The sequence below is a fragment of the Notamacropus eugenii genome, chromosome 4 (assembly GCF_028372415.1).
Source record: "Notamacropus eugenii isolate mMacEug1 chromosome 4, mMacEug1.pri_v2, whole genome shotgun sequence".
NCBI classification, from domain to species: Eukaryota; Metazoa; Chordata; class Mammalia; order Diprotodontia; family Macropodidae; genus Notamacropus; species Notamacropus eugenii.
The window spans coordinates 56,981,473-57,042,420 of record NC_092875.1 but is presented as its reverse complement, the minus strand read 5'-3'; the positions used below and the strand labels follow the sequence as shown (position 1 = coordinate 57,042,420).

Sequence of the window (60,948 nt, the reverse complement as noted above, 5' to 3'; positions counted from 1 at the left end):
CTCCCCTCATCAGGGGATCTCGGGTTCCAGAACCTCTATGGAAGACTAGTTCTTCGGCGAGGGTGGTTGGAAGGGGAGGGCTCTAGGGGATGGGGGAAACAGGACCGTGAGCTGCGGTGGGGAAGGGAGGGGGTGTGTGGAATGAGAGGGTGGGGAGAGGGGAAGGAAGAAGGTCGGAGGGGCAGGGAATGGGAAGAGGAGACGGGGTAGGAGGGGAGATGGTGGCTTCGGGGCCAGAAGGGGTGTAGAAGCTGGTCTGCGGAGGGATCCGCCCCCGAGAAGGAGAGCACTGCCGAGAAGAGGGGAGGAGGAGGGGAGGGGGAGTTGGAGAAGGAGAAGGGGAGAAGGAGGGGAGGGGAGAGGAGGAGGGAAGGAGGGAGGAAGATGGGAGGAAGAGGGGAGGGAGAGGAGGAGGGGAGAGGGAGAGAAGGGGAGGAGGGATCCTCCGGGGCTTGGGGGGCGGGGGCGGGGGCGGGGGCGGGGCCGGGCCTCACTTGGGCGAAGTTGGAGGCGCGGAGCTGGTACCGGGGACTTGCTCCGGCTTAGCCCGCGGCTCCCCCCTTCTCTCCCATGGCTGGATAAGGCGCCGCCCGCTCCCGGAGCCCGAGGCAGGGGAGGCGAGGCACCAGCATGGGGTCCGGGCGCCGGGGCCAGGCGGTCCGCTTGCTGGGCATCTGCCTGCTGGGCACTACTCTGCTGGCTTCTTCGGGAGCTGCGGCTGCAGGTGAGGGGGGGCGGGGGCGCTGCGGCCGAGCGCGGAGGGGGGAAATCGCGAGCCCTGTGGGACAGACCAGCGCACCCCCTCCCTCCTCCTGTACTGGGGGGAGAGGGAGGGGAGTGGGGCTGGGGGGCCGACGGGGGCGTCCCCCTCTTCTCGCCGCCCCCTGCCCTGCCCTGTGCTGCCCTGCGGTCAGTCCCGGAGCCTGGGAACGGGCTCTGCCGCCAGCCCTTCTCCCCCGCGCCCCCTCCTCCTCCCCCTCCTCGGGGGGAGGCCGCGGGGCCCCGCGGCCCCGGCACAAAGGGCCCCTTCATGCGGGCCGGCCCAGGTCGCCGGCGGCGGCGGCGGGCTCGCTGGTCTGGGGGCGCGGGGGGAGGGGCGGCCGCGGGGGGAGGGGGTCGTCCGGGCTGCGGGAGAAGAAGTTCTCCACTTTCTATTTACTCAGAGCAAAGTTCTTCCCAGGGCCTGAGCGCGGCAAGAGCCGGAGCCCGGAGCCCGGAGCGGGTCTCCCCGGGTCTCCCCCTCCGGGCCGCTTCCTCGCTCCCCTGCTCGGACTCCGGCTCTGGCCCTCCCACTTTCCCGGGGAACCCTCCCCCCGCGCCCCCGTGCCCTGCATGGTGTGGGAAGGATTTGGGAAGCGGCAGGGTCCGGGGCTGCCCATGTGCTCTTCCAGAGGTGAGGGAGTGCGGGAGAGCAGGGCCAGGAGTGGGGGAATCCCTAGAACTCCCTGCTCGGAGCTCGGGGGTCTTCTGCCCCCTCCCCCTCCCCCCTTCGGGGACAATGGCTTCGCCGTCTAGACACTCCCTCCCCCTCGGCTCGCTCGCCTCGGTCCTGGCCCTTTCTTCTCGCAGACAATGCCGGAATGTACGCACCCCCTCCCCAACTCCGGGCTGGCTGGCCGGCCCGAGGGGAGGGGGCCGAGGGGAGTCCGCAGCAGCTGCGGGGCCGCAGCCCAGATGCGGGGGCGGCGGCCCATCCTGGGTCTTACTAGCGGCTCGGCGGGGAGGGGGGTTACCAAAGGGCTGGAGAATACAGGGGGCTGGGGCCAGCCCACCCCAATGGGCAGGGCATTGGGCCTCGACCCCTGGCTGGCACTTCTGTGGGAACTTGTAGGACTTGAGAGACTATGGAGCTGATCCCTGGGCTTCGGTTCTGCCCTCCCCACTTTTTGTAGCCTTTCTCCAGGGCACAGCCCTGCCCCATCTTCCTGGCACAGTAGCCTGGGAAAGGCTGTGCCAAGCTCTGAGATGCCTCCCCCCCACCCCGTTTAACTTCCTCCACTCCACTTTTGGAGCAGGGGGCACATAGGAAGTGAACAAAAAACCCCACTCCCTGAAGGCTGAGAAAATTCAACTCTTATCCTACTTAAAAGTGGCATGAGAAAGAAAAGTGGGATTTTATCCGTTTTCCAGATGAAGAAACTGAAGCCAGCGGAAGTCATTTGATTTGCCCAAGGTCATACACAGTAAATTAGTGGCAGAATTCGTCCTGAAACTTGGTCCAAAACTGAGTCTGGGCTTTCCTGCTTTCCCCACTTTACGCAGCAATCATTGCCCTGTCTCCCTGGGCTACGAGATATAGAGTGCCCCATAAGAACACTGCCCACCCTAGGCACTGTCCACTTACTCTGTCCACACTTGGCTGAGAAAACCTACAGCATGGTGCTTGATTGGGCAATCAAATACCAGCCACTCTAGCTGTGTGGCTAGGGGAAAGTGACGTAAGCTCTTTGAATAACTTCTCTTAAGAAGAAAGGCTAATCTGGCACCATCTACCACATGGGACTGTATGGAGTAGGGAAAGGTACCTGATAGAGGTGTACAAATGGGAGTGAAGATGATAATAACAGACACTGGAGGTGTCATTAAAGGACTGATTGGCTGGCTTGAGATGAGTGATGCAGGTGTAACCAGGAATTCTGGGAGAAAGGTCTTGTGGTCATGCTATAAACAAGTGGAAACCAAATGTCTCTTCTCTTTTCAGTCTTCTACAAACATTTCTCATCCTTCCCCTCCAGAGGACAGAGGCACCCTTTTCCCCAAGCCTTGCATCCTCTCCCCACCCCTCCTCAGGTGTCCTGACTCTGGACATCTTCCTCCCTTAGAACTTAACTCCTGGCCTTCAGTTAGCTGCTCCATCCCATATTTTCTTCCCCTGCAGCTTAGGTGGCCCCAGGGAGCCTCCCACATCTGGCTGGCACTGGTTTTATATACCCTTCCCCCTGCCAGAGGTTTCCTCTGATCAACCTCACTCCCTGCCCCCAGGCTTAGCCAGAGTGGGGGGCACAGAGCCCCAGGTGGTAGCAACAGCTGCAGAGCACAATGGTGCCTAGGCTGCCCAAACAGCTGGTAGGGGGTAGTGGCCGTGGGAACTTCCCTAAGTTTGGGAGGGGGATGCTTCCTCTGCCATGCCCCCAAATCTCCTTCTTCCCAGTAGCCTCAGCCTGCAGCTGTTGGCTCAAGGGGGTAGGGGATAGGAGTCAAGCCTAGGAAAGTCTGGGTTCCAAGAGCATGGATGAGAAAGGCAGGATGTCTGGGCCCCAGGGCCATTCCTATTTGGGAGTTGGGAGGGGTGTGTGTGTGTGTGTGTGTGTGTGTCTGTGTGTCTGTGTATGGAGAGGAATGTATCTCTTTCTGCCTTCAGTTTCCCTCTGGTGCCTTTCTTAGAATAGACTGATGGACTATCCTTTTCCCTTCTCCCCACAGCCTCCCAGTGCCTGGACGGAGAGAGTCCCTGTGAGAATGGAGGCCGATGTGCCCTGCTGTCCAATGGGGAAGCTGCCTGTTTGTGAGTGAGGGTGGGGGGATGATTTGGGGGCCAGAAGATGCTTCACCATCCTTGGGAGGTTTGTGGGCTTGGGGACTTGAAGGAGATAGAGAGGAAGTCAGGGAAGAGCCCTAGGGAGTAGCTAAATTAATCCTTCCCAGGCTGACTTCCCCAACCTCTTCTTGGAATAAAGGAGCGGAGCGGGGAGGGGAGGCCAGGCAGAATGATCCAGAATTAGAGGAAAGGATTCACAGGAGCCTACAGTTTGATGTTGGAAGGGACTTTAGAGACCATCTCTAGTCCAGCTCCTTCATTCGATGAAGAAACAAGGTCAGGGAGGTTCAGTTTTTGGCCCAAGATCACAAGTGGCAAAAACCCAGCATTTGAACCCAAATCTAGTGCTTTGTGATACTAGGCTACCCCTAGGCTCCACAACCTTGGTCAGCAATTTTTGGTTAGTGATGAGGAGAAGAGGACTGATACTCTGATGTTCATTAAGTTCTATTTGGCCCTTGAGCTACCTCTCTCTCTGATCCCCTCCTGTACCCCCTGCATGTGTTCCCTTGGTGGGGGCAATTCTTTCCCTCTGACCCTTGTCACAGCATTGTGGCTTCCCTGCTGTGTTTGCACCTTCTCCCCAGGAATGACCCTGAGGTTTTTTTTGGGGGGGTAAGGGAGGATCCCAAGATCTGATGCCAGGGAGAGCCAGCCTGCCCTTTCCAGGGAGACATCCAGGGAATGTACTTAGAGAATTGCAGGGTTTGGAACCTGGAGATCATCTAGACTTGGAAAAGCAAGTTGATTTGCCCAAGGGAACAGGGTAGCAGACCTGGGTTCAGAGGCCTGTTCCCAGAGTCACAGACATTCCCAGCTGCAAGGGAGCTCAGATGATATCTTGTCCAACCCCCTACAATTTTCCTAATAAATGAACATCCCTGCTCCAAACCAACTGACAGTGAGACTCTGATTTTTAATTCATCGATCCATCAGCATTTTAAAGTGCCTACTATGTGCCAGGCAGTTTGCTAAGCACTATGGATACAAAGACAGAAAACAATTCCTTGTTCTCACAGGAGCTCACATTCTCTCAGGGGAAACAACAGCCTAACAGTAATTACCATTTATATGCCATTTATTTACTTTATATGTGTTTTTTTATCTGATCCTTTTATTATGTCCATTTTACAGATGAGGAAATCAAATGACTTTGCTTAGTGGGGTCACCCTGACAGGCTTGATTTGAACTCAGGTCTTTTTGACTTTGAATCTACCACTGACCAAGGCTAAGTTGGCTTATAAGTATAGTAAACAGAGATAGGGACCCCTGAATAAGGAATTTCTACCAATCCAGGCCACACACCTGCTGTCTTAGAGACTGCCTAGAGTTTTAGTCCAGAATCAATCACCACGTGTGTAGAAAGTCCCTAGTACATTGTCAAGAACTGGTAGGTATCTAGGATGCAGATACAATGAATAAAATAATTCCTATTCCCAAGGAACTGACGTTCAAATGGGGCAACCAGTAAGTACAATTGTAAATGTATATGCCCCCTACCTTCTCCCACACATATATGTTTGCATGTGTGTGGACATACACACTCTTTTATAAAGACAGCTGGTAGCCGGTATATGTCAGAGGGGGGACTCAGACCCAGGTTTTTCCAGTTGAGGTAGGTCATCTAAGCTTTATCCACCATGAATACAAAACAGAAATAAGTCCAAGATAATTTGGGGGTGGGGGGAGTCAGTAGGAGCTGAAGGGATCAGGAGAAGTCTTCTGTAGGAGGTGATGCTGGAGCAGGACATTGCATAGCATCTCACCCATCCATCCCCAGGATAGGAAGGACATCTACAATGGGCATCGACAAAGGACTGGGCAAGGCCATGGGCTAGTAGGAGAAGAGGTTGGGGAACAGCTGCGCCCCTGCCATGTACAGGCATGCACTGGATATCTTGGGAGGGAGGCTGAGTGAGGTCACTGCTATGAGGGATGGCTGGGGGGGAAAAGGCAAGCCTCCCACCTGGGCCCCAGGTAGCTTGAAGTAGGGTGGGAAGCGGTTGTAGGAAACTGCACATGCGCTTTAGAAGCCACCCACCCCCCCTGGCTCTGCCCCCTACCTTGAGGTGTGTTTCGGAATGTGTGGGACAGGTGGATGAGCCCCGCCCCCAGAACAGGTGAATCACTGGGAATCCCAGCAGCTGGCCTGGATTTCTTGGGATCAGGAACCATCTTCCACCAGCGCCGTGCTTTTCCTGCCAGGGGTGGGGAACCTGTGGCTCGGAGGCCATGTGGCCCTCTAGGTCCTCAAGTGCAACCCTTTGAATCTTGACTTCTGTAGCCTAGAAGTCGGATTCAGTCAAAGGGCTGCACTAGAGGACCTAGAGGGCCACATGGGGCCTCGAGGCCACAGGTTCCCCACCCCTGCTCTAGACACTTCAGAGGGTCCAGCAAACTCCATCCCTGCTCCTCCCCTCCTCCAACCCTGCCCCCTTCTTACTCTCTGCCCTGAGGAGGTATTAGGTCTGCAAGGTGACTAGAAAAGACATATATATTGGAATCCGAGGACATGGGTTTGAATTTGAATTTGCAGTGTGACTCTGGGGAAATTATTCCGTCCCTCTGGGTCTCAGTGTACTCATCTGTAAAATGGGGAAGGGGTTGGGTAGTGGTCGGATGAAAGGCTTCTCCAGCTATAAACCTTTCAGTTCCGTGTGGGAGAAGAGTGGAGGTGGGGGGAGAGGAGGGCATGTCTAGGCTGGGCGGGGCCAGGGTCGGAGTTTGGGTTGAAACCAGCTAAACCGGTTGGTTGGAAAGGCTCTGGGCTGGGCTCGGCTGGGCTGGGAAGGGGAAAGGAGCGTGAGAAAGGACCTGGGGCCGTGAGTCTGTCAGTTCTGCTCCCCACCCCCACCCCACTGGGTAGGCCGGGGCCTAGGGCTGGAGCCCTTCCCCATTCCCACAGTGCTGTGCTCAGAGTCACAGGCACAGCCCCTGAGGGACCTGACTCCAAGGGAGGGGGTTGGGGGAGAGAGAAGGGACCCAGGCATCCCTGCCATGCTTCTCCCCGCCTCCCCAGGGAAGGAAGCTTCGCTCACTGCACATGCCCAGGCTGCTACCCTGCCCCTAGGGCCGAGTTGGGGACGCTGGAGCTGAGCCCTTCTGGGGCCCCTCCTCACCCCACCTCCTTGCCTCTCCCTGCCTCAGCCCCTTCCCGAGGTCTGCTTTCAGTTACTTTCCGTCCAGGCTGAGTGCCTCTCCCAGTGGCTGACTTTGGCTTAGCCCGCTTCTCATCAGTAATCACTGTCCGACTTCGGGCCCCCTCTGCTGCCCTCCACCCAAATCTGATTCAATAAACACATATTCCGTGATTCCTGTATGCAGAAAGCCCAGCTCCCTTTCTGTATGGGGAGACTTGCTGCCCCGGGGTGTCTCTTGTCTTCACTTCCCACCAGGAGACCTTGGGGGTGAGAAGACAAGCCTTTCCCCTAGACTTAGGGCCCCCTCTGCTTCCTCCCCCTCCAGTTATCTTGTATTTACTTAACTCGTTCACTTGGATCTTCCCAATAAACTTGAAATTCCTTGAGATCTGAGGTGGTGTGAATTCTGTTCCCTTGGCCCCTAGTTATCCTTACTAAGTGTTGGATTGGATTGGATGGTTTGCCGTCCAGCTATCATCTGATCAGTGTGATCTTAGGCAAGAAACAACCCCCAAGCCTCAGTTTCCTCTTCTGTAAAATGGGGAGGAGGGTTGGATATGCATGTTGCCTGCCTCATGGGGCTCTTTGAAGGAAAGTGCTTTGTCAAAGCAGGAGAGAATTCTAGATGAATTGTTCATTTGTTGCTTGTGTGTGGTGAGAGCAAAGGCCCTGAGGGCCTTTCCTCCCAGTGACAGTAGGAGTACAGAAAGACTTCAGGACTGGCATCACAGAGCCCCTCTCCACTCACCCTTCCCCTTTCATGCTTCCTCCCTCCCAGACTCCCATACTGATGAGCTTGGGGCTCTGCCTGAGCCTGGTGAGGAGGCCATCTGCCCTTGTACCCCCTCATCCTGGGTGCTTCTCTGCCCTTCAGGTGCCATCCAGGGCTGATGGGAGATCGGTGCCAGTTTGCAGACCCATGCCACCATGGTCCTTGTACCAATGGGGGCACGTGTAAGAGCTCCCTGCTTCAGGGCACTGTCCAGTATTCCTGCATCTGTCCCCGGGGATTCCGAGGTAAGGGGCTGCAGCTGGGATGAAGCCTGGTCTTAGACTGTATTCTATCCAGGCTGGATCCCCTGGGCCTGGGCCCACCTTGTATTTCTGTCTCTTTCCTTTCCCTGCAGGACAGGACTGTTCCCTAAATGACCCTTGTGCCAATAACCCCTGTGCCAATGGAGGCCGCTGCTCCAGCAACCACAATCGTTACAATTGTACCTGTCCACCTGGCTACCAAGGCCGCACCTGCCGTAGTGATGTGGATGAGTGCCGGGTGGGCACCGGGTGCCAACATGGGGGCACTTGCATCAATGTCCCTGGCTCTTTCCGCTGCCAATGCCCAGCAGGCTATGCTGGGCCTCTGTGTGAGAGTCCTTCAGCCCCATGTGCCCCCTCCCAGTGTCGTAATGGGGGCACCTGCCACCAGACTGGGGAGTTCACATATGACTGTGCCTGCCTGCCTGGTGAGCTGCTAACTTCCCAAGGGAGGTAAGGGAGGGAAGGATACCATGCTCACATGAATGCTGCTGGCCCCTGGACTTCCGTGCCATGGCCTCCTGTGGGGCTAGAATCAGGAAATGGGCAGGAAGCTGCCTTATGTGAGGAAGGAAGCAATTGTCGCCTGAGCCAAGACCTCTCTTCCTATTACACTTCCATGTGTGATTTCTTCAGGCCAGGAGGTAGAATCGCTTACCCCCAGCCAAGGTTGACCATGAGATTTCTCTTTTCTTTCTCCTTCTTATGCTATGACAGGCTTTGAAGGGCATGACTGTGAGGTCAATGTGGATGACTGTCCAAGGCACCGCTGCCTGAATGGAGCTACTTGTGTAGATGGTGTCAACACATACAACTGCCAGTGCCCCCCAGAGTGGACAGGTGGGGAATTGGCCTAAACTATGCTCCAAAGCTGGGGTGGGCTTGGGGCCTGTGTCCTTTCATCACTGCTCTCCTTTGAGCCCTGGGACTAGGCCCAGCTTAGGGGCAGGGAAGAGGAAAGATAAAAACTGGGCGGGTGACACACCCGGACCTAGGGTGCAATAACCTGGGCTTTGTTCCTGGGGTGCTGAATTGCAGAGGGGGGATGATAGTACTTGCAGCCCTGAAACAATTTGAAACAACAGCATCTCTCTCATAAGAATAATGAGTGAAAATGGAAGTAAGTAGCAGCTGGCAGGCGCCATTGTAGTTGAACTTTCTCCCAAACCATTCATCCTCCCACTGGCCTCTCCAAGAGAATATTTCATGCCATTTGGCCCAAGCATCCTTCATGTTACTTGCTCAAGATGCTAAAGCTTCTAGCTAGGTATAGGTCTGGTGGGCAGGGTGCCGGGCAGCCCAGTGTTCATCTGGCCCTACAGCCCTCCCTGTCTCCCTTCAGGTCAGTTTTGCACAGAAGACGTAGATGAATGCCAGCTGCAGCCAAATGCCTGTCACAATGGGGGCACCTGCTTCAATACCCATGGAGGGCATAGCTGTGTCTGTGTCAATGGCTGGACGGGCGAGAGCTGTAGTGAGAACATCGATGACTGTGCCACAGCTGTCTGCTTCCACGGAGCCACGTGTCATGATCGGGTGGCTTCCTTCTACTGTGCCTGTCCTATGGGCAAGACTGGTGAGGCCACATCCTGCTCCTTCCATCTTCAGCTATAGGTGCTCCTTTTCCCCACTCCTTGTCCTACCCTCGAGACTCTCTAGGCTCCCTTTCTCCTGGTGCTGTTCCTTGGGGTCCCTATTCCTTGAGTTCTTCTGGCTCTCTGTGGTGGCCCTGGTCAGGTGCCCACTCTTTCCCTTCTGACAGGGTTCTGGGGTGAGCTCACTAGGGATCTTGAGTCTCACTGATTGCCACTCACAGGGCTCCTGTGCCACCTGGATGATGCCTGTGTCAGTAATCCATGTCATGAAGATGCCATCTGTGACACTAACCCTGTGAATGGGCGTGCCATCTGCACTTGTCCCCCAGGTTTCACAGGGGGGGCCTGTGACCAAGATGTGGATGAATGCTCCATTGGTAAGGCCACAGAACAGAGCTGGGCTGGCTACAGATCAGGAGGGACTGTGGCTGTATGCATGCTGGTATTCACCAGTCTATACCGTTGTAGGTGCCAACCCATGTGAGCACTTTGGGAAATGTGTCAACACACAAGGTTCCTTCCAGTGCCAGTGTGGGCGTGGGTACACAGGCCCACGATGTGAGACAGATATAAATGAGTGCCTCTCTGGACCCTGTCACAATCAGGCCACCTGCCTTGACAGAATCGGACAGTTTACCTGCATCTGCATGGCAGGTAGGAGCTGGGTTCAGATCCAGGACTGGGTTGGTGGAGGAGGGCTCAGAGGATATGAGACTGAGACTTGGACTGTAAGGTTGGACCCAGGGGGCCCAGGGAGTGGTGGGGCAAGTGTAAGAGTTTACCTACTTTGGAAATGTGAACTATGGTAGAGATGAACAATACGCCTCACCAGGTGAAGCTCCCTGGGCTCCTTGGTGCATGCCTAGCTGGGCAGCAGTGTCTGTATTTCCATCCCTTACCTGGGTTTTCTCTGTGCTGCCCTCCCTTTTGGGGTCTGGATGGGTGGATGAGTGATTCAAGGAGGGAAAGGCCAAGGTTGGATTGGTAGGATGGGGCCATTCTGGAGGACAGTGGGCTCACAAAACCTCATGGGGGGGGTGGTGTGTGACTCAGGATTCACAGGTACCTTTTGTGAGGTGGATATCGACGAGTGCCAAAGTAGCCCTTGTGTGAATGGTGGACAGTGTCATGACCGAGTGAATGGCTTCAGCTGCACTTGCCCCTCAGGTGAGGAGCCTATGGTGGGAGAAGAACATAGTTTGGAGGATGCCCTGGTGAGACTCTTTGAAGGAGCAGGTTGGGAATCACCCTGGGTTGCTGACTATGCATCTGATCCTCGTCCAGGCTTCAGTGGTATGATGTGCCAGCTGGATGTAGATGAGTGTGCCAGCACACCGTGCCACAACGGGGCCAAGTGTGTGGACCAGCCTGATGGATATGAGTGTCGTTGTGCTGAGGGTGAGTGTTGGGCCAGACCCAGGCCTCTGAGGGGGCCTGGTTGTAGGGTTTGGGATGGAGAGCAGCCCTCGAGGAGGAGGTGAAGACCTCTCTTTTTCCTGAGGTGATCTTGCTTGAGGGTGAGTGTTGGGCCGGACCCGGGCCTCTGATGGGGTCTGGTCATAGGGTTTGAGAAGGAGAGTGGCCCTCGGGGAGGAGGTGAAGGCCTCTCTTTTTCCTGAGGTGATCTTGCTTGCCTGGCCCTGTGACAGGCTTTGAGGGTCCACTGTGTGAGAATAATGTGGATGACTGCTCCCCGGACCCCTGCCATCATGGGAGCTGTGTGGATGGCATCGCCAGCTTCTCCTGTGCCTGTGCCCCTGGGTACACGGGCAGCCGTTGTGAAAGCCAGCTGGACGAGTGCCACAGCCAGCCTTGTCAACATGGCGCCAAGTGTCTTGACCTTGTCAATAAGTACCTGTGTTATTGCCCCCCGGGCACCTCAGGTGGGACTCTGCAGAAGGCTGGGGAAAGGGTGGGGAATGCCTTGGAGGAGGGCTTGGGGTGGGGAGGGATGTTAAAAGGGGAGCCTGGGGAGGGGGCAGCAGGTTTCAACTGCCTGTTAATTCTTCTCTGCGTCCAGGGGTGAATTGTGAAGTCAACCATGATGACTGTGCCAGCAACCCCTGTGACTATGGAGTTTGCCAGGATGGGATCAACCGTTATGACTGTATCTGCCAGCCAGGCTTCACAGGTGGGGGTGCTGCTGACAGGGTTGGAACTTGGGCAGGAGAAGGTCTAGGATGTAGACTTCTCTGCTTGGGGCACAGAGATGATACAAGTTCCGTTCCTGTTCTCCCTCTAGGGCCGCTCTGCAACGTGGAGATCAATGAGTGCTCATCCAACCCTTGTGGGGAAGGTGGTTCCTGTGTGGACGGGGAGAATGGCTTCCACTGCCTCTGCCCACCTGGCTTTTTGCCCCCTCTGTGCCATGCTCAGCGCCACCCCTGTGCCAGTAACCCCTGCAGCCATGGCACCTGCCATGATGACCTGAGTGGGTGAGCTCTGCCCCCTCCATTAGTTGTTTTCCCTTTCCCTTCTTTTCTCCCTTAATTCTTTCTAGCTTGTGTAACTGTGGATAAGTCACCTACTTTTCTTAGTTTCCTTATCTGTAAAATAAGGAAATTGGATTTGATGTTCTCTGAAGTCCTTCCTGCCCCTAATTCTGTGATCCTGTGCTATTCCCCCCAGTAAGTCTCCCTTCTCTTCCCCCACCTCCACCACACTGTGCTCTACCTACCCTCCCAACCTCAGTTCCTCCCTCTCTTCTCTCCCCCCAGTCCTCCCCCACCTCCATCCCCTAGCTCCTTTTCTCTTCCATTTCTGGATTTCCCAGGCTCCCCCTCTAGGTGGTCCTTTTCATTCCTACCACTGCCTCTCCCTCCTGTCCCTCTTTCCAGGCACCGCTGTGAGTGTGAGCCGGGCTGGACTGGGCCCACTTGTGACCAGAACCACAACCAGTGTGAGTCTAACCCCTGCCAGGCTGGAGGCACCTGCACCGACTACATCAATGGCTTCCGCTGCACCTGCCCTGAGGGCCTGCAGGGTCTGTGCCTGACACCCCCGTCTCTAAACCCCACTGTCCTCACTCTCCTGGGCCCCATGGGCCCTCATGGAGACTCTCTCCCCTTCTCCCTTTGTCCTTCCTACCCTCACTGGGCCTGTGGCATCCCCCATTCCCCCAGGCCCTTGCCAATCCCCCCATGCCCGCTGGCCCCTGGGCTCCTCTCATTGTATCTCCTAGGTTCCTCTCATCTTCCTCTGTCTCCCAGATACTTCCCAGGCTCCATTCACGCCCAAAGCCTTTTCTGGCTTCCCTTCCCCCACTGGCCCCTGATAGCTCATTGCTCCCCATCCAGGCAGCTTACTGGGTGCCTTTCTGTCTCCAGGCCCACACTGTGAGCAGGATATCGACGAGTGTGAGGGGTCCAGGCCCTGTGGCCCCCACGGCTTTTGCATCAACTTTCACGGGGGCTTCAGTTGCACCTGTGACCCAGGCTATAGTGGAACCGCTTGTGAGAGGGACATCGATGACTGTGACCCCAGTGAGTACTAGGGACTGGAGTGAGAGGGAGGTGGGGAGGGGGATCTGTTTAGGGGAACCCCCATCTTCCCTTTCAGAAAGCCACTCTTCCCCCAGGCAGATGCTGAGGGGCTAAACACCTTTGAGGACAAAGGGACAGGGTCATGGCAGGGTTAGGGCCAGACTGTTCCTGCCTCTGACCTTTGAACAGGGAAAGTTCTCAGCCTGATCTGGACCTTGTCAAAGCCCTTTGTCATCCATGGCCAGGACCTTAGAGACCTTCCCTCAAGGGAGCAGGTGGCATTCACACACACACACACACACACCCAGACACACATACATACACACACTCACATACATACACACGTGTACACATGTCCTTTAGCTGTAATCAGAATGAGTGATGGTTAGAGAAGGGATCCCTGAGAGGGATTATAGGGTTAGAGACTTAGGCATATCCAGCCTTTAAGAGATGGAGTATGTCCCAGAACCCAGGCTCTTCTCTAACATACTTCCTGTTTGAGGGTTTGCTTCAAAGCCTGACTTATTTTCTGTTCTGAGGGCTGTTCCTGGGTCTCTCCCTACAATGTAGTAGCTAACATTTAAATAGCATTTCCCAGATTCCAGTCACTGCTCTAAGGGCTTTACAATTACCATTTCATCTGATCTTCACAACAGCACTGGGAGGTAGGCACTACCATTGACCCCATTTTACAGATAAGGAAACCAAGGCAAGGAGAGGTTAAGTGACTTCTCTAGAGTTACACAACTAGTAAGGTGTCTGAGGCTGGATTTGTGCTTGGTCTTCCTGACTCCAGTCCCCCAGTCTATCCACTGGGCCACCAGCTGCCTGTGAACAAAGTCACGATGAATCATCACTTTTCTGTGGAATTAGTCAGCCAACAGGCCTTTATTGGGGTTTTCTTAGGCAGCCAGGCACTATCTAAGGGATTGGGATAGAAAGGCAAAAAGAACTACCTAGCCTCAAGGAGCTTTACCCTCCGGGGTTGGGGGGCATCATGTAACTGAATGGGGCGCTCTAGGTCAGATGGATATAGAGTAGGTGCAAGCTGGTGCTGCTGGTGCAGCAAAAGTTCTTAAGTTCTTTGTTTACTTTATAGGGTGCTCTCTTTTCCCCATTCTGTAGATGAGGAAACAGCCTCAGGGCGATTGAAAAACTTGTCCAGGGACATACAGTTAGTTAGCATCTGAACTGGGACCTGAACCTGAACTTTTCAGGGCTAATACTTCTTTCACTCTACCACCTCAGAACAAAAGACAAATGGGTTTGAGTTTTTGTAAGGCCTCATGAAGACACTTGAGATGGTGGCTGCAGATTTAGTGCCCTGATCCGACAGCTTCCTAGTGGCAAGATAGAATGAGGGGATAAAATTTCTGGGGTGTGCGTGTGTGCATGTGTGTGCGTGTGTGTGTGTGTGTGTGTGTGTGTGTGTGTGTGTGTGTGTGTGTGTGTGTGTGTGTGTGTGTATAATGGAAGGGGTTGCTGGGAACCTTTCTCCCCAGTGATAGAGGGGGTCCTAGGCAGTTTGGAGGAGAATCTTAAGAGCCCAGTGGCCCCATCCTATGAACCCTGTACCACCCATCCTCCCCAGACCCCTGTTTGAATGGTGGCTTTTGCCGAGACGGCGTGGGTTCTTTCTCTTGTTCCTGCCTCCTGGGCTTCACGGGTCCTCGATGTGCCCTGGACATTGATGAGTGTCAGAGCAATCCCTGTGGCTCAGGGACTTGCTCTGACCATGTGGCATCCTTCACCTGCGCTTGTCCCGCTGGCTATGGGGGCCTTCGCTGTGAGCGAGATCTTCCTGACTGTAGTGAAAGGTGAGTCAGGGTCACTGATAGGATTGGGCTGTTGAAGGGTCAGGGAGTTGTCATGATTTAAAGGAAAGAGCTCTAGCCTTGGGAGTCTAGGGACCTGGGTTTGAATCCTGGCCCTACTGCTTATTGGCTCTGTGGCTTCAGGCCTCTGGGGCCCTCAGTTTTCTCATCTGTGAAGTAAGGTGGTAGACTCGGTGATACCCAAAAAGGCTCCGCTCTAAATTCTTTGATCCTGTGACATTGGAGGGAGAGGCCAGTGGGCTACTAACATCCCTCTTCCCCTCTTCCTAGCTCTTGCTTCAATGGCGGCACCTGTGTGGATGGGGTCAACTCCTTCACTTGCCTGTGCCGGCCAGGTTTCACTGGCCCCCACTGCCAGAGAGAAGTGGGTGCCTGCCACTCGAGGCCATGTCAACATGGGGGCACCTGCATAGATGAGCACCGGGGCTATCGCTGTATCTGCCTCCCTGGCTATACTGGTGCCCAGTGCCAGGTCAGAGCTGGGGAGTGGCCGGGGTGGGAGGGGAGGGACAGAAGGGAAGAGAAGGACTGGGAATGGGAGGGAAGGGGGCCCTGTTTCTGCTCTCAGGAGGAGGATTCCAGACCCTGAAGGAGCTACCCCTTTCCCCCAGATGCTGGTGGATTGGTGCAGCAGGGCGCCCTGTCAGAATAGAGGTCATTGTACCCAGACGGGACCCACCTTCTCCTGCCATTGTCCCACTGGCTGGAGTGGCCACTTCTGTGATGTCCCCAGCCTTTCCTGCAGGGCAGCTGCAGCTAAGAAAGGTGAAGCCTGTCGGGGAGTGGGTGGAGGAGGTGGGGAGGTGGGAAAGGTGGTGTTGTTGGATGGGGGTCAGGAGAGGCTGCACACCTAAGGAGAATGTGACTCTGACTCCTGGATTTCCTACTCAGGGGTGAGGCTGCAACAGCTTTGCCAGGCTGGGGGCCGCTGTGTGGACTCGGGCAACACTCATCACTGCCTGTGCCCGGCCAGACACACGGGCAGCTATTGTGAGCAGGAGGTAGATTACTGTAGCGTCCAGCCCTGCCAGCATGGCGGCACATGCCGCAGCTACGTAGGGGGCTACATATGTGAGGTGAGGAGTGTGTGGGTTCAGCTGGGGAGGAGAGGAAGGAAGGAAGGAGAGGGAGAACCATCTATCAGAAACTTGTTGATCATGTCTTGTGTGTGTCTCACAGTGTCCCATTGGGTATGAAGGAAACAATTGTGAGACTGAGGTGGATGAATGTGAATCCCAACCTTGCCAGCACGGGGGTTCCTGCATTGACCTTGTGGGCCGTTACCTCTGTTCCTGCCCTCCTGGAACACTGGGTAAGCCCAGGAGGCTGGGGCTCTGCCGTGCAGTGGGCTGTCACCAATGGGTGCAGTCCAGGGTCTGACCCTCCCCACTCCCCACTTTCCCTCCAGGAGTGCTCTGTGAGATCAATGAGGATGACTGTGCAGTGGCCGCCGATGGGGAGCAGGGCCCCCAGTGCCTGCATAACGGGACATGTGTAGACCAGGTGGGAGGTTACCGGTGCACCTGCCCCCCTGGCTACACGGGAGCCCACTGTGAGGGGGACCTCAATGAGTGTAGCCCTGGGGCCTGCCATGCTCCTCATACCCGGGATTGCCTCCAGGATGCCTACGGGGGCTTCCATTGCCTCTGTCACCCTGGCTATACTGGTGAGGCCTGTGCTTGAGATCAGGGCATCAGCCAGGGCCCCAGTTAAGGAACCTGGGACTGGGCTGGGGAGATAGGGGACCTGCGGGGTAGAGCCAGGCTAGGGGACATTCATGGGCCAACGGGATGGTTGGGATGGGGGCCTACATGTGGGATAGTGAAGGGTATAGGGTTGGGGATGGGCTTCGGGGCAAGAAGTCAGTGGAGAGAAGGATTTGAAAGGGTAAAGGTCTTGTCACCCTAATCACCCTTGGGCACATGTGCCTGCCTTCCCTGACCCTTTCCTCCAGCCTCAGTGCCCATCTCTCCTGAATGAGTTAGGAAGAGAGAAGGCTGACTGGTAGAATCTGTCTGTTTTCCTTCCACAGGCCGGCGATGCCAGACTGCAATGTCTCCCTGTGAGTCTCAGCCTTGTCAGCATGGGGGTCAGTGCCAGCCAAGCCCCAACAATGTCCTGGCCTACACTTGCCATTGCCCTCCGGTATGTTGAGTGGGCATCTCCTGGAGAGGCAGAGGATTCTGGGATTCTAGAAGTAGTAACTGAGAGTGGGGACAGGGTCTTCTGGGGAAGAGTTTCTGGTAAGACTGGCAATGAGGGGCCCCCTCTCTGATCTCTGCTATATATTCTCCCACAGCCTTTCTGGGGCACTAACTGTGAGCGAGTGGCCCGGTCTTGCCGGGACTTGCCATGTGCTAACGGAGGTTTATGCCAGCTGACAGCCCTGGGCCCACGCTGTACTTGTCCCCCAGGCCTGACTGGACCCTCCTGCCATCTCCGTACCAACACCAGCTGTTTGGGTACTCCCTGCCGACATGGGGGCACCTGCCGGGTCCTGGCCCAGGCCCCTTTCTTCCGATGCCTATGCCCTCCAGGCTGGGAAGGTACCCACTGTGAGAGCCGGGTTCATGGGGCCCTGCCTCCCTTACTGCCACCCCTGGAGGAGCCACAGTGTCCCAGAGCCAGCTGCCGGGACAAGCGAGGTGACAAATACTGTGACCGGGAGTGTAACTCACCTGCCTGCCAGTGGGATGGGGGTGACTGCTCGCTCAGCGTGGATGATCCTTGGCACCAATGCCAGGCCCTTCAGTGTTGGCGCCTTTTTAACAATAGCCACTGTGACCCGGCCTGCAACACGCCGGCCTGCCTCTATGACAACTTTGACTGCCACAGTCAGGAACGTGGCTGCAAGTGAGCTCCTGCGCCTTCCCCAGCCCCTCCATCCTCTCCACGCATGCCTAGGCCAGATTCTGGTCTGCTCTCAATCCGTTTAGTCGTCTGCCTGTGTGTCTGTCAGCTGCTTCCCTCCCCCACCAGTCTGCCAGGTCCCTGCTCCCTTCCTCTTCCTTCTAGGCCTTCCTCTATGCAATGATCAGGGGGTTTCCCCTGCCTAGCTCCCTGCTCCCCTATAGACTCTGGCCCTGATCATCTCCCCTTCCTCCTACTTGGCTTTGTCCCAGAACAGGCTCCCCATCAGCCTTACAGTTCCTAAACATAAAGGAATGGATGGTGGGGTCAGGCCAAGAGCTCTTCCTGGGTCATTCCCCTCAGCCCTCACAGCTTCCTTCTTGGGAGCCCTGTCTAGCCTCTCTGGGGCAGTCTAGTGCTCCTGGCCTATCTTACTTTTGCTGAGAATGGCTTCCTTGGGAAATTCCTCTGTCCCTCTGTCCTGATAGGAGACACTGAAGTATATCCAGATGTTAGTGATGGATCTGAGGGGGGCCAAAGATCATTCCTGTCCTGCTCCAAAGTGGAAATGAGCTCCTTATGAGAGGTAGTAGGTTTCTTGTCCCTGGAGGGCTTCTGCAAGAGGTTAGAGGGTGACCTGCCTCTGGAGAATACTCATGCTTTGGGGTAATAGCTACATGGGTGCTCTTGGGGTCCTTCCCATCCAGCTGTCAGGGATTCCAGCTAAAAAGCTGTCAGGAGGGAGTGGCAGAGACACGCCAGATCTCTGCTGGTCCTAGCACTCAGCCTGAGGGGCTCACCTTCTAAGAACTTGACTTTAGGCAACTTGAGGTAAGCGTCTGCCTCTGGGAAACTGATCTTCATTAAGCAAACTCAGTCTGTAAATTTAACAAGACATAGGATCATAGATTTAGAATTGGCAGAGGGACCTGAGAGAGTTGATGCCCTCCTTTTACAGATGAGATGAGATCCAGGCATGTTAAATGATTGGCCCAAGGTCCCAGAGGTATTAAGTGTCAGACACAGGATTTGGATCCAAAACTTACTCTGAAACTTATGGTCTTCCCATAGGACCATGCTATCTTATCACTTTCCTGTTTAGTGACTGAGAATCCATGTATATGTATTATCCAGGGTACCTGGGAATCTGAAAGTTATTTGATGACTAGGGAGGGAATTTTTATGGAATCTGGAGGTGACAGAACCTTGAGGATTATCTCTGTTCCTATCTAGAGCACCCCCCTTCTTGCTTTGATAGCAATTTAAAAAATATACGTATTTATTTATTTTTAGTTTTTAACATTCATTTTTATAAGATTTTGAGTTCTAAATTTTGCCCCTCCCTCCCTTCTCTCCCCAAGACAACATGCAATGTTTTATAAGCTATACATGTACAATTATATTACACATATTTCCATGTTAGTCATGTTGGGAAAGAAGAGTCAGAACAGAAGGGAAAAACCACAAGAAGGAAAAAAAAGAGAAAATAGTATCCTTCAATCTGTGTTCAGACTGCGTAGTTCTTTCTCTGGATGTGGGTGGCATTTTCCGTCATGAATTTTTTGGAATTGTCTGAGATCCTTGCAATGCTGAGAAGAGCTAAGTCTGTTTGACAGCAGTTTTAAGACTTGCAGCGGAGAATGCTTTTCTCACCACAGTCCTAGGTGGGTCAGGAGCCACAGGGATTGTTGTCTCATTTTACTGAGGATGAAACAGACTCAGAGATGGGGAAATGACTTGCCCAAAGTCCCAGAGCTAGTTAGTGGCAGAGGAGGAGAGTGACAAAGAGACTCAGCCATCAGAGGCAAACTCTCTTTACCCCCTCCCCCCCTTAGGCAGTCCTGGAGGTACCCTGACAATTTTTTTTTTAACTCTCTAGCTTTCTAGGAGGCAGCTAGGTTGTTTAGTGGTTAGAGCACTGGACTTGGAGTCAGGAAGACCTGGGTTCAGATTGGACTTCAGATGCTCACTAGCTGTGTGACCCTGGGCAGATCACTTAACCTTGCTTCAATCTACTAGTGAAGGAAATGACAAACCGCTCCATTATCTTTGCCAAGAAAACCCCAAATGGGATCACAAAGAGTTGGCCATGACTGAATAACAGAAACTTTACTTGGTTGACCCATCTTCTCGTGCTAGGAAGCATCGCCCAGGACTCGCAGTAAATGACTGTCTGCTTTTTTAGGGAGGCCCAAAGCACCCCCACCACTGAGATTACAGGGCACACCAATCTAAGGCAAAGGGACTGATAATCTCTGTGGGGAATGGGGGAAGGGAGAGACTTGTGCCAATCTGTGTTCCATAGGGATACTTCTGAGTTTTCATTTTAGACAACTGTTTCTGACCTTGCTTCAGGTTTCAGGCTTGTGACGCCCACACTTCCTTTCTATTCATTACCAGAGGAAACCCTGACCCAATCATCTCCTTTTCAATATCTTCCTATTTGGTTTCAGAGTTGTAGAATATGAAGGAAAGGGACTTCAGAAACCATCTAATCCGAGGGTTCTCATTTTACGTGTGAGGAAACCGAGGCACAGAGAGGGGAAGTCTTGCCCAACATCATACAAAGTTAAGAAGGCTTGATTTGCAGCATTCTTGACAAGAGGATGTCTAGCCTCTGCTTAAAGCCCCTCAGTGACAGGGAACATGATGCCCACTTTCGTGCAGTCTGGCTGTTCCCATCCTCTGTCCCTCCTCAGGACTTATCTCCTTTATTCCTCCTTTCTTAGGCCCTGTGTTAGAAGAGAGGGATAGCTTCCCTGAAGTCAGTTACAGGGGGATCAGACCATGGACCTGAGGCTCAGGGTCTCTGACTCGGATCTCCCTGTACCCTTTATTCTTTTCTCAGTCCTGTTTATGAGAAGTACTGCTCAGACCACTTTGCTGATGGCCGCTGCGACCAGGGCTGTAACACAGAGGAATGTGGCTGGGATGGGCTGGACTGTGCAGGTGCTGTGCCAGAGCTGCTGGCTAAGGGTGTCCTTGTGCTCACGGTGCTGCTTCCTCCGGAGGAACTACTGCACTCCAGTGCCGACTTCTTGCAGCGTCTCAGTGCTATCCTGCGCACTGCCCTGCGCTTCCGCCGAGATGCCCACGGCAACCTCATGATCTACCCCTATTACAGGCCTGGTGGACATCCCAGCCGGGAGCTGGCCTCTGAGGTCATTGGGTGAGTGACAGGGGTGGGCTGGAGCCCACTGGCTCCCCTTGTTTTGGCCATCCAAATTCTTATTCCTGTTCTGTCTTTGTGCTGGGGGATGAGTCCCTGATCCTCATTTACCTCCTTATCCTCACTTATGCCTCTCAGCTTCTCCCCCTGTTTCAGCCTCTCCTCACTTAGTGCCTTCTCACACTTTCTTCCCTTCCTTCCCCTCAGGCCTTTTTATTCTTTTCTCATCATTCTTCCCTTTCTCTCTCATCTCTTCTCTCTTCCTAGAAGTGCTCTCTCTTTCGCCATCTTTCCCTTCTCCTCCCCACATGGCTCCCCCCTTCATTTCATCTCCAATGCCCACTCACTAAGTGGCTGTTACATATCTGGTGCTGGTGGTACAAAGATAAAACTGGCACAGTTCCTGCCCTCAAGGAGCATTTACTCTGCTGGAGGTGGAGGAGAGAACATATTTATAGATGAATGTCTTTGCGTGTCAACTGGAAGGAATGTCCCTAGTGATGGGAGAACCCCCGGGATCTATATTTGTCCTGTGCTGTTTAACTTATTTACCAAGTACTTGGATAAAGGCCGAGATAGTACACTTACCACATTTACAGATGACGCTAAATAAGGAAGGCTCATAAATACGTGGCATGTGAGACAGTCATGATCCAAAGGAATTTCAATAGACCAGAATATTGGGCTTAATCTAGGAAAATGAAACTGATCATGAGTGAATGTGAAGTCTTAGACTTCCATTCAAGAAATCACCTTCCCAAGTAACAAGATCTAACAAGAGGTTAGATCACAGTTGGTTTGAAAAAATCTGGAGATTTTAGCGAACCCCATGATCTGGCATTTTCGGCTATCTTGAGAAAGGTTCCATATCCAGAACTAGGGAGAACACTAGTCCTGTTCTCCTCAGGAGTACTGTGTTCGGATCTGAGTATCACCATGGGAGAAGGACATGAATTAGTAGAAAGGAAGGCAGCCCAGTCAAGTGGAAAACAGGTTGGATCTGGAGTCAAGGCAAGTCAACAGGCATTTTTTAAAGCACCTACTAGGTGCCACACTGTGCTCTGTACTGAGCATACAAAGAAAGGCACCAGACAGTTCTTGCCTTCAAGGAGCTTGTATTCTTAAGGGGTAGATAACATGGAAACAACTCTATAGACGTGATATGTACAGGATAAATAGATGATCTTGGAGGGAAGGCTTTAGGGGGATTGGGAAAATCGGGAGAGACTTGGATTTGAATCTGGGTAGATAGTATCTACAGTTTTTACCACATAGGAATCACATGAAATCTGGGATGTAAAGTACTTTTCCAGCCCTGTAGGACCTAAGGATTAGGGGGTGAACATCCAGAGAAAGGCAGCCAGGAGGCTGTGCCCTGGGTTAGAGAAGAAGCCTTGGGGAAACCTCCAAGTATTTGAAAGGCTGTTGTGTGGAAAAAGAGGAATTAGACTTGTTTTGTTCAATGCCAAGGAACAGAAGTAGGAACACCAAGGGGAACCCAGAGAGAGAAGCAAATTGTGGGTCAGTGTCGGGAAGTCTTTCTTCCCAAGTGGCACAATGGCATTTTTATTTGGAATCAGAGGGCCAAGGTCCAATTCCCAGTGGTGCTCCTTAGTACCTTGGGCAGTATCTACTTCCCCTCTCTGGGCCTCCATGTTTTTTTTCTGTAAAATGAGAGGGTTAGGCTAGATCATATTTAAGAGTTTTTCCAGCTCAAATTTCTTTGATGCTTGGAATTAGAACTGTCCCAAAGTGGAATGGGAGCCTTGGGAGAGGGAGCAGATTCTCTGTCACTTGGGGGCTTCAGGTTAGGAGTGAATGACCATGTGGGGGTATTGAAGTAGAAATTCTTGGTCAGGTATGTGTTGGCCTTCCTCCTCTGAGATGGATTCTGGGATCCAGCTCCTTACCTCTCATCTCTCATCTCTACCTCCATCACCACCCCCTACTTCTCTGCTCTGTCCACCTCCCCATTTCTTACATCTTTCCCCTCTCTTCCCATCATTCCCCCCTGTTGGTACTCTGCTCGCCCATCCATATCTCCTTACCTACCCTTTACACCCCCATGTCTCTGTCTTGCCCGCCTTTCCAATTCTTCTCTCCTTTCCCTCTCCTTCATCATCCCCCCCCCCCAATCTATGCTCTGCCCACCTCCCCATCTCTCTCCTACTTTCCTCACCATACTCCACCAACCTTCACCTCCCACTCTGGCACACAGCTTTGTCTTGGCCTCTTCTCCATTCTGTTCCCCGCCCCTTCACTCCCTCGCTGCTTGATGCCCAACATTCCTCTCCTCTTCCTCTCTCCCCTGCCTCACTGCTCTCCCTCTGCTCTGTCCTCAGCTCAATGGTGATGCTGGAAATCGACAATCGCCTGTGCCTCCAGACCCCAGAGAGTAACCACTGCTTCCCAGATGCACAGAGCGCTGCTGACTACCTGGGGGCCCTGTCTGCGGTGGAGCGGCTGGACTTTCCCTACCCTCTCCGGGCTGTTCGGGGTGAGGCACAGTGGGACGGTGATGAGAAGACAGAAGGCAGGTTGGCCTTGGGTGGGGAACCATGAGGAGGGCAGCAGATCAGAGAGTTCTCCCCTTTCTAGGTGAACCCCTGCAGCCCTCCGAGCCCAGCTTGCGGCTGCTCCCGCTGCTCGTGGTTGGAGCCGTCATTCTTGTCACCTTGGGTCTGGGTGTCCTGGTTGCCCGGAGGAAGCGTGAGCATAGCACTCTATGGTTCCCAGAGGGCTTCTCACTCAACAAGGAGTCAGCCGGGGCCAACAAGGGCCGACGGGAGCCTGTGGGCCAGGATGCGCTGGGCATGAAGTGAGAGCCTTGGCCTCTCTGGGCCCTCTCCTCTCCTCTGACCACTCTAGTTTCCCTGTCTCCTTCTCAGTTCCATCCTCTATAACTGCCTGTTTCTCTCCTTTGTCTTCCTCCTCATCTCCTGTGACCTTACATCCTCTTGACCCTATCTCAAGAATTCCACATCATTCCCATCTTCCATGACACACTCCTTCAGCACCTTGTGCACCCCTGATCTTCTGGGACTCTGTGATTTCCAAGTCTTCCTCTGATCTGATCCAAAAACATCATCTTTCCCAGCGTAGGTACCCTAACATTCATCCAGTATGCTTCATTTCCTTTGGGGCCCCCAGTGCCTTCCATCATAGACCCCCTTGACTGGATGGCTTGTCTTCTTTAGGAACATGACCAAAGGAGAGAGCCTGATGGGAGAGCCGTCAGAAGACTGGATGGACACAGAGTGCCCCGAGGCCAAGAGACTGAAGGTGCTGACCCTTTGCCAGCCCTGCCCTACCCCCCATGCTTTCCCCCACCTCCATTTTTCAAGATCACAGTCACATGTCTGGCTGCTCTTTTGCAAATTCCCAGGCCTGCCCCAGTCTCACTTCTGATGCTTCATTCCTTGTCTTGTTACCTCCAAAGGTACACAGCTTTTCCAGGCTTTTCTCATTACTTAGACAGACAGTTTTAGTTTTATGTAAATTTGCATTATACAAATTCAACTTTCGATAAGAATTGTGAAAGAAATCTTCACTTTACTATATAGTACTGTGCTCTCTCTGTCTGCTCCTGCCCCTTGGTTTGGTGCTCCACAGCCCTTCCCCTCCCTAACCCCCCCCAAATATAACCCTCTCCAAGTGAAAGCACAAGAGTGGATGCATGGAGAGATTGCCACCACTGGACTGGGGCTTGGTTTGAGATCTCTGCTCTGCCCACCCATATGTTCATTGCCCTGAGTCTGTCCCCTTCTCCTACATGTTGGCCATTCTCTCTTGTCTGTGTCCATGTCTGGTCCTCACATGCCCTACCCCACATGTTCTTCCTCTTAGTTCTGGCCAAGCCCCCATGTGAATGGCCTTAGTCCCTCTGTGTTCCTCTTGGTGCTCCTGCATTTGTCCCCAGCCCCTACACATCCTTGAACTGTGTGCGCTGGCCCTCTCTTCCCATGGTCCTGAAGCCCCTGTCCTGCCTGCCTCCTTCCCTCCCTTCCCTGAGTCCACATTACATAAAAAAAAAAAATCTCTTTTCATGGAGGTCTGCAGAACAGTCCGCTTACATGAAGTGAGAACGGTCTGTCTGCTCCAAGGGAACAGAGGCCGCACAAAGGGAGAGAGTCCCAAGGGCTTGAAACTCTAAGATGTCCTGGGGCAGCTGAGTGAATTCTGTGAGGGCTGCCTAGCCCTGATTCATCTGGCACGCGGTAATAGTGAGGCCTAGGTTGTTAGCTAGCGATAGACATGGCTCAGTCCCCAGAGATGTTCTCTCTTTGTCCCCGCTTCATCCTCTTTTTATCTCCATCTCCTCCAACTCTGGCTGCCTCCATTAGCTCTTGGCAAGAGCTACCAGTAAGGTTTGAACTATCTGGACCTCAAGTTCCCCTTCCCCCCTTTGGCTCTAGGTCTTAATTTACCTTCCTCTCTGCCCTGTGGGGACTCCTTGAACTTCTCATGAGAAAAGGGGATGCCTCTCTGGGCCCCACAGGTCACCTCTCTGGCTTCAGGTTACCCTGTGTTTTCCTCCTTCCTCATCCTTGGTATTTCCCCAGGTTTTTGGCCTCAGGAAACCTGACTCTTTCCATAGTCTGGTTTTCTTTTGGTCTGAGTATAGGCCCTGCCCCTTGCTGGCATACCCAAGCTGTGTCTGAATTCTACCTATGCATGGCTGCCGAAGATTCTGTCTTGCCTCCCCATTGCTCTTGGCTGATGTCTAGGCTCAGTGTTGAGTTTGTGTGAGACTAACCTAGGGAAGGGGTTGGGTCTTGTATCTTTCTGAGAAGTAAGGCAGTTCTTCTTAATAATTCATGCATTTCCAGAATGGAATGAGCTGTCCTGGGAAGTAATGGGTTCCCTGTCCCTGGAGGTCTTCCAGTAGAGATTGGATGACCTCTTGGAGGGAAATGTTGGAAACAGGCTGCTTCGTCTGTAGGCATCAGATTAGATCTCTGAGTCCTCTCCCTGGGGACCCTCTGTGGTTCTTTGACATGGAACTCCGGCCTTGGGATGATTCATCCCTTGTCTTGTTACTTCCAAAAGCACACACACAGCCTGGCCGACATTTTCCGATCACTCGCTGTGTGCTTCCAGGGACATGCAGAGGGAGATAGTTTTCTGACATTTACACAATAGAATCCTGGATTTGAAGTCAGACCCAGGTTCAAATATGCCTCAGAAACATCCTCGCTATAGGACCCTAGGCAAGTCATTTACTCTCGTTAAGCAATGAAGAAAGGATGGTGAGTCTGGGGTCAGAGAACCTGGGTTTCTGGGGCTGAATCCTGACTCTACTGCTTATTACGTGCACCCCTTCTCTGTGCCTCAGTTTCCTGAGAAGTTTCCTTCCACTTCTAAGTCCCTGATTTTGATAGGATTCTTGTAAAGGCCTAGCTTTGACTTAATAGCCCATATTTCCATAGCCCTTTAAGGTTTGCAAAGCTCTTTATACATGTAGTCTTATTTGATTGTCACACTAGTCTTGAGAGGAAGGTGATATTATAGTCTTTTTACCTCTGGGGAAACTGAGGTTGAGAGATCAGGTCTTCCTGACTCCAGGGTTAGCACTGTCTCCACCGAGCCGTCTAGCATCCTCCTATGATAGCTGTTCTTGGCCTTGCCTTTGGGTTCTAGAGCTGGCAGGCCCCTCATGGCTACCTTGGAGTCTCCCTTTAGATTCTGGCTCTTTCCTTTTCTCTGGGGGGCAGAGATTCTTCACTTTGTTTATGCCCTGGCTCCCTTTGGCCAGCATTCTGCCGAAAGCCTTGGGCCCCTTTTCGTAGGCATGTTCATAAGTGGGTGTGATGAAGTAGGCACTGCTCTTCACCCAGCCCCTGCTTCTATGTTTATAGGTGGAGGAGCCTGGGACTGGGGCTGAGGACCCTGTGGACTGCCGCCAGTGGACTCAGCACCATCTTGTTGCAGCTGACATCCGTGTGCCCCCAGCCATGGCACTGACCCCACCCCAGGGTGACCTCGATGCTGATGGCATGGATGTCAATGTGCGAGGTCCAGGTTGGCATCGAGCCAGGCTTGCCCCTCCTTGAGTCTCCCTTGTCATAGCCTTCCCAATCTAACCCCCCTCCCAAAACTCTTCCATCCTGAGTCTCCCATTGGTGGGTCTGAAAGTGTGGCAAGGGTCTTTGGGGAAAGGAGAGGTGGGTCTGACACATCCAAGAGGAGCCTGCTATCCGCATGAGTGAGGGAAGGTGGCTGCTTTATGTCTCCCAGCTAGACTCCCCAGTAACGTGTGAGGTGGGAAGGTGGAAGAGAATGGTAAGGGTATGGGAGGGTTTTCTGGTGGAACCAGACTCCCTGTGTCTGTTTATGGTGAAAGGAGTTGGAATTATATTCTCTGGGCCTACATTTTGAGTGTGTGTGTGTGTGTGTGTGCATGTGTGTGTGTGTGTAGACAAAACAAAGAGAAGGGGGTTGGGTGTGGAGTATCTTCCTTGGGACCAGGATTTCTCTCTGTGTGTATTGGGAAAAGAAGGGAGTTGGGTATGTCTCCCCGGGCCCAGGCTCCTGACCCCTGGCTCAAGGACACCTCTTTCCTCCAGATGGCTTTACCCCTCTGATGTTGGCCTCGTTCTGTGGGGGAGCGCTTGAGCCAGTCCTGGTGGATGCTGAGGAGGCTGAAGATACCCCAGCCAATATCATCTCAGATCTGATCTGCCAGGGGGCTCAGCTTGGCGCTCAGACAGATAGGACGGGAGAGACTGCCCTGCATCTGGCTGCTCGTTATGCCCGTGCTGATGCTGCTAAGCGCCTTCTGGATGCTGGTGCCGACACCAATGCCCAGGACCACACAGGCCGTACCCCCCTGCACACAGCAGTTACTGCTGATGCCCAGGGCGTCTTCCAGGTGGGCTGGGGCCTCAGGGTGAGGACATGCTTAGGTACACAGAACGGGGAGGCAGTCTGGGAATTCCCTAGGACTTGACTCTGACCACCTGAACCATCTGATGTTCCAGATCCTAATCCGAAACCGTTCCACCGACCTTGATGCCCGTATGGCAGATGGCTCAACAGCATTGATCCTGGCTGCCCGGCTGGCTGTCGAGGGCATGGTGGAGGAGCTCATTGCCTGCCACGCTGATGTCAATGCTGTGGATGAACTGGGTACTGCTGGGCCCTGGGGGAGGAGGGCAGGGTAGGGAGTTTAGAGTAAAGGAAGGAAATATGAGGTGTGCCTTTATGGTCTCCAAAACAAGCAGAGGGCCACACATAAGAACCTGAAGAGTTCTTAAAGTCATGTAGTGAACTCCCTTCATTTTTCAGATGGGGAATGCAGGCCAATAGAAGTTAAGTGATCTACCCAACTCTCACTTTGACTTCAAATCCATCTAGTCATCTTTCCACTGTATCTTATTGCCTCCGGGAATCTCAGAAGCAGAACTATCTGAACATCCGTCTCTCTGTTGGTCGGTCTCTGATTTTTCTTTAGATCTATTCATCTTTCTGTACTTAACCTATTATCTGTCTGAGTATCTATACTTATCTCTAGTTAGCTCTCTACCTACCTATTATCTATGTAAACATTTATCTATGTCTATATATTTCTCTTATCTGTCTGGCTGTTCATTTATCTGCCTTGTTATCTGTTGTCCAAGGCTGCCTGAGGATGACCTCGTTGTACCTTGGAGCTGTTAAACACACAGCCCGTGGCTCTCTGTGGTCCACAACTCTCCAGAGTATGGCCAGAGCCAGATTAAAATATCATTGGGAAATATCTGACAAAATAGAAATACATTGAAACACAGAGAACATTACATTTTAAAACGAAGTTGTTCTGTGACCTGCAGGAATCCTCATAGCCAGGGTTTAGCGACCCCACTGTTATTTGTGTTTGATATTACTGTTCTCCAACGTGTGTGCAGAGTCATCAAATTCCACTAGAATCCTCTTAGAGGGACCAGCTGCCCAGCAGGGCAGCCCATCCTATCTGAGGTTAGCTGAATTTGTTAGGAAACTTTTCCTTATATCAAGCCCCTATTACTCCACGTTCTGCCCCTGGGACCAAGCAGAACCAGGCTTATTCCTCCTTCACACTGTGGACCTTCAAATATTTGTGCACAGCTGATATCCTTCTTCATCCCTATTCTTAAGTCTTTCTCTTCCCCAGTTGTTTTGATAGATTCTTGTAGGGTCAGTTCTTGGGGTCCCTCATCGTCCTAGCACATGTCCTCAGAGATGGACGACATGAGTAGCTTTTTCTCAAGTTGAGGTCTACTGTGGCTAAAGCATATCCCCCTTTTCTTCCTCATCTCAGTCTTTTTTGTTTGTGCCTTTAGAATTTCATTCTTGAGGGCTTTTCATCCCTACAACTTTACCTTAGGATGTTGAACCATTGGATTCATGCATCCATCCATTTAGCAAGCAGTTTGCACTCTCTGTATGCCAGATCCTGTTGTTGGGTAATAGGGAGAAAGAGTTCAAAACCAAAGGGTTCCTGCCCCTCTTCCTTTTCTGAACCCATCAGAATTCCAGTGGAGGTTTAAGTTAGAAGAGAACTTCCCCCCTTTTTTGGGGGGAGGTATAAGCTGTTGTTATATAAAGTGAGGGGGTGACTTGTCCCCAAATTCCCTATCACCTGCCTCTACTTTACAATGTAGTTCCTTCTAGTTGCTTAGAATCATATTCAGGATAGCAAAAGATCCCCTTCTACCAATGCATATCATCAATCAGGTCAAAGCAGAATTGAGACAGCACAAAGTAAATGTAGGATGTGCGGATTTGGACTATTCACCCCAAATGTTCACACATTGTCTGTGCCCAACCTGTGGTAGATCATTCAGAGCTCGTGTTGGTCTGATCAGCCCCATTCGGACACACTGGAACTTCACTTTATCATGGTGATATCATTTTGGTCCTCTTTGAAAATGAAGGACAACAACCAACCGATCATCAATCAGGCACCTGCTCTGAAGCTTTTTCTTTTTTAGAAAGTTGAACCTTAGAAAGTTGTCCAGGGAGGGGCAGCTAGGTAGTGCAGTGGATAGAACATTAGCCCTAGAGGCGGGAGGACCTGAGTTCAGATCTGGCCAAAGATACAAGCTGTGTGACCCTGGGCAAGTCACTTAACCCCAGTTGTTCCCCCCCGCCCCAGGAAAAAAAAGTTGTCCAGGGCACCAAAGTTAAGTAACTTACTTTACTGGCTTTTTTTTAAAAAGTGGGTCAAAGTTTATTCTTTTTAAAAATAATTTATTTATTTTCAATTTTCAACAATCACTTCCATAAGTTTTAAATTTTCTCCTCCTCCCTCCCCAAGACAGTCACATGCAAACTTATGTGGGTTCTACACATACCTTCTTCTTGTTAAACACATTTTCACATTAGTTGTGTTGCATAGAAGAATTAACAAATGGGAGAAACTATGAGAAGAATCCAAATGAAAGAAAACATAACAGAAGAGAAAATAGTCTGCTTCATTCTGCATTCTGTGGATAGCATTTTGCTTCAAGAGTCCTTTGGAAATGTTTTAGGACCTTGCATTGCAGAGAAGGGCTAAGTCTATCAGGAGCAGTCCTTGCTCACTGTGGCTCTTACTGTGTATAATGTTCTCCTGGTTCTGCTCCTTTCACTCAGCATCAGTTCATATAAGTCTTTCCAGGTCTCTCTGAAGTCTTCCTGTTCATCATTTCTTATAGCACAATAATATTCCATTACATTCATATACCCCAACTTGTTCAGCCATTCCCCAGTTGATGGGCATCCTCTTAATTTCCAGTTTTTGGCCACCACGAAGAGAGGTGCTCTAAATATTTTTGTACATGTGGGTCCTTTTCCCATTTTTATGATCTCATTGGGATACAGTCCTAGAAACGATATTGCTGTATGCCCTTTGGGCACAGTTCCAAATTGCTCTCCAGAATGGTTGAATCAGCTCACAGCTCCACCAACAATGAATTAGTGTTCCAACTCTCCCACATCTTCTCCAACAAGTATCATTTTCTTTGCTGACTTTTGACTAGTCAACGTGTGTCTGAGTTAGGATTTGAACTCAGGACTTCCTACCTTAGAGACCAGCTCCATCCAGCATGTGACACTGCTTCTCCATACGACTAGATCTAGATCTTAACATACCATCCTACTCCACTTCCCACTTTTATTTTCTCTCTTGAATGATGTCGATCTCTCCAGAGAATTCCAGTCCTGAATCACATCTTACTAGGCCTCATAGATTCCTGTGAGGTCAAGCTTGCCTTCTTGTGTTCATCGCTGTACCACCTTCACTTTGTGAATTTGTCCAGATGCAGCTGAGACTTGGGGCTTTATTGCAGACTCTCTTTGGATATTATTTCTGAATGCTCTCCCGCTGTTGCACCTGTATTTAATTCAGTTCACAGCCCCTCTTCACCTGGTCCCAAGGATCTTTCCCATCGGTCTTAGCCTGTCTTGCAATGACCTTTGCATGCTTTCCTTTGCCCTTCCTGGAGTCTTTCTGGCTTTAGCCTTTGGGAAGTCTCCTGATTCCCAGCTCATTTCCCTCCTTCCTATTGAGCTGTCCTGAAGCTCTGATTACCTCCTTGACCTTCTTTACCTGATCTGAACACTGGGCTTACCTTCCCCAGTAATCATTCCCCAGGGAGTCTCCACAGTAGGCATTGGTTTCCCTCAGAACCAGTCAGCCCCAGTCAGGTTTCTCTAATGACCAGAGGCAGACTCTTGAATCTTCTTATTCCCAAGTCTGTACTTGGAAAGTTCCCATCTTTAAAAAATCTCCCCAGCCCCTGGCTCATTGGCCATGGAGACTGAACTGTGTAACTTAGAGATCTGGCCTATTGGTCTGTTCATGTTTCTTTGAGAGGCAGCTAAGTGGTACAGTGGACAGAATGACTGACCCAGCAGTCAGGACGATCTGAATTCAAATCCAGCCTCCAGCATTTACTAGCTCTGTAACTCTGGGCAGGTCACTTAGCCTCTCTCTGAACCTGTTTTCTCTTCTGTAAAATGTGGAGAACAGAAGCATCTCCTCCCTGGGGTTGCAAACCTTAGCTTACTATGCAAATACTAGCCTTTGGTACTGGTATTCTTATTTCTTCTCCAGATGTCTCTGAGAGCACATACACTTGGGCCCTCAATGGCCTTCCGTGATCTTCTTGTTAAAGCTTTGCTGTACCCAAATAGAACATTAAACATACCAGATTATTCTGAGCTTAGATTTCCTTGGCATAAGCTACATCCCTAAAATGAGATCTCTTTGCAAAGGAAAAATATGTATAGTTTTGAGGGTTTGTTTTTTGTTTTTTTTTAGTCCAGACCTGCTTGTGATTTCATTGATGTCAGGAACTTTCAGTAAAGAAATTCCTTCTGCCAGTGAATATGGGCAATTGTTCTATGCATCTTAAGGAGCTCCCTGGGACCCCAAGAGGTTAGGTAACTTGCCTAGAGTCTGGGACAGGACTTGAACCCAGGACTTCCTGACTCTGAGGTCCACTAGCTGCAGTGGTGTCCATGGAAATTTAGCTCCAAGCATAGGCTGTGCCCAGCTTTTATACAACTGATTCAACAAATAGTTATTAAACCCTTAACTGTAGAACTCAGTGCTTGGCGCTAGAGAAGAAACGGAAGTTTAAATAAGCACAGGAAACGGGATAGACCATGTTCAGACCAATGCAGTCCGTGAAGGTGACTCAACATTCCCACTGAGGGTGAGAGGAGGGAGACCTCCCTCCACGGAGACTCTTGCTTGTGTTTACAAGCTCTCTTCATTCTAGAGTGTGCACACATGTAGGCACACACATATGTAGCAGGGCCCCTCATTTCCTTCCCAGTCAGGTCTATTGCAGGGCCCTGACCCCCACGCCTCCCCTCTCTATTACACATACACGCATGCACACACACACTCTCTGTCTCTTTCTGTCTCCATCTCTCTCTCTCCCTCTCTTTTCTATCTCTGTGTCTCTCTGTCTGTCTCTGTCTCTGTCCTCTTCTCTCTCTCTCTCTGTCTGTCTCTGTCTCTCTCCTTCTCTCTCTCTCTCTTTCTCTGTCTGTCTCTGTCTCTCTCCTCTTCTCTCTCTCTCTCTGTCTGTCTCTGTCTCTCTCCTTCTCTCTCTCTCTTTCTCTGTCTGTCTCTGTCTCTCTCTCTCCTCTCTGTGTCTGTTTCTCTGTTTCTCTCTATCTCTGTCTGTCTCATATGTAGGTCCATGCAGGTCTTCTCCCCCTTCCCTAAACACATCAGGCCTTGGGTACCCCCTCAGCTCCTTGTTAGAATACTGGCTTTGGGCTTGACCTCTGATTCTGTGTCCTCAGGTAAATCTGCCCTGCACTGGGCTGCAGCTGTCAACAATGTGGAAGCCACCGTGGCCCTGCTCAAGAATGGGGCCAACAAAGATATGCAGGACAGCAAGGTGAGCCCCCTCCCTCACAACCTTCTGTCTCTAGCCTCTTTCTCCTAGTCTTCTGCTCTCTCTCCTCCTGTTAATCTTCCCCCTTTGGTTTCTTTTTCTCTTTTTTTCCTTCCCTTCTTCCTAGATTCTTTCTGGTTTCATACCACTCCCATAAGCCCCCAGCTGTGCTCCTCATGACTCCTGCCCTGCCCCCTCCAGGAGGAGACTCCCCTGTTCCTAGCAGCCCGGGAGGGCAGCTATGAGGCGGCCAAGGTTCTCTTGGACCACTTTGCCAACCGGGAGATCACGGATCACCTGGACAGGCTACCCCGAGATGTAGCCCATGAGCGGCTGCACCAGGACATTGTCCGCCTGCTGGAAGAACACAATACAGCTCGCAGCCCCCCTGGCGCCCATGGGTTGGCCCCGCTGCTCTGTCCACCAGGCACTTTCCTGCCTGGCCTCAAGCCCACACCTTCAGGGAGCAGTGGCAAGAAGAGCCGGCGGCCCCCAGGGAAGGGTGGCCCGGGGGCCGGAGGGGCCAAGGGTCGTACCAAGAAGCTCACGCTTGCCTGCCCAGGCCCCTTGCTAGAAAGCTCCGTGACACTGTCACCCGTAGACTCTCTGGACTCACCGAGGCCTTTTGGGGGGACTCCTGCTTCTCCTGGGAGCTTTCCCTTGGATGGGCCCTATGCAGCCACTGTGTCACTGGCTCAGCTGGGTGGGACAGGAAGGGGTGCCCTGGGACGGCCCCCGGGAGGCTGTGTGGTGAACTTAGGTCTGGTAAGCCCTGTGGCAGTGCCCTTTGACTGGTCCCGCCTGCCCCCGCCAACCCCTGGGACCAACCACCCTAGCTTGGCTCCACCAGGTCCTTCTTTCTTACTGCCTGGGCCCCTGCCACTGGCACCAGGCCCCCAGATCTTGGTGCCTGGGACCCCTGTCTCTCCCAAGGATCCCCCACCCCAATACTTCCCACCAGGTGGAACAGCTGAGGAGTACCCACCACCTGCTGGTCCTGTGCCTCCTGCTGGAGGCAGCCCCTCAAAACACTTCCTGCGGGTGCCCAGTGAGCACCCTTACCTAACTCCATCCCCGGAGTCTCCTGAACTGTGGGCCAGCCCTTCCCCCCGCTCGCTCTCAGACTGGTCTGATTCCACACCCAGCCCTGCTGCTGGGGCTCTGTTGACACCCCATCCAGTCCCTGGTCCCCTGCCCCAGGGCCAGGGTCAGACTCAGACTCAAACTCAGCTGGGTCCCCGGCCTGACCCAACCCCCAAGAGGCAAGTGTTGGCCTGAGACAGCTCCCTGACCCGAGCTCTGCCAGGCTGAGACCCAGGTGGGGCTCCTGGGGCTCCTACCCCCTACTGCCATCTCTCCCTCATGTTTTTTTCTCATTCACTCTTTCTCTTTTGCTCTCTCTGACTCCACACACTCTTTCCTCTCTTTGCCCTCTCTCCAGGCTTCCATTTTCCATCTCTGACATTAGTGGGTTTTTTTTACATTTTGTATAGAACCAAATACATTTAAACAAACTTATTATTATATCTATATATATTTTTTTTTTACAAAATATATATATGGAGAAGGTCCCCAACTTTCCGTTCCCCACCCCCACCCTCAACTGCACTCCTCCAAAAGGGGGCCAGGCTAAAGCCCCCCACCCCTTGCCCTCCCATCAGTGCCCCCGTGGGGCTGACCCTGTCGGCCTATAGGCCGCACCAGATCCCGTGTACCGAGTACACCATTGTGACCACGTCTCCTGTGGTGCCTGTGGCCATGTTTGTGAGCCCCTGTATTAGGGGGAGGGAGGAGAACAGTGGCACCTGAATTGGGAATTTTCCCTACTTCACAGCATTCCAGATGTAACTTATTTTGTGGCATTGCTTGGGAAGGGACCATGTCCATTTCCCTGAGCTTTAGAGGGAAACATTGGCCTGCTTCGGTGTGGGTCATTGTTCCCCCCAAAATCTGTACATTTCACTAAAGTCTTTATGTAAATATGGGGGTAGAGGGTCTCCCCAGCCCCCTGCACTGCCCAGGGCTCCCCTGGTCCCTGTATCAGAAATAGAAGGATTTTAGGCTATTTTTGTAATGTGTCCCATCCTGCACTGCCTGCAGAGCCTAGGCTCTGCTCTTCCCCTCCCCTATTGTACAGACCCTTGACCCTTTGCCACCACCTAATAAAAGTGTAGTTATCACCAAAATGTCAACTGCTTTGTGTTTATGGGAGTGTTGGTTGGGGGGAGGGGAGGCTGCTCCCAGAACAGCTTGGGTTTAATCTTCAAAAATTATAACTGTTCCTAAGAATTTTGACACTTGGATGAAATTCAGTGGAAGGGAGCAGAAAATCTCCACTGTGGCTGCTGAAGAAGCCAGTGCATGCTGCTGATCCTTGGGGTGCTGTGTGGCGTGGGTCCTCAGGTCCATTGGGGTGAAGGTGGTACAGGGTGGGAGAAAGGGGTGTGCTATCATGTGCCCCATGGAGAAAAGGTGACCTGGAGCCAGGCCAGGTAGTAGCAATGGGGTAGTCACTTGCTGTCTGGAGGAAGAGCCTCTTCCTCTGCCCTGCCCCCTTCCCCCCTATCGTTTCAACACCATGGGGACGATATCCAGATTGCCCGTCCTGGTCAAAGTCCTGTTATTAACCAAAGCTCTAGAAGAGAAAGAGCTGCAATGAATGAACAAATTGAATGTCCTCAAGAGGTATGGGTTTGAGCTGTAGCTGTGCTGATTATCGGTCAGCCAGTGGAACCCTGGGTAAATCACTTCCTCTCTCTGGGCCACATTTTCCTCGGTTATTAGCTCTCAGGGCCATTGTGAGCAAAGAGTGTGTTGTAGAAATGTGCCTAGGCCAGGGGTGGAGGGTTTGGAGGATCCTTATATTTCTGAACCTGTGTTGGGACTACAGTGAAGAAACATTTGCTGGAAGGTGGGGAGGGGTGAAGGAAATGGGTGGGGGGGAGGGGGCAGTGGTGGGGAAGGGACAATGGGGTGAGAAGAAGGCTATTTGTATTTCAGTCCTGAAATCTTCAGGAGCATCTGTGGATACTTCCTCTGTGACTTGGTAGGCTGTCTTGACAACTACTATGGCCACAGTCATTACTAGTGTTCAGTCTAGTGATGAACGTCGGTGTGCTTGGCTAGGCTCGCCTGTACATGGTGGCCCTGGGGCCATACTTGAGACCTTTGCAACTTGACAGGTTCCATTCTGGCTTGTCTTCTGACCTCATCTATGTGGTGTTTCAAGTCTCCTTATTCTTATCTCCTTAATCTCTTTACTTCCTTCTCTGAATTTATTTTGCCTCTTCCCATTCCCCTGGACTTTTGCAGGGGATAGTCAATTAGTAGTTATTAAGCACCCACTATGTGGTAAGTTCTGTGGTAAGTGTACAAAGAAAGGCAAAAAACAGTCCCTTGCCTTCCTGGAGCTCAGTCTGATGGGGGAGATAACATGCAAACAAGGTATCTAGAGAGGAAATTGGGGTGTAATCTCAGAGGGAAAGGCACTAAGATTAAGGAGGACTGGATGAGGTTTCTTATAGAAGATGGGACTTTAGCTGAAGCTTGGAGGAAGCCAGGGAAGCTGGGTGGTAGAAATGAGAAGGGAGAGAGTTTCAAGTCTGGGGGAAAGTCATTGGAAGGTTTTGGAGTCCAGAGAAAAGAGTGTTGTGTGGAACAGCAAGGATGTCAGTGTTGCTGGATTGCAGAGAATACTGAGGACGGGAGGGTAAGGTAGGAAAGGGTCAGGTTAGGAAGGGCTTTGAAAGTCACAGGATCCTGGAAGTAAGAGGGAAGCATGAATTTATTGACTATAGAGGGTGATATGGTCAGGCCTGGGTTTTGGGACACACAATTTGACAGTTGAGAGGCAGATGGATTGGAGTAGGGAGAGACATGAGGTAGGGAGTCCAACCAGCAGACTGATGCAATAGTAGAGGCAGGAGATGACTGGTACCCATACAAGCGTGGCAGTCAGAAATATGAAGAAAGGGGAAATGACAGGTCTTGATGGCCAACTGCTATTAGGGGAGAGAAAAAAACAAGTAGAGGGTAACCCCTGGGTTGTGCACCTAGGTGACTGGATGGGTGGTGTAGTAATAGGAAAATCAAGAGTGAGGGCAGGGTTTGGGGAGAGAGATCATGAGTTCAGTTTTGGACATGCTGAGTTCAAGGTGACCATAGGACTTCCCATTCAAGATGTCTAAAAACGCAACTGGAGATGTGAGACTAGAGGTCAGGAGAGAGACTACTGACAACTAGATCTGAGAGACATTTGCAGATAGATGATAATTGAAACTGTGGGTGCTGATGAGAATCAACAAAGGAAATAAGCAAAGATTCCCAAAGTGGGTGATACCATCTCCTGGGGAGCGCTGGAAAGATGGGTGGGGTAGTACCCTCGGGTGCAGGAGGGGGGAGTTGAATAAAAATAAGGGGGTGGTGGAAGCATAGGAAAGAAGAGAAGAAAAGAAAATTTTGAAAAACTGTTTGTACATGTTTCATTTATTGTGTAACAGAGTAAAGTCATAGTGATTACATTATTTTCCAAATAAACACACAAAGTGCAAGTTATAACTGATCTGTGGTCAACTCTGCTAACAGGTCTTAACAGGTAAGTGTTGGCAAGAGAGTGTGTAGCTCATGGTTGGGAAGTCCAGCATGGACTGGGAATATGTAATGACTTGTTCATAAAACGATACTATACTGTTACATGAGGCAGTGTTGCATCATCAAAATTTCAATGCAGAAACCCCCCCACAAATTTATAATAAATTATTAAATTTAAGAGATATTATTGAAAAAAATCATGTTTTTTGACATGACACAAATTTAAAAAGAAAACCATTAAAGGCTTAAAGAAAGCAGATTTCCAGGAGGTTACTGAGTAATTTTTTTTGAGAAAGGGGTGGTAGTATTGAGATTTGGGGTGCTGGGGACCCCAAGATACCAACACACCAGGTCCTGCCGAATGAATTCGACTCAAGTCTTCTTTCAACCAAAGTAAAACAAAGTTTATTAAAGATTTGCTATATTGGATTGACTCTTAAGGAGCCTAACCATTTGTGATACTTGTATTGACAAGTGGGCCAGATAGAATCTCAGCTAGACAGAGACAGAGCTGGATTGAATCTGAGCATCTTCATGAAGGCAAGATGGAACATAATTATACACAGAAAGACCCTGGGAAAGATCTAGAGGTGGTTTAGTAGTCTGAGAGGAGGGTCTAAGGAGAATCTTGATGGGACTAACTAGTGATGTAATCAAGGGTGGGAAACAGTTGGAGGCAATCTGGAGGTATCAGACAACGGAAGGCTTAGGTGGGAACCAGGTGGGGCAATCCAGAGGTGATAGACAATGGAGGGCTAGGCTAGGTTAAGGGTAACAGATTTGAGTATGAAAGGCCAGACCAAGTGGAGTTCAAGGAGGTTTCCAGAGTCTCTACCTCATCAGTAGGCCAAGTAAGTTTGGGAACCTCTGGTCTAGAGGGAGTAGAGAAGAGGACCCATCCTCTTCCACATGACTGCTGAAATGTTCATTATTCCCCCCCCCCCCCCCCCCCCCCCCCCCGCCTGGAGCCCCTGGGTTGAGATAATGTCTGTTGAGTTTCTAGGCAGGGTGGGGCCTAGTAGCCACTTTCTGTTAGTGGCTACACTTTCTGTTGTACCCCCTTTGCCTAGCAGCTGCCTGGGCCCCCATCTCTGTTGTACCCCTTTGCCTAGCAGCTGCTTGGGCCCCCCTCTCTGTTGTACCCCTTTGCCTAGCAGCTGCCTGGGCCCCCCTCTCTGTTGTACCCCTTTGCCTAGCAGCTGCTTGGGCCCCCCTCTCTGTTGTACCCCTTTGCCTAGCAGCTGCCTGGGCCCCCATCTCTGTTGTACCCCTTTGCCTAGCAGCTGCCTGGGCCCCCATCTCTGTTGTACCCCTTTGCCTAGCAGCTGCCTGGGCCCCCCTCTCTGTTGTACCTCTTTGCCTAGCAGCTGCCTGGGCCCCCCTCTCTGTTGTGCTCCCTTGCCTAGCAGCACCTAGGAACCCCTGTCAAAACTGTTCTGTGAAAAATGTGTGCTATTGGAACCACAAGGTTGTACCGGGAGGTGCTAAGATGCTTAAAAGGCACACACACCTTTGTTCGGGGCTGCCTTCTCTGAGGACAGCCGCCGGCTAATAAAGACGCTCCCAAATTCTCAATTGACTCTTGCCTGTGCCTGTCTTGGTCCGTCCATTTCAACTGCCAAACATATTTGGAAGCATAGATATGACAGTGTCACTACCTTACTCAAAATTTTTGGATGGCCTTTAGAATAAAGCAGAAAATCCTCAATTTGCTATAAATTGCTCTGAAATAAAATTCCCACCTTCTTTTCCAGTCTTCTTCCCCACATTGCCTACCACCACCCCATATTACCTCTCTCACGTACTGTGACCAGCTAGCTATGTCCCATATACAAAACTTTATCTCCTGTCCTTTGTATAATGGGCCTCTTGCCAGGAGTGCTCTCCCTTCTTATTTGGGCATCCAGTTTAGGGACAACTTCAAACTCCTAGTTCATTCTCCCCACTACCACCAAATTTGTCGCTATCATTCAGTTGTTTTCAGTCATGTCCGACTCCTTTGAGGGTTTTCTTGGCAGATATGCTGGAGTGGTTTACCATTTCCTTCTTTACTGATGAGGAAACTGAGGCAAATAGACTGAAGTGACTTGCCCAGGGTCACACAGCTAGTAAGTATCTGAGACCAGATTTGAACTCAGGTCCTCCTGACTTCAGGCCCAACATTTTAATCACCGCACCACCTAGCTCCCCCTACCAAATTACTTTGTATATACTTTGTACTCACTTAACTGTGTACATGTGAAGCCCCCCCAGTAAAATGTAAGCACTCAGGGTAGGGACTGTTTCATTTCGTGTTTGTATCTGAGTGTCTAGCTTAGTGCCTAGCACACAGTAAGTGTTTAATAATGGTTATTGCATTCGATTGTTGCCATTGAAAACCCAGGGTCACCATTGTCCAGACTGAATACAGCAGAGGTGTGTTGTAGTAGTCACATGTGAAGGGGGCATGTCTGAGCAGATGGAGGGGCTCCATTAATTCGCACCTAAGGAAGTTGGTTATGGCAGCTCTGGAAGTTGGGGTGGAATACCAGGCCTGTTTTTCTTAAGAAGCAGGATGAGCCATAAGCATGACTCAGAATGGAGAAGATCAGGGTGTGGCGGTAGTGGAGTTCCTGAGTACTGTTTCAGTATCTAACCTGCTTTCACGTGGAAGATGGCCAAAGAGAACAGATCTAGGAGTGGGAGAGAGGGGTGAGAAGTGTCATAAAATAACATAAAATAATGGAAGGGTCTGCCTTCGTGAGTTGTGAGCTTCTCATCACTGGAAGTCTTGTGGAGTGGTTGGATCGCTACTTGGAGTCCACCACGTGGCACTAGGCAAAGACTGCAGACTTTGAAATAAGATGTGATTTCAAAGCCTGCCCTGCCATTTTCTACTTATGTAACTGTGGGCAATCTCCTCTCTGGTCCTCAGTTTCCCTATCCATCAGGTGAGGGGGTTGGACTAGATCTGGCCTCAGGTCCTTTCTAATTCCAACTCCAGTCCTGGAACCATTGATGCCTTTCCAAGTTCTGAGGTTTTGTGATACTGCAAAGGGAGGAAAGTATATACTGAGCCCAATGAGAAAATGGAAAGTATCTTCAGGTCACAATGTCAGAGTTGGAGGGACATTAGAAACCATCTCATGTAAATCCCTCATACAGTAACTTCTGAGAGTCAGCACGACACAGTAGATGGGGCAGTGGACTTGGGGTCCCAAAGACAAATTCAAAACCTACCTCAAACAGTTATTTGCTCTGCAATCCTGGCCAAATTATTTAACCTCGGTATGTCAGTTTACTCATCGGCAAAGTAAGGTATTGGGCAGGATGGCTTCTAAGGTTTCTTCTTACAAACTTTGCTTTGTATGTTGTTAAACCTTTGGTACATTTCCTGGTCCCACTGCTGGAAAGAAGAATAAAGTTTATGGACAAAATCTGGAAGATTTGGTAGGGCAGAAGTGGATCTCAGGCCTGGAAGATGTGATCACTATCTTCAACTATTTGAAGGGCTGTCGTACAGAAGAAAGATGAGCCATGTTCTGTGTAGCCCCAAGAGAGAACTAATAGAAAGTTAGAAAAAGGCACATTTGGGTGTGACTCTCTTAGTTCAACCAAACCTGTGCTTTCAATGGTACAGTGTAGAGACCTCCTAGTGAAGATATTTCTTCTACTAATAACAGTAGCTAAACATTGATATATCACTTTAAGGTTTGCAAAGTACTTTACATGCAATAGTCTCAAGGATTAAGTGATAGCTCATCCCCATCATGTAGATGAAGAAATCAGGGTTCAGAGAGGTTGTGACTTACCCAGGGTCATGCAGCTATTAAATATCACAGGCAGGATGTAAACTCAAACTAGGGTTTTCCCTGATTCCAAGTCCAGCACTCTATCTGTTATACCACCTAACTGCCTCAGTGCAAGCTTGCATCTGTTCTGGAATTTAGAGAATTGGCTGTAGCACTGAGAAGTGACTTATCCAAGCTCACACAGCCAGGGTGTCAAAGGCTGGACTTGAATCCAGGTCCTCACAACTCACAGGTCCACTTTACTCATAACACCATGTAGGGGAGGAGGAAGAAGGGAGAGAGGAAAAGGAAGAGGAGGGATAGCGTCTATATAGACACTTTATCTTGTTACCTCATTTGATCTTCACAGCTACCTTGTGAAGTAGAGGCTCCCATCCCCACATTGCAAATAAGAAAACTAAGTCTAGGAGAAGTTACAATGACTTGTCCATGGTCCCAACAGCTAGCTAGTCAGGGATTCAAGACACCATGTGAATTCTTCTGGACTCTATCCACTCTGTTTTCGCCATCTAGCGACCAAAGAAAGAAACAACAAAAATTCACGTTTACCAAGAAGTTTTCTTGACAAAAACCAAATGAGGTGAATAGTTCACACATTCTCTCTGTTTTCCTGCATGAAGAAATGAAGGCTTAGCAAAGTGACATGACTTCTTCATGGCCACAAAGTTGATAAGTAGACAATTCAAATGTAGGTTTCCTGGATTGAAGTCCGGGGTTCTTGTCCCAATGTTGCTGTTACTTCTAAGAACTATTAGCATTATTAAAAATGTAACAATGGAGTGACTCCCATGGTAATGAGTTCCCTGCTGGATGGCCACTTCTTAGGAACACAGTGAAAGGGTGGGGGAACTCACAAGTAAACTCAGGCAGCTTGAAGCTCAGGGAAGACCGCTTCTCTTTGCATAGGGACATTTTCTGCAGCTAAGGCTGGAGCCAGGGAGAGTGGAGCCAAGGGCAATGTGTCTAGGATGGGTAGGTCCCAAGAAGGGAGGACTGTTTTCTCCAGGAAGACCCAGCTGAGTATGGAAGTGACTTGACTGAGGCAGAGGACGTAGCTCTCAATTCTAGATGAGTAGAAATGGGCAGACTTGAGCGCTTAATGACTACCCTAATGAGCAGACCACTGATGAAGTCTCAAAAGTCAGCTGTTTGCCTCAAAGCTCAGAACCCAACTTGTATGCTTCCTAAGTTTGCATGGCCTTTCATAGTTCTTTTCTCTCTTGGATATCTTGGAAGGTGTGACCTTCACCCTCCATGTATTTGGTAAGATGGCCATTAGCCTTCATGCCATGGTTAGGTGGCCTTCAGCTTTAGTGTCTACCATTAGTCTTTACCTTCTGAGCTTATGTCCCATTTGGGGGCCATCTCTAGTCATCCTGATCCATATCTGGCCACTGGACCCAGATGACTCTGGAGAAGAAAGTGAGGTTGATGACTTTGTACAGCCCTGCTTCACTTAAATCCAATGCACTTGCAAGTCATGGCATCACCTTCCTGATGTCAATGTCCTCTTTGAAAAGAAGTTCCAACAACAGCTTAGCCTTAGACACTGAATGGGTGTTGCTTCAGTCAAAGTGAGAACTTAACAAGACCTTAGCTTAAAAAGGCCAAGGTCTCCCACTGAATCTGGGGCCATCTCCGGGTTCTATATCTGACCACAGGACCCAGATGGCTCCAGAGGAGAAAATGAGGCTGGTGACTTTGCACAGCCCTCCCTCTCTTAAATCCAATTCACTTGTAAGTCAAGATATCACCTTCCTGACGTCATGGTCCTCTGAGAATAAAGGACAAATAACAGCATTTACACAGTTGTTTGTACATAGTGGTTTGCATGTTATCTTAGCCACCAGAAGGTGAGTTCCTTAAGGCAGGGACTGTCTTTTGCCTTTCCTTGTATCCTAGCATAAAGCACAGTGCCTGATACATCGTAGGTGATTAATAAATGCTGTCGGGTGTTGTTGATGTGGATGATGATGCCCTATATGGGAATATGAGGAGATGACAAGTAGAATGATTCTGTGCTGTTGTGTCCTACCCTCACTTGTTTTCTGATTTCAGGCAAAGTTGTGGCCATCAACAGCAGAGGAGCACACTTGTGTGCTCAGTGGGGAGGGCAAGCCGTCTCCTCACAGAAGAGGAGGAAGGAGCTGGCAGAGGCCTCGGTGATTCTGGGATACACACCAGTGTCCATAGCAAAGGAAATAGAATGAGCCCTAGCTATTTTGGAGGAGGTGCCCATGGGATAAACTCAGGCGCAAACAATGTCTCCTGGGAAATTATGGCCATGAGCCGGTCATTAACAAGAGGCAGTGAGGGAAGCTGCTACCCTGTCAATAAAGGAGGCCTTCCCATTCTGTATTGGGGGAATCTGCCAGTGGGACTGGGAATGGCTGACTTGTCTCCTAGTCAGCAAGACTGCTTTCTTGCAGGGCTTTAGATCTTCCTTTGGTCTTTATTTGGAGTCTGAACCCTGAGCCCTGAATCTCAGCTCTGAGAAGTACAGCTATATAGCCCCAGGATCTGGGAAGAGAAGCAGAAGTAGGTGGAATGTTTGGGTAGTTATTGTCAACTGCTACCTCCTACATATAGGACCGTTCCTTCTTGCTGGATTATCACTCTCCTACTTAGTATGTGTGGGCATACACCAGGACCTATCCTCGGCTCTCTCTCTTCTCTCTCTCTGCTCCCCCATCCCGTTCTCTCTCTCTGTCTCTCTCTGTCTCTCTCTCTCTCTGTCTCTCTCCTCCTCTCCCCTCTCATTCTCTCTCTCTCTCTGTCTCTCTCTGTCGCTCTCCTCCCCTCCCCTCCCGTTCTCTCTCTCTGTCTCTGTCTCTCTGTCTCTCTCTCTGTCTCTCTCTCTCTGTCTCTCTGTCTCTGTCTCTGTCTCTGTCTCTGTCTCTCTCTCTCTCTCTCTCTCTCTCTCTCTCTCTCTCTCTCTCTCTCTCTCTCTCCTTCCCCTCTCATTTCATCAGCCCTCATGGATTTGTTTCTCTTCTCTATGCAGAGGACTCCTAAATTTATACATGCAGTCCTCTTTACTCTCCTAATAATGAAATAACAATAGTTAACATTTGTGTAGTTGCCTTAATCTTTGCAGGACACTTTACAAACATCAACACATTTTACTTCATAATACCTCTGGAAGGTAGGTTACTACTATTATCCCCATCTTACAAATGAGAAAACTGAGGCACCCAGAGGTTGGGGGACTTGATCTCTAGTGCCATATTACCAACTGTTTTCAGGATATCTCAGCCTGTATGTCCAATGGGCATCTTAGGTGCAAAATGTCCAAAATGGAACTCATTATAATTCCCCTCAAACCTGTTCTTACTTCAATCTTTCTTATTCATTTAGGACTTCCTGAAATACAGCACTGGAAAACCAGGCTTTGGAAAAGGTCCATTGGGATTCAAATGGAGCTACTGGACCATGCTTTAAACCCAAATCACTCTGACTCTCAGATGATTGGCCAACAATAGGTCCCAGACCAAGCCTTATTTGGTCATCGGTTTGGTTTTGATGGCTCAGAGTGAGTATAAATAACAATTGTTTCTGCTGTAGTCAGAAACCCTGAGGATCTTTCTCTCTCAGATAGATTTTTTTTTTCTGACTAGATAAAGGGCCATTTTTTTTTGTCTCATTTCTTAACCTTAATCACTGAATGGGCATTGCCTCAGATGAACTGAAACCTAGGAAAGACATGAGCTTAAGAAGGCCAAGGTTTCCCACTGCATCCAGGGTCATCTACAGTCCCCCTGATCTATATCTTGCCATTGAACCCAGATGGCTGCGGAGCAGAAAGTGAGGCTGGTGACTTTGAACAGCCTTACCTCACTTAAATCCAATTCACTTGCAAGTCATGGCGTCACCTTCCTGATGTCATGGTCTTTGGAAAGAGAATGAAGGGCAAACAACAATTTCTATTGATCACCTTCTCCCCTTTCCTCCCTATCCATTCAATTAGTTTCTCAACCTTGGAGTTCTCTTTAACTCTTTTCTTTCCCTCATCCCCACACCCTATAACCATTCAGTTGTCAAATCTTGTTTTTATATCTACACCAAATATCACATATGTCCCTTTTCTCTATTCACCACCTTAGTTTGGGTCCTCATCATTACCTTTCGCCTAAACAATGGCAGCAGTCTTCTCATTGCTCTCTGCCTCAAGTCTCCCCCACCCTCCCATTCATCATCCATGACTGCCAAAGTGATTTTCCTAAATGCCATTCTCAATAAATTCCAGGTACTCTCCATTACTTCTAGGGTCAAAAATAAACTCCCATCTCTGATATTTAAAACTCTTCACAGTCTGATCCCTTCCTACCTTCTCAATCTTTTCATTCTCACTTCCCTATAAGCACACTATAATCCAGTTACACAGCTAACCATGTTGCTTCTCACATGAGGCTCCACCTTCCACCTCTTGGCCTTTACCTGGCTATCACTCTTGCCTGGAATGCCTTCCCTCCTCACCTCTGCCTCTCTGAACCATTGGTTTCCTTTAGAACTTCACTCAAGCCACTTTTTATGAAGTATTTTCTGATTCCCTTCAGCTACTAGTATCCTCCCTCTCAAATTACCTTGTATCCATTTTAGGTATAATAAGTCTCTATTTAAATGTATACATTTTGCCTCCTCCTTTAGACCAGGGATGTTTTTACTTCTGTTTTTGTACCCCCAGTGCCTAGCACAGTGTCTGGCACCCAGTAGGTATTTAATAAGTGCATGCTGTTTATTTGATTTCTAGCTCTCTGACATAAGCTCAGGTTACTACTTTGCTTTCAGATAGGTCCAGGGTGGTAACTGATGGACAAGCAAATTACCTATTATCTCCACTTCTAGACATGATACTCTCTGGGCATAGCAACTGATTAAGAGAGGCAAAGAGGGAGAAAGGGAAATGTGGAGAGAATGTGAATGATGGTCTGGCTAACTTTGGGTCCATTCTCTCGGATTGGATTCTGCTCTTGGTGACCTTGGCTGGACTTCTGAGAAATTCTCCCCTGCACATTCAAGCTCAGACAAAGAACAAAGGTGCCAACGTTTGCCAGTGACCTGACTGATTTAATTCTTCACTCTTCTGAGCCCAAATCCAGCTTCCAAATCATGTCATAGACACAGTGAACAGGATTTTGTTCAGTAATTCATATATTGTCATATCTTACACCTAGAAGATGGTCCTGCAGGCAATTGCCCAAAGGGAAAATGAGCCCTAATACAGATACTACTGGGAAAGTATTTAAAAAATAATATTTTATTTTTTTCCTTAGTTACATGTAAAGACAATTTAAAATATTCATTAAAATTTCTTTTGGGTTCTAAATTCTCTCTCATTCCCTCACCTCCCCCCTCCCTGAGATGGTAAACAATTTGATATAGATTATGCATGTTCAATCATGTAAAGCGTAATTCCATATTAGTCATATTGTGAAAGAAGATACAGACCCAAAGGAAAAAACTGAGGCACAGTTCAATGATTTAGATTCTCAGAGCTGAGAAGGATGAGATCACCTTAGTCTGATAATACAGACCCAGCTAGAGCTAGAAGGGACCTTAGAGGCCATCTATTTCAGGAAGATTCATCTTCCTGAGTTCAAATCCAGCCTCAGACACTCACTAGCTATGTGACCCTGGGTAAGTCACTTAACCCTATTTGCCTCAGCTTCCTCATCTGTAAAATGAGCTGGAGAAGAAAATGACAAATGACTCTAGTATGGCTGCCAAGAAAACCCCAAGAGGTCATGAAGAGTCAGACAAGACTGAAATGACTGAACAGCAACATTCAATCAATATGTCTTGATTTTCCAGTCTGTTTAAACCTTACTCTTGACTATACATTTTTAGATCCAGTGACACTGGCCTCCTGGCTCTTGGCCAAACAAGACACTCCATCTCTTAGCACCAAGCATTTCCTCTGACTTTCCCCCATGCCTGAAATGCCATCCTCCCTCATCTCTGTCTATTGGCTTTCCTGGCTTCTTTTAATTTCCAACTAAAATCCCATCTTCTACAGGATACCTTTCCCAACCCCTCCTAATTCCAGCGTCTGCCCTCTGTCAATGATTTCTTATTGATCTTCTATATAACTAGTTTGTACAGATCTGTTTGTTTGTTGTCTCTCCCATTAGACTGTCAGCTCCTTGTAGGTAGGGACTATGTTTGGCTTCTTTTTTTATTCTTAGCATTTAGCACAGCGCTGGGCATGGGGTAGGTGCTTAATGAATGTTTGTTGACTGACTAATCAATATCTTGAATCCAAGGATCCATTGAACTATCTCCCAGAGTCTAGTATGAGACTCTGTACTTTGCAGCTGTGTAACAGATGTTTATTTTAATTCTTTTGTTTATTTATTTTTAGTTTTGAACATTCACTTCCACAGTTTTAAATTTTCTGTCCTCCCCTCCCCTTCCCTCCCCTCCCCTTCTCTGTCCTCCCCTCCCCTTCTCTTCCCTCCCCTCCCCTTCTCTTCCCTCCCCTCCCCTTCTCTTCCCTCCCCTCCCCTCCCCTTCTCTTCCTTCCCCTCCCCTTCTCTTCCCTCCCCTCCCCTTCTCTTCCCTCCCCTCCCCTTCTCTTCCTTCCCCTCCCCTTCTCTTCCCTCCCCTCCCCTTCTCTTCCCTCCCCTCCCCTTCTCTTCCTTCCCCTCCCCTTCTCTTCCCTCCCCTCCCCTTCTCTTCCCTCCCCTCCTCTTCTCTTCCCTCCCCTCCCCTTCTCTTCCCTCCCCTTTTCTCTCCTCTCCCTCCTTACCTGGGGAAAGGTGGTCTGCCCAGGGGAAGGTACACTTCGATGGCCAAAAGTTGCCTTTTTCCTTTGCGTTTACTGGCTAGATTCCTTACTCAAAGACCAAGCCTTAAGCCCATCTCACTCTGGAGTTCATAGACTGGACAACATGTCACTGCACTCCTAGCACAGAGTGAATGGAGGGGAGGGGGAGGGAGGGAAGAAATGGAGAGAGGAGGGGAGGAAAGAAGAGGGAAGGATAGAAGACGAGATGGGAGGAAAGGGGAGGGGAGAAGCAGGAGGGGAGGAGCTGCTACTCACTCACAGGGGTGTGGTAAGGATCAAATGAAAATACACAAGTCAAGAGCTTTGCAACCAGGAGTGCGGCTGCTGGTGCTCTTTTCCCAAGGCTACACAGCGTATGCCAGATCCAGGATTCTAAGCTTCTTGTGAAGGCCAGGCTCCCATTCCAGGTTTCCATGACTTGTCAGTGATTTTTATAGCTTCTTGCAAACATGTGTCCTTTTCTCCCCCAAGGCAAACTACATGCAATCATCTAAGTGGTCACTAGGTGGCAACCATGTGACATTGATGTCTCACCACAAGAGCATAAAGCCTGGTTTTTTTTTTTTTGTTCTGGTGTCTTGATTACTAATTCAGTCCCCACTCCTGTCTCACGGGGGCACTTGTCAACAATTTGAAGGTATGGCTCCTGTTCTCTAGTAAAGCAAAGACCTCCTGAATTGCTAGGGTCCAAGTTAATTTAAAAAATTTAATTCAATCAATTAAGCCATGATTTAATGGATAGAAAACCACCAGCCTTGAAGTCAAAAAGACCAGGATTCGAGTTCCCTCCTCTGACACATGCCAGCTGTATAACCTTAGGTAAATCACTAAATCTCTGCCTGCCTCTGTTTCCTCAACTGTAAAATTAGGACAATAATAGCACCTCCTTCCAGCATTATTGTGAGAATCAAATGAGGTAAAAATCTGTAAATCACTTAGCACAGCACCCACCATATAGTAGGTACTTAATAAATGCTTGCTTGCTTTCTTCCTTCCATCTTTCCCTTTCGGAAGATCAATTTTCCAGCTAAGTGAAGGATGACCTGAAGTAGGGGAAACGTTGAGGCAGGGGGACCGGTCAGAACTTGGACAATAGTCCAAGTATGAGGAACTATAGCACGATGCAATAGAAAAGAATGTGGAACTTGAAGTCAGGAAGCATTGAGTTAAATCGTGTTTCAGATGTTTATTAGCTGTGTAATGCTGGAAAAGTTGCTTAACTTCTCTCAGTCTCAGTTTCCTTATCTGAAAAATGGGGACAGCTGTGCTCACCTCACAGGGTTTTTCTCAGGATCAAATAAAACAACACATGTAAAGCACTCTGCAAACCATCAAGTTATAGATGTTAGCTATCACCTCGTCCTCCTCATCATTATATAACATTTAGATATAGCCAGGGAGTTAGGAAGAGGGAAGGAGCAAAGATAACTGACCTTACTTTCAAGCCTGGATTGCTGGGACAATGGTGGTGCCGTTAATACAAACAAGGAGGAAGTGTGATCTGGAGAGGAAGGTGGTATTTGAGTTTTGTTTGGGATACGTTAAATTTGAGGTGTCTGCCCAGCATCCAGGAGGAGACATTATTTCAATGGGTCTGTGATCTCGCCAATGTGGTTATTCTCTCCAATAAAGCAGATTCTGGCACATCTGTGTCTACCCATTCCTTATTATGCTTCTCTACGTCCATTCAATGTGTTGGGTGCTTTTCTTGACACCATTAGGATACCTGTGGAGCTCATAGTTTCATTTCTTTTGCTAGGTAGCCAGTCAGCCTTTTCCCTTCATACATCACTTTGATGACTTTTTTTTTTTTTTTACTGCACTTCTTTGTAATTCCTTGTTTGTAGTGTGTTACATTTTGTTCAGGCTCATCAGGTGATTCCCCTTTGGATGATTCTCAATTTCAATTCTTTGGAGATTGTAGTGTTTCTTGACTTGCAGTCTTACAAGAACATTAGAAGCATGCTGAGGTTAAAAAAGACAGGTCTTTGTTCCCTGGAGAAACTTGGAGTCATTAACAATTTTTCTGTTTTCTTTTTTTTTCCTGTTTACTCAAGGCAATCTGTTATCTCCTCTAGTTAATTCTGGTCTGAACTCATTCATTTGTCCAAAATAAAAATGTTTATGAATGAACTCCATAGGTTGTGCATCCAACTGTATATCAGTGTTCTGTATACATTTGATTATTTTTTTTTTTACTATGAGAGTTCATCCAAACTCTTGAGTACTTTTGGATCTCATCTGTAATATTCCAGGCCTTGATGCGATCAACACAATGCCATCTCCAAATAGGGGCATCTGAAGGATTTCATCATCTGTAGAAAGTTTCTTTCGGTTTTGGATTCTATGCTGGATCTCTTTCATGACCCTGGAGACTTTCTTTGGTGAAGTTGCATCTCCCTGTTTTATGCCTCACTTGATATTAATGATTAGAGAGTCATCAAAGTGATTCTATCATGGTTGTTATACCTTTCAAGAAGTCTTTTACAATTCTGACATATGAATGAGGTGCTAATGAAATTCCCCCTTTCCGGTATCTAATCATGAAGCCCCTTCCTGTCCCCTTGAAGTCAAAAAGTGTCTGACCACTACATATCAGCTGACTGTACCACCCAGTTTCTTGTACGCTATTCAGCATTCAGTTCATGACTCCCTTTCTGTTTTGATCTATTTTTCCTTATATATAAAACTAATTTAGTATGGTCATCTTGCTTATATGAAAATTTAGGAATTACAGCTGGTATGGAATAAACACAGCAGATCATTCAGGATGTGATCTGCCTTAGGCAGGGACATAGCCCTGGAATAGTGGCTTCCATACTCTTTCACTATGCAACGTACCAACCCCATGAAGTTGGCTGTCACCATGTTCTACACTGGTCTAAAGCACGATAAATAAGGAGCAGAAAAGGTGACTTATAATCCAAACCTGAATTCCTCCTAAACCTGTTTATTTCAAAAAATATATGTAGTATTTTATTTTTTCCCTGTTACATATAAAGACAATTTTTAACATTCATTTTAAAAAAATTGTTGAGTTCCAAATTTTCTTTCTCCCTCCTTGACCTTCCCCTTCTCAAAGAGGTAAGCAATTTGATATAGGTTATATATGTGCAATCATAAAAAACACATTTCCACATTAGTCATGTTCTGAAGGACAAAACAGACCAAAAGAAAAAACCATGAAAAAAATGTAGAATGTGAAAAATAGTATGCTTTCAACCACATTCAGACTCCATCAGTTCTTTCTCTGGATGTGGATAACATTTTTCATCCTGACTCTTTTGTCTTTGTATTGGACCATTGTATTGCTGAGCATAGCTAAGGCATTCACAGTTGATCATCAAAAAATATTGTTGTTATTGTGTACAATGTTCTCCTGGTTTCACTTTGCATCAGTTCATGTGAGTCTTTCCAGGTTTTTCTGAAAGCATCCTGATAATCATTTCTTATAGCATAACAGTATTCCATTACATTCATATACCATAACTTGTTCTACTATTCTCCAATTGATGGGCATCCACTCAATTTCTAATTCTTGCCACCAGAAAAAGAGCTGCTACAAATTTTTTTTTTGTTTTAATTTGCATTTCTCTAATCAATAGTGATTTAAAACATTTTTTCATGACTAGAGATAGCTTTGATTTCTTCATCAGAAAACTGCCTGTTCATATTCTTTGAACATTTATCAATTGGGAAATGACTTATTTTCTTATAAATGTGTCTCAGTTCTCTATATATTTGATAAATGAGACCTTAATCAGAGACACTTATTACAAACATGGTTTCCCAGCTTTCTGTTTTCCTTCTAGTCTAGTCTAGTCTAGTCATTGGCTTTGTTTGTGCAAACCCTTTTGAATTCCATATAATCAAAATTATTCATTTTAGATCTCATAATGCTCTCTATCTCTTGTTTGGTCATAAATTCTTCTGACATGTAATTTCTTGCTCTCTTAATTTGTTTGTGGTTTATTTTTAAATCTTATACTCATTTTTACCTTATTTTGGTATACAGTATGAGATGTTGGTCTACACTTAGCTTCTGCCATGCTGTTTTCCAGTTTTCCCAACAGTTTTTGTCCCAGAAGTTTAAGTCTTTGTGTTTTTCAAAGACTAGATTGCTCGGATCATTTAGTACTGTGTCTTGTGTAGCTAATCTATTCCACTGATCCATCATTCTATTTCTTAGCCTGTACCAGATAATTTTGATGATGACTGCTTTATAATATAGCTTGAGATGGCTAGGCTGTGTTCTTTCACATTTTTTTTCATCAATTCCCTTGATATTTTTGACCTTTTGTTCTTCCATATGAATTTTGTTATTATTTTTTCTGGTTCTATAAAATAATTTTTTGATGATTTGATTGGTATGACATGGAATAATTGAATTAATTTAGGCAGAATTATCATTTTTATTTTATTGGCTCATCCTACCTGTGAGTAATTGATATTTTTCCAATTGTTTAGATTTGACTCTGTATGAGAAGTGTTTTGTAATTGTGTTCATGTAGTTCTTGAGTTTGTCTTGGCAGGCAGACTTCCAAGTATTTTATATTAACTACAGATATTATAAATGGAATTTCTCTTTCTATCTCTTGTTGCTGAGCTTGGTTAGTAATATATTGAAATGTTAATGATTTATGTAGGTTTATTTTATATCTTGTAACTTTGCTTAAGTTGCTAATTATTTCAACCAGTTTTTTAGTTAATTCTTTAGAACTCTTTAAATATGCCATCATGTCATCTGCAAAGAGAGATAATTTTGTTTCTCCATTGCCTGTTCTAATTCCTTCAATTTATTTTTTCTTTTATTGCATAGATAACATTCCTACTGCAATATTGAATAATAGTGGTGATAATGAGCATCCTTGCTTCATGCCTGATCTCATTGGGAAGGCTTCTAGCTTATCCTCATTACAGATAATACTGCTGTTGGTTTTAGAGAGATATTACTAATCATTTCAAGGAAAGCTCTTATGCTTTCTAGTGTTTTTAATAGGAATGGGTGTCTTTTTCTGCATCCATTGAGATAATTACATGATTTTTGTTGACTTTGTTGTTGATATGGTTAATTATGTAGATAATTTTCCTAATATTGAACTAGCCCTTCCTTCCTAGTATAAATCCCACCTGGTCATGATGAATAATCTTTGTGATATATTGCTGTGATCTCCTTGTTAATATTTTCTTTAAAATTTTTGTATCAATATTGTTTTCTTTTTCTGTTTTACTTCTTCCTGGTTTAGGTATCAGTATCATATTTGTGTCATAAAAGGAATTTGGTAGGACTCCTTCTTCATGTGTTTGTCCAAATAGTTTATACAATATTGGAATTAATTGTTTTAAAATTTTTGGTAGAATTCACTTGTGAATACACTTGGCCCTGAGGATTTTTTTCTTTGGGAGTTTGTTGATGGTTTGTTCAATTTCTTTTTCTTGTTCTATTTCTATGTTCTATTCTAATGTTCTATTTCCTCTTCTGTTAATCTGGGCAATTTCTATTTTCATATATATTTTCATACATATTCACTGATTTCACTTAGATTGTTAGATTATATATTGGAATATAATTAGGCAAAATAACTCCTAATAATTGGTTTAATTTCCTCTTCATTGGTGGTACATTTACTCCTTTCAATTTTGATACTGGTAATTTAATTTTTTTCTTTCTTTTTAAAAATTAAACTAACCAATCATTTATCTATTTTATTGTTTTTTCCCCCATAAAACTAACTCCTAGTTTTATTTATTATTTCAATAGTTTTCTTGCTTTCAATTTTATTAGTCTCTCCTTTGGTTTTCTGGATTTTCAATTTAATGTTAATTGGGGATTGTTAATTTGTTCTTTTTCCATTTTTTAAAATTTTTAGTGGCATGCCCATTTCATTGGTCTGTTTTTTCTCTATTTCTTGAGGTAAAAGTTTAGAGATATAAAATTTCCCCTAAGCACTGCTTTGGCCATCTTCTATTGTTGTCATTCTCATTCAGTTTTCTCCAGAGGTCTATATATCTAACTTTTCTAAAATTCTATTTACCTCCTTAACTTCTTTCTTATTTATTTTGTGGTTGGATTTATCTAGTTCTGAGAAGAGAATGCTGAGGTCCACCATAAGTATAGTTTTACTATTTCCTCCTCCAATTCCCATTTTTCTTTGAAGTTTTGTATGTAGATATTTTGACATTGTTGTTCTCTTCTGAGTTTGGGTTTTGCTCTTCCCTGTTACAACAGTAACTTTCTATGATCAGGTTCTTTTTTGTTTTTTGATCATTTTTTTCTAGCCTACTTTATGATTTTTAAAGTTGAGCTCTGTACTGTCCCTAGCTTCTTGTGCTTAGGGCTGTTGGCCCTGACAGCTCTCCTGGTGTTATGCTGGGGCCCATGGAAGGTCTGATGCTGCATCAGGAGCATGGAGGTGGAGGCCACTCACATGGTGCTATGTTGGGACCCTTGCAGAGCCTGGCTACTTACATGGTGCTGTGCTGTGGGGAGCCTGGTGCTGCACCAAGGGCTGACTGCTTGCCTGACATTGTGCCAGAGCCATTGGGCCTCTGTTACTGACCTGTGCTGGGGCTCAAAGCCTCCCACTAGCTTGTTGGAGTGTGGCCTGCTGCTGACTTGTCTGGGCACTGCCTGCCGTGGAATGTACTTCCCCTTTACTTAAGTGAGATAGACCTTTTCTTCCAACCTACTAAGTTGCCTTGAGCAGGAAAATGGTTTCATCCTATCTTTTTATTGATTCTACTATTTCAGAATTCATTTTAAGGCATTATTTTATAGTTTTTTTAGAGGTGACTTTGAGAGAATTTAGGTGATTTCCTACTTTATTCTGGCACCTTGGCTCCCAGAAGTTGACTTATTATTTTTAATGAGCTCAGTAGCCAAGAACAAAAGAGCCAGTAAAAAGAAGGACTATGCAAGGAATCTTCTCTCTGTTCATCAGGGCTACCTTCTCCTTGGAGTCATGGAGAAGGGAGTAATACTATATTTCTGTGGCAGCTAGGTAGCATAGTGGATAGAGTGCTAGATCTGAAGTCAGGAAGGTCTGAGTCTAAATCCTGCCTCAGATGCATTCTAGCTATGTGACCCTGATGAGTTACTTAAACACTGTCTGTCTCAGTTTTCTCATCTGTAAAATGGGGATGATAATAATAGCATTTACCTCCCAAGATTGTAGTAAAGGTTGGTACAGTGCCTGGCACATGATAAGCACTATATAAATCTTAACTATTACTCTTACTTCTGAAGGGGCTCATTTCACCTAAACCTGATGTAGAACATAGCATAGAGGCTCCATCTTTCACTGCCATACCTACACAATCAGTGGTTCTTATGGTCTTTTTGATTCAAGTTCGAAAGAGAGAGAACAAGTCAGTGATAGTGACACTACCTGATCCATATGTCTTTCTCATTCTCTCCAGATGGAGAATGTGTCTATTCATCTTCAACTCCATACCTCTTCCTCATTTCCTACCGCCTTCTTCCTAGACTGTCTTTCCTAGAACTCTCTGAACCAATCCCAATTATTTACACACACAATCTTCTAGTTTCTTTCCAAAAGGTGGGGGAAGGGAATAAGTATTTATTAAGTACCTACTAGGTGCCAGGATTTGTGCTAAGTGCTTTACAAATATTATTTCATGTGATCTCCACAAAACCCTGGGAGGTAGGAGCTATTATGATCTCCATTTTATAGTTGAAACTGAGGGAGGGATTAAGTGATTTGCTCAAGGTACTGCAGCTAGTAAGTGTCAGAGGCTACATTGGAACTCAGGTCTTCTGAATCCAGGCCCAATGCTCTATCCGCTCTGTCACTTAGCTATCTCAAAACATTTGTTGTTTTGCATTTCTGGGCATTGGTATCTCACAAGCCCTGGTTACTCTGGAAATAATATCTGAGAATTTTTCTTCTTGCTTCAGAATTAATCCCTCAGTGTTCTCAAAATTATGTCAGTTCTTCAGGTTATATATGGACCTCCTGGATGTATAGATGGTCTAGTCTATCTTCATTTTCTTCAGTGGCATTTCCATCTCTGGTATAAGTACCCCAGGTACTCTGATGTTGTATTTTCACTGTCCTTGATGGTGAAAAGAGTCATTTATAAAAATCTTTGCAGATCTTCTCCTTTAAACTGTCTTTGTCTTTCCCGTTACATGCCTAAATTTTCTTTGCTTATTTAGATCACATATCAAACTTTCTTAAACCGTTTTTTCCCTCCATGGCTTCATGTGCTTATAAAGTGATTTTGTTACTAATCTCTCATCTGCCTCTACAAGATTTTACCATCACTTTACATTTTGCATTGATGTTGCTCCTGGCTGCTATGTCTCCGGGCTTGGCAAATTGAGCCAGTACTTGCTGACTAAAGTGGTTTTGAGGGTTTTTTTTTGGTCTCTTATACTAGGACAGTTATTTTACATCTGTTAAACTTTGGTAAGAAATGACTATGTAAGTGTGAATATCCTCTCTTCTAATTAGTTCCCAATTTTGGGTGTCAATAATCTCTTTTAATATGCCAACTTGGAGCTGTTTGAATTGCTTAGCCTATCTTTTCCTCATTTGAATTATTTCTTCTAAATTTGTATCAGTTTTGATTCTTGCTCTAATCAGTCAGTAGTATGATTATGTACACACAGCTGATTTCAGGAAAGTCCTCTTCTCTACTACCATCACTAAAGAAGCAGCAGTGGGTAGAATTGTATTCTTCTTTATTTCATGGGTTGCCAGGGCCAAAGCGCTCATCACCAAGTGTGTGCTTAGCTAGGTTGGGCCTCAGAAAGTAGACACGGTCTCTTGCTAGCGCTATATTCCAAGACTTACCAGCTTGTCTTCCATTGGCATCACCTTTGAGAAATGAACAAAGGATGCTCTCAGAAGAAGCAGTGGAGTAGGATTTTATGAAGGTAGAGGTGGTAATGGCATCATCATAATGACTGTTTATATAGAAACTTAAAGCTAGTAAAGCATCACCCTGACATAAATTACCTTATTTGATCCTCATAACTTAGGTTGGTATGAGAGGTATCATTAGCCCTGTTTTACAGGTGAGCAAATTGAGACTCAGATAAGTCCTGGAGGCAGTTGGAAATACAGGATTGGAGTTCAAGAAAGTCATTGGAGCTTTTCTATAATGTAGGACTCATCTGGATAGAAAGTGATAATTGAGGTTGTGGGAGAGGATGAGAAAGTATAGAGAGCGAAGAGAAGAATGCTGAAGACAGATTGCTGGGCTATGCCCGCACTTAAAGAATGGGAGGAAAATGAAAAATAACCAAAATAAACCTAAAAAGAGTAGAAAGTCAGATGGAGAAACTGGAGGAGAGCTTAGGGGAGGCTACAAAAGAGTTCTGTGATGGGAATATGGGCAATCAGATAACTCAACAGCCAAGAAGGCAAGGAGGTCCTCTGTTGAAGGATGATGGTGCCATGGTTGTGTGCCTGAGGAAAAAGGAGAAAGTTTGGAACAGCCACTGTGGGAAATGTGATTGGGAATCAATCAAGATGAAAGAAGGATTATGTGGTTGTTAAGACCCAGTTGAGGTCAGACAGCATGAATTTCCACTGGGCCCAGACAATTCAGTAAGGATTTATTAAGCATCTATTATGTGCAGGACACTGATGTTCCACACTGGAATTCAGAAGTTTTAGATAAGTCATGGTTCCTGTTACTATGGAGTATGTAGTGTATTAGGGTGACATGGCATACACAGATAATTAGAGTACATAAAAATATACCTACTATGTGCAGGACACTGATGTGTAGATCAGCTTGCAGGTGGCAAGGATCTCTGTACTCTGGCCTACCATTCTTCATGGGAGACACAGATTTCCACTTTGAGGGGAGTAAGAGAAAGTCCATGGCTAGGTACTTGCTCTTTCCCTCACCCATCTCCAAGAGAAGCATGAGGCTAGATTTATGTTTCTCTGAAGCCCCTCCCCACATATTGGTAGTCTAGGAATATAGTGTAGGAATTCAGAACAAAAGCCACTTCCCCAGAGAGATATAACCCCTAGCTTACACTCTTTACCTTAACTCCTTCCTACCAATTGTTGCTTACACATGACTATCACAAATAGTGAAGGGTGAGCAAAATTATTTATCCAAGCAAAACAGCAAGCAGAAACTGAAAAAAATAGTAAAGGTTGGAATATATTAGAAAAGAAATAAGCTTTTTATCTTGCAGCAAGAGGAGAACTCAGCTCAGACCAAAAGAGAAGGCCTTATCTCACCCGAAGGAAAGTGTTTTAAGTCTCTAGGTGATATAAACTCAAAATTAGGGACCTGTTGAAGAGCCGGCTTCCCAGATGTGTCTACACATTCCAAAGTCTTTTTTTCTCTCCACACATCACTACAAAAAAACCATAGTTTTCTCCCTCAAGAAACTCTGACACCAACTCTGGCTGTCATGCAGGTGCTCAGCATGACCTGAGTATTCTCCATGACAGTCAGGGTTCCTATTTCCCTCCAAGTACGTAGCAGCAGGCAGAACATTCCAGGTCTGATTGTAATTCTGGGTTATATTTCAAAACTTAGCTCAAACACCACCAGTTCTACATGAGGTCTTTCCTGTTCCCTTCAGCCAACAGTATCCTCCCATTATCTTGTATCATTTTGCTTATATCCATATCCACGGGTACACTCATGTACATATTGTCTTCCTCTGTTAGGAAGTTCAAAGTTTAAGTTCAAAGACTGTTTCATTTTTATCTTTGCATCTCTAATGACTAGTGTAGTGCCTGGACATAACAGGTGCTTAATAAATGCAGGTTTGATTGATTGAAATATCTAAAGAAAGGGCAATAAACAAGATAAGCTGAGCTTCTAATGCCAGGAGGAAAATGTGACTCATCAGCATTACTGAGGGCTGGGAGGATAGGACTCAAAGCTAAAATACACCTATGGAAGGGTGAACCTTGTGCAAAAGTAATACAACAGTTAGAAAGGGGGCAATGTATATAAAGAGGGGCTTTGTATATTAAATACATATTTTTCTTTTTAAAATTTAATTTTATTATTTTTCCAATGAATAAATGCTTTTTCTTCCTCCTACTCACCTCCCCAAATTGAACAATAAAAAAGAAAAACCCTCAGAGAAAATGTTCATCCTGAAACAAAACAAATTCCTACATTGACCATGTCAAAAAAATGTATGTTTCATTCTTAGTTTAATTTATCACTTCTCTATTAATAAATATAACTGACTGAGGAAAACCAGGGATCCAGTTCCAGGGAGAAGCATTATGGAAAGCATTGGGTGACTATAAACTAAGTGGGAGGAGAAAGAAATGATGTTGTAAAAGTATTCTATAGACCACCTGAAGAAGACAACTGATAAGAAGTTTAGGAAAATGATTCACAAACTTAGCTTAGAGACGTGATATAGCTATGATGAGAAACGTCAATTACCCAGCTACCAAAGCAAGATTTATTAAGCTTTTTCTATGTGCTAGACATTGTGCTAAGCCCTGGGGATACAAAGAAAGGCCAAAACACAATCCCTTCCCTCTAGAAAGTTCACAATCTAATGTGGGAGAGAGAATGCAAAAAACTATATTAAAAAAAATACATATGAGATGAATTGGAGATAATCTTAGAGGGAAGGAACTAGCATTAAGGGAGTCCAGGAAAGGCTTCCTTTAGGAGACAGGATTTTAGTTAAGACTTGCAAGAAGTCAAGGAAGTTAGGAGGTAAAGATGAGGAGGGAGAGCATTCTAGAAATGGGAGACCAGAGAAAAAGCCCAGAGTTGAGAGGTGGAGTGCCTTGTTCTCAGAACAAGGGAGCCAGTATTACTGGATTGAACTATATATTTGGGGAGGGGGTATAGGAAAGAAGAGGAGGGAAGTGAGGGAAGTGAGAAGATTAGAAAACAGAACAGGTGATCAATTCTTTTTTAAAAAAAAATTAACAGCAACATAAGTTAATTACTCCAAACCCCAAGTCCAGCCTGGCATAAGGTAGCTCCTCCGAAATATCATTCTGGTTACAAAAAGGATTAGCAACCAACTCAGCATTATAAGAATACACATTTTAAAATTTTTGTTTGATTTTATTTTCAATGAACAGAAATTTCTTTTTCCTCTCTTATTTCTCACTTCGTCCCCCATACCCTTCCTCCCCAATAAAAAGAAAGACAAAACCAAACTCTTACAACAAATATTCATAGTTAAGCAAAAGAGATTCCAGCCTTGGACATATTCAAAAATGTGTGTCTTACTCTACATGTTGAGCCATTAACTCTCCATCAGGAGATAACTAACACACTTCATCTTTTGGAAGCATGGTTAGTCATTGCATTGATCAGAGTCTGTAAGACTCTCAAACTTGATTTTCTATACAATTTTTTTTATTATGTATAATCTGAAAGTAGCAGTTGGGTGCTTCAATGGATAGAGTATGGGCCTAGAATCAGGAACACCTGAATTCAAATCTGGCCTCAAACACCTACTACCTGTGTGACCCAGGGCAAATCACTTAACCTTTGTCTGCCTCAGTTTCCTTATCTCTAATATAGTGTAGGTAGTTATTAGGATCAAATGATTTGTAAAAAAAAAATTGTAAAGAACTTTGCAAGCCTTTATGTGTTAAATCAATGCTAACTGCTATTCCTTTTCTCTTTCTCCTCCTCTTTCTTCCCTTCCTTCTTCCTTATTGTTATTATTTCACTTTTTATGAGTTCATATAAATCTTCTTGGGTTTCTCTGAAAACCTCTCTTTTGTCACTTCTCACAACATGATAGTATTCCATTATATTCATACCCCATGATTTGTTCAACCATT

The 60,948-nt window shown here is 47.7% G+C and overlaps 1 protein-coding gene and 1 long non-coding RNA gene across 2 annotated transcripts; one reads left to right on the top strand and one right to left on the bottom strand.

Annotated features, from left to right (window-relative positions):
- Nucleotides 1-488: 488 nt before the first annotated feature.
- On the top strand, nt 489-35,187 carry NOTCH3 (notch receptor 3). The gene is made up of 32 exons (XM_072601164.1): nt 489-724; nt 3,424-3,505; nt 7,554-7,696; nt 7,807-8,142; nt 8,432-8,554; nt 9,057-9,290; nt 9,531-9,686; nt 9,778-9,963; nt 10,363-10,476; nt 10,594-10,707; nt 10,959-11,192; nt 11,330-11,440; nt 11,552-11,744; nt 12,147-12,292; nt 12,636-12,791; nt 14,383-14,608; nt 14,897-15,098; nt 15,238-15,391; nt 15,518-15,702; nt 15,806-15,938; nt 16,035-16,292; nt 16,659-16,771; nt 16,926-17,479; nt 20,325-20,645; nt 22,988-23,142; nt 23,244-23,463; nt 23,843-23,927; nt 26,504-26,666; nt 27,212-27,516; nt 27,626-27,773; nt 32,907-33,004; nt 33,203-35,187. The coding sequence occupies exons 1-32, from the start codon at nt 631-633 to the stop codon at nt 34,277-34,279; spliced, it is 6,819 nt and encodes a 2,272-aa protein (XP_072457265.1). The 5' UTR covers nt 489-630; the 3' UTR covers nt 34,280-35,187.
- A 6,733-nt stretch (nt 35,188-41,920) lies between these two features.
- LOC140499567 (uncharacterized) lies at nt 41,921-48,499 on the bottom strand. The gene is made up of 2 exons (XR_011965483.1): nt 48,131-48,499; nt 41,921-43,156 (listed from the first exon to the last, which is right to left on the bottom strand). It is a non-coding gene; the product is annotated as an uncharacterized lncRNA (long non-coding RNA).
- Between the last annotated feature and the right edge of the window lie 12,449 nt (nt 48,500-60,948).

What these genes read in the sequence shown, in the direction of transcription:
- NOTCH3 (XM_072601164.1), top strand. Translation starts at nt 631, where the DNA reads ATGGGGTCCGGGCGCCGGGGCCAGGCGGTCCGCTTGCTGGGCATCTGC. An exon ending in CTGCCCTGAGGGCCTGCAGG is followed by an intron (nt 12,293 to 12,635) that starts GTCTGTGCCTGA and finishes TTCTGTCTCCAG; the next exon opens with GCCCACACTGTGAGCAGGAT. An exon ending in CAATGCTGTGGATGAACTGG is followed by an intron (nt 27,774 to 32,906) that starts GTACTGCTGGGC and finishes CTGTGTCCTCAG; the next exon opens with GTAAATCTGCCCTGCACTGG.